This window comes from Heterodontus francisci, chromosome 34 (genome assembly GCF_036365525.1).
Source record: "Heterodontus francisci isolate sHetFra1 chromosome 34, sHetFra1.hap1, whole genome shotgun sequence".
Classification (NCBI taxonomy): domain Eukaryota; kingdom Metazoa; phylum Chordata; class Chondrichthyes; order Heterodontiformes; family Heterodontidae; genus Heterodontus; species Heterodontus francisci.
In genome coordinates this window covers 7,385,902-7,457,783 of record NC_090404.1, presented here as the reverse complement: position 1 = coordinate 7,457,783, position 71,882 = coordinate 7,385,902, and the positions used below count along the sequence as shown (strand labels likewise).

Sequence of the window (71,882 nt, the reverse complement as noted above, 5' to 3'; positions counted from 1 at the left end):
TGAGGTCGGGGTTTTGGACCTTGAGCAGCAGCTGGCAAAACCACAGTGCATTCGTGAGGATGAGAGCTACATGGATAGCACGCTTCTAGATGTGATCACCCCACAGCTTAAGGGTATGCAGAGAGAGGGGGAATGGGTGACCACCAGGCAGTCAAAAAGAAACAGGCAGGTAGTGCAGGAGACTGCTGAGTACATCTCACTCTCCAATACGGAGGAAGGTGATGGTTCATCTGGGGAGTGCAGCCAGAGCCAGGTCCATGGCACCATGGGTGGCTCAGCTGTACATGGGGGTACAGGGAATACTGGAAAAGCCATAGTGATAGTGATTCAACAGTCAGGGGAACAGACAGGCGTTTCTGTCTGACATGAATCCAAGATAGTGTGTTGCCTCCCCGGTGTCAGGGTCAAGGATGTCACTGAGTAGCTGCAGAGCATTCTGAAGGGGAAGGGCGAACAGACAGTTGTGGTCCATTTGGAACCAAAGACATAGGTCGAAAGAGGGATGTGGTCCTGTGGAAGTGAGCAGAAAGGCATGGCACCATGCTTAATGGGAAATATAGCCAAGTTAGGAATAGTAGCTTTGCTGAGCTTTGATTTTAAGTGGCAGAAACCACAATGAAATCGTTAAAAGTAAAGGCAGAGCATGTGAGACTGTAAAGACTAGCTGACACTGGTAATTGCAAAGACATCTGTTCTTTATGGCCTGATTGTGTGACTCCCTGTGGTTTGGAACAAATGGACTCCTGTGAATCAAATGATGTCCATCCCTGTGTGAGTTATAAGGAGTGCTAGGCCCCTCTTATCTTCGTGAGCTGCCACTACTTGTAGCTGCAGACTGCACGAAACACTCAGGAATGTAAACCTAATAGAGATAGCAGGATGCAGAACTCATGATCCATGTAGGGAGTGAGACCAGAATGGTTATTGATGATTCCTATGCTCTTGCTAATTAGCTTGCTGGTCCGCTTTCTTTTATCTTGCTGGCACAAAACAATATTTTATTAGTAACAAGTATGTATTGAGAATGGAGTGTATTGTTAACCTCAGTAACAGATGTACTGCATGTCACCATGTGGGTGAAGTCGAATTGTATCGCACTGATTGGTTAAACAAGGAGGTGTAGCATGAATCTTAATGTATAAACAGTAGTACCTGTATCAAAAACTTCACTTACTCTGGTGGACCAGACAGACTCTGGGTGGAGTCAGTGTCATTGTATTAGAGTAAGTCAGCCGGCTAATAAAGTAATTGATTTTACCTACACATCCGACTCTGTATATTTACTGAACCAGACTGAAGGCAAAAAGAACTCAGATTTACAGTCCTGCAGTCAGAGTTTAGGGAGCTAGGTAAGAAATTACCAAGCAGGACCTCAAAAGTAGTAATCTCCATATTACTCCCAGTGCCACGTGCAAGTGAGTATAGAAATAGAAGGATAAGACAGCTGAATACGTGGCTGGAAAGATGGTTCAGGAGGGAGGCTTTAGATTCTTGGGACATTGGGACTGGGACCGGTTCCAGGGGAGTTGGGGCCTGTCTAGGCTGGATGGGTTGCACTTGAACAGAGCTGGGACTGAGTTCCTTGCGGGACCTTTTGCTTGTGCTGTTGGGGAGGGTTTAAACTAGTTTGGCAGGTGGATGGGGACCTGAGCGTAGACTCAGTTGGGACAAAAGTAAAATGGAAGGCAGAAAATTAATGGATGAGTCTGGAAGACAGAGGAAACAAATGTTAGAAAAAAAAAGTTTGGCAGTGCTCAAGGATATCTATTTCAATGCAATGAGTATAGCAAATAAAGCAGATGCGCTGAGGACACAGATAGACACATGGCAGTATGATATCATAGCTATCACAGAAACATGGCTTAAGGGACAAGAATGGCAGCTCAACGTTCCTTATTACAGGGTTTTCAGATGCGATAGGGAGGGGGATAAGAAAGGAGGGGAAGTGGCAATTTTGGTCAAGGAAACTATTACAGCTGTGAGGAGTGATGATATGTTGGAAGGTTCATCAAATGAGGCTATATGGATCGAGCTAAGGAACAAAAAAGGGGCAATCACACTGCTGGGAGTGTACTATAGACCCCCAGTCAGAGGGAGATAGAAGAGCAGATATATAGGCAAATCTGAGAAGTACAAGAACAATAGGGCAGTAATAGGGGATTTTAACTACTGCAACATTAACAGGGATAGTTTTAGTGTGAAAGGAATTGAGGGAGCAGAATTCTTGAGAACTTTTTTTGGCCAGTATGTAGCAAGTCCAACAAGAGAGGGTGCAGTTTTAGACTTAGTTTTAGGAACTGAAGATGTACAGGTGAAAGGTGTGGCAGTGGGAGAGCATTTTGGTGGTAGTGATCATAATTCAGTCAGTTTTAACATAATTATGGAAAAGGACAAAGATAGAACAGGAGTTAGAGTTCTGAATTGGGGTAAGGCCAATTTTACTAAGCTGAGGAGTGATTTCCCCAAAGTGGACTAGAAGGTAAATCAGTGTCAGAGCACTGGGAAGCATTCAAAGGGGAGATTCAAGGGGTTCAGAGTAAACATGTTCCCACAAAGAAAAAGGATGGGACGACCAAATCCAGAGCCCCATGCATGTTAAGGAGCTTATAGGGCAAGATAAGGCAGAAAAGGAAAGCTTAGGCCAGACACTGAGAACTCAGTACTACAGAAAGCCAAGAGGAGTTTAGAAAGTGGAAGGGTGAAATCAAAAAGGAAATTAGGAAAGCAAAGAGAGGGCATGAAAGAATATTGGCAAGCAAAATCAAGGGAACCCAAAGATGTTCTATCAATACATTAAGAGTAAGAGGATAACTAAGAGTAGGGCCATAAAAGACCAAAAAGGTAATCTATGTGTAGGGGCAGAAGATGTTAGTATTGTTCTTAATGAATACTTTGCGTCTGTCTTCACAAAAGAGGGGGACGATACAGATATTGTAGCTAAGGAGGAAGGGTGTGAGGTATTGGATGTGATCAACATAGGGAGAGAGGAAGTATTAATGGGATTAGCAACCTTGAAAGTTGATAAATCACCAGGGCCAGATGAAATGTACCCCAGGCTGTTAAAAGCAGCGAGAGGGGAAATAGTGGAAGGTCTGACCATCATTTTCCAGTCCTCACTGTATCTGGTGTGGCGCCGGAGGATTGCAGGACTGCTAACGTTGTACCTCTGTTTAAAAAGGGAGCGAGGGATGGACCGAATAATTACAGGCCAGTCAGTCTAACATCAGTAGTGGGAAAATTATTGGCATCTATTCTGAGAGACAGATTAAACTGTCACTTATAAATGCACAGATTAATCAAGGATAGTCAGCACGGATTTGTTAAGGAAGATCTTGTTTGACCAACTTGATCAAATTTTTTGAAGAGGTAACAAGGAAGATAGATGAGGGCAGTGCAGTTGATGTGGTCTGCATAGATTTTAGCAAGGCTTTTGACAAGGCCCCACATGGCAGACTGGTTTAAAAAAAAAGCGCCCTTGGGATCTAGGGAAATGCAGCAAGGTGGATACGAAACTGGCTCTGGCAGGAAACAAAGGGTAATTGTTGACGGGTGTTTTTGCGACTGGAGGGCTGTTTCCAGTTGCGTTCCGCAGGGCTCAGTACTGGGTCCCCTGCTCTTTGTGGTATATATTAATGATTTGGATGTAAATGTGGGGGGGCACGATCAAGAAGTTTGCAGACGACACAAAGATAGCTGTGTGGTAGATAGCAAGGAAAATAGCTGTAGGAAGATATAAATGGTCTGGTCAGTTGGGCAGAAAAGTGGCAAATGGAATTCAACCCAGAGAAGTGCGAGGTGATGCATTTGGGGAAGTCAAACAAGGCAAAGGAATACATGATTAATGGGCAATACTGAGAGGTGTAGAGGAAGAGAAGTACCTTGGAGTGAATGTCCACAGATCCATGAAGGTAGCAGGACAGTTCGATAAGGTGGTTAAGAAGTCACATGGAATCCTTAACCGAGGTACAGAATATAAGAGCAGGGAGGTTATGCTGGAACTGTATAAATCATTAGTTAGGCCACAACTTGAGTATTGTGTGCTGTTCTGGTCACCTCATTACAGAAAGGATGTAATTGCACTAGAGAGGGTACAAGAGAGATTTACGAGGATGTTGCCAGGACTGGAAAAATGCAGCTATGAGGAAGGATTGGATAGGCTGGGGTTGTTCTCCTTGGAACAGAGAAGGCTGAGGGGAGATCTAATTGAAATGCACAACATTTTGAGGGGCCTGGATAGAGTGGAGGTGAAGGGTCTATTCACCTTGGCAGAGATGTCAGAGGGCATAGATTTAAAGTGATTGGTAGAAAGATTAGAGGGGAGGTGAGGAAAGGTTTTCTTTCACCCAGAGGGCAGTGGGTGGCTGGAACTCACTGCCTAAAAAAGAGTAGTTGAGGCAGAAACCCTCAACTCATTCAAAAGAAGTCTGGATAAGCACCTCAAGTGCTGTAATCTGCTGGGCTACAGACTAAATGCTGGGATTAGAATGAGTGGAATGTTTTTCAGTCTGCACAGAAACGATGGGCCAAGTGGCCTCTTTCTATGCCGTAAACATGGCAGACTGGTTAAATTGTCAGGTTTATCCTTCTCCCCCTTTTTGAACAAGGGTGTAACATTTGCAATCCTCCAGTTCTCTGGAACTAACCCCGGTATCTAAGGAGGATTGGAAGATTGTAGCCAATATCTCTGCAATTTCTATCCTTACTTCCCTCAGCAACCTCGGACACCTCCCATCCAGACCAGGTGACTTATCCACTTGACGAACAGCAGAATTTCTGGCAGCTTCTATTTATCTATCTTCGTCTCATTCAGTATTGTTCCTCATTTACCACAGCTTTGGCAATGTATTCTTCCTTGGCAAACATTGATAGCAAGTACTCATTTAGTACCTCAGCAATGCCTTCTACCTCTACCAATGAATCTCGATTGGAGGAGAATCTTGCAATACGATGGGGGAATGAAATGCAATACCATGGGCCAAATGATCCCCTTCAGTGTTCCATCATTTTAGATGGGAGAGTAGGGATATGGACAGGTATTCTTAACTGGAGAGATGGAACTAGCGATGCCCCACAAGGAGCTGTGTTGGGGCCTCAAATATTCACTGCATTCATTATCATGGGATAGAGAACCTCACATCCAAGTTTCCTGATAACTCAAAAGATTGGTGATATTGTAAGCAGTGCAGACAGAAGCACAAAATGACAAAGGTGTGTTAGTAGATTAAGTGAATGGGCAAAACTGTGATAATTGAAGATCAGCCACTTTGCACCGAAAAAGAATAGAACAGGGTACTTTCTAAATGATGAAAAGCTAGAAACTGTGGAGCTCTAAAGAGAATAAAAGCAAAATACTGCATATGCTGCAAATCTGAAATAAAAACAAATGCTGGAAATGCTCAGCAGGTCTGGCAGCATCTGTGGAGAGAGAAGCAGATAACACATTTCAGGTCAGTGACCCATCAGAACTGGCAGAGGCTCGAAAGGTAATGGGTTTTAAGCAAGTAAAGCAGGGGTGGGGCAAGAGATAATTGACCTTCTCAAGGGCAATTAGGGATGGGCAATAAATGCTGGCATGGCCAGTGATGCCCACATCCCATAAATGAATTAATAAAAAAGGGGGGGCCAGTCATGCTCTGAAATTATTGAACTCAATGTTCAGTCCGCAGGCTGTAGTGTGCCTAATCGGTAAATGAGGTGCTGTTCCTCGAGCTTGTGTTGATGTTCACTGTAACACTGCAGCAATCCCAGGATAGAAATGCGGGCAGGAGAGCAGAGAAGGGTGTTGAATTGGCCAGCAACCGGAAGCTCAGGGTCATGCTTTCGGACTGAGTGGAGGTTTTCCGAAAAGTGGTCACCCAATCAGCGTTTGGTCTCAAGTAGAGGAGACCACATTGTGAGCAGTGAATACAGTATACGAAATTGAAAGTACAAATAAATCACTGCTTCCCCTGAAAAAGTGTGTTTGGGGCCTTGGATAGTGAGGAGAGAGGAGGTAAATGGGCAGGTATTACACAATTGCAGGGGAAGGTGCCGTGGGAAGGGGACGAGGTGGTGGGGGTAATGGGGGAGTGGACCAGGGTGTTGTGGAGGGAATGATCCCTTCGGAATGCTGACAGGGGAGGGGAAGGTGCATTTGGTAGTGGCATCACAGAGGATGATCCTTTGGATGTGGAAGCTGGTGGGATGGAAAGTAAGGACAAGGGGAACCCTGTCACAGTTCTGGGAGGGAGGGGAAGGGGTGAGGGTAGAGGTGCAGGAAATGGGCCGGACACAGTTGAGGGCCCTGTCAACCACAGTGGGGAGGGGGGGGGAAAATCCTCAGTTGAGGAAAAAGGAAGACATAGCAGAATATCAGAAGCGCTGTCATGGAAGGTAGCATCATCAGAGCAGATGTGTCGGAGTTGGAGAGACTGGGAGAATGGAACGGAGTCCTTACAGGAGGCAGGGTGTGAAGAAGTGTATTCGAGGTAGCTGTAGGAGTCGATGGGCTTATAATGAATATTAGTAGACAGCCCATCCCCAGAGATGGAGACAGAGAAGTCAAGGAAGGGAAGGGGAGTGTCGGAGATGGACCATGTAAAGGTGAGAGAAGGGTGGAAATTAGAAGCAAAGTTGATAAAAGTTTTCCAGTACGGGCAGGAGCAGGAAACGGCACCAATACAGTCATCAATGCACTGGAAAGAGAGTTGGGGGAGGGGGCCTGAGTAGTACTGGAATAAGGAACGTTTGACATATCACACAAAAAGACAGGCATAGCTGGGACCCATGCAGGTATCCATAGCAACACCTTTTACTTGAAGGAAATGAGTGGAGTTGAAGGAGAAGTTGTTCAATATGGAAACAAGTTCAGCCAGGTGGAGGAGGGTCGTGGTGGATGGGGATTGTTTGGGCCTCTGTTCAAGGAAGAAGCGGAGAACTCTCAAACTGTACTGGTGGGGGATGGAGGTGTAGAAGGTCTAAAGAGACTTGGGAATTCAGATACATAGATCATTAAAATGTCATGGACAGGTACAGAACATAAATGAAAAAGGCAAATGGAACTTTATAACTAGAGGACGAGAATACAAGAGGGTGGAAGTTATGCTTCAGCTATACAAAGCCCTAGTTGGACCACACCTGAAGTGCTTTGAGCAGTTCTGGACACCACACCTCAGGAAGGATATATTGGCCTTGGAGGGAGTGCGGTGTAGATTGCCAGAATGATAACTAGACTCTAAAGGTTAAACCACAAGGAAAAATTACACAACTTGGGTCGTGTTCCCTGGAATTTAGTAAATTAAGGGATGATTTCAATGAAGATGGTGAGAAACTATTCATTCTTGTTGGGGATTCTAGGACTCAGGGCAGAGTCAAAAAAATTAGAGCCATACTTTTCCAGAGTGAAATTAGAACAAAGAACAGTGCAGCACAGGAACAGGCCATTCGGCCCTCCAAGCCTGCGCCGATCTTGATACCTGTCTAAACTAAAACCTTCTGCACTTCCAGGGACCATATCCCTCTATTCATGTATTTGTCAAGATGCCTCTTAAATGTCGCTATCGTACCTGCTTCCACCACCTCCCCCAGCAGCAAGTTCCAGGCACTCACCACCCTCTGTGTAAAGAACGTGCCTCGCACATCCCCTCTAAACTTTGCCCCTCGCACCTTAAACCCATGTCCCCTAGGAACTGACTCTTCCACCCTGGGAAAAAACTTCTGACTATCCACTCTGTCCATGCCGCTTATAACTTTGTATACCTCTATCATGTCACCCCTCCACCTCTGTCGTTCCAGTGAAAACAATCAGAGTTTATCCAACCTCTCCTCATAGCTAATGCCCTCCAGACCAGGCAACATCCTGGTAAACCTCTTCTGTACCCTCTCTAAAGCCTCCACGTCCTTCTGGTAGTGTGGCGACCAGAATTGCACGCAATATTCTAAGTGTGGCCTAACTAAGATTCTGTACAGCTGCAGCAGGACTTGCCAATTTTTATACTCTATGCCCCAACCGATGAAGGCAAGCATGCCGAATGCCTTCTTGACTACCTTATCCACCTGCGTTGCCACTGTCAGTGACCTGTGGACCTGTACGACCTGTCAATACTCCTAAGGGTTCTGCCATTTACTGTAGACTTCCCACCTGTTAGATCTTCCAAAATGCATTCCCTCACATTTGTCCGGATTAAACTCCATCTGCCATTTCTCCGCCCAAGTCTCCAACTGATCTATACGCTGCTGTATCCTCTGACAATCCTCATCACTATCCGCAACTCCACTAACTTTTGTGTCGTCCACAAACTTACTAATCAGACCAGCTACATTTTCATCCAAATCATTTATATATACTACAAACAGCAAAGGTCCCAGCACTGATCCCTGCGGAACACCACTTGTCACAGCCCTCCATTCAGAAAAGCACCCTTCCACTGCTACCCTCTGTCTTCTATGACAGACCAGTTCTGTATCCATCTTGCCAGCTCACCTCTGACTTCAACTTATGTACCAGTCTGCCATGAGGGACCTTGTCAAAGGCTTGACTGAAATCCATATAGACAACATCCACTGCCCTTCCTTCATCAATCATCTTCGTCACTTCCTCAAAAAACTGAATCAAATTAGAGAGACACGACCTCCCCTTCACAAAACCCTGCTGCCTCTCACTAATAAGTTCATTTGTTTCCAAATGGGAGTAAATCCTGTCCCGAAGAATCCTCTCTAATAATTTCCCTACCACTGACGTAAGGCTCACCGGCCTATAATTTCCTGGATTATCCTTGCTACTCTTCTTAAACAAAAGAACAACATTGGCTATTCTCCAGCCCTCTGGGACCTCACCTGTAGCCAATGAGGATACAAAGATTTCTGTCAAGGCCCCAGCAATTCCTTCCCTTGCCTCCCTCAGTATTCTGGGGTAGATCCCATCAGACCCTGGGGATTTATCTACCTTAATGCTTTACAAGATGCCCAACACCTCCTCCTTTTTGATAACTACATGACCCAGACTATCTGCACTCCCTTCCCTAGATTCATCATCCACCAAGTCCTTCTCTTTGGTGAATACTGATGCAAAGTACTCATTTAGTACCTCGCCCATTTCCTCTGTCTCCACACATAGATTCCCTCCTCTGTCCTTGAGTGGGCCAATCCTTTCCCTGGTTACTCTCTTGCTCTTTATATAAGTTTCAAAAGCCTTGGGATTCTCATTAATCCTGTTTGCCAATGACTTTTCATGACCCCTTTTAGCCCTCTTGACTCCTTGCTCAAGTTCATTCCTACTTTCTTTATATTCCTGAAGGGCTTCGTCTGTTCCCAGCCTTCCAGCCCTTATGAATGCTTCCTTTTTCTTTTTGACTAGGCTCACAATATCCCTCGTATTCCAAGGTTCCCGAAACTTGCCAAACTTATTCTTTTTCCTCACAGGAACATACCGGTCCTGGATTCGAATCAACTGACGTTTGAAAGACTCCCACATGTCAGATGTTGATTATACTCTCAAACAGCTGCCCCCAATCTAAATTCTTCAGTTCCTGCCTAATATTGTTATAATTAGCCTTCCCCCAATTTAGCACCTTCACCCGAGGACTACTCTTATCTTTATCCACAAGTACCTTAAATCTTACAGAATTATGGTCACAGTTCCCAAAATGCTCCCCTACTGAAACTTCGACCACCTGGCCGGGCTCATTCCCCAATACCAGGTCCAGTACGGCCCCTTCCCTCGTTGGACTATCTACATATTGTTTCAAGAAACTCTCCTGGATGCTCCTTACAAATTCTGCCCCATCCAAGCCCCTAGCACGAAGTGAGTCCCAGTCAATATAGGGAAAGTTAAAATCACCCACCACTATAACGCTGTTATCTTTCCATCTTTCTAAAATCTGTCTATATATCTGCTCCTCTACCTCCCGCTGGCTGTTGGGAGGCCTGTAGTAAACCCCCAACATCATGACTGCACCCTTCTTATTCCTGAGCTCCACCCATATTGCCTCGCTGCATGACCCCTCCGAGGTGTCCTACCACAGTACTGCTGTGATATTCTCCTTAACCAGTAATGCAACTCCCCCACCCCTTTTACATCCCCCTCTATACCGCCTGAAGCTTCTAAATCCCGGAACATTTAGCTGCCAATCCTGTCCTTCCCTCAACCAAGTCTCTGTAATAGCAACAACATAATAGTTCCAAGTACTAATCCAACGTCTAAGTTCATCTACCTTACCTGTTATACTTCTCGCATTGAAACAAATGCATTTCAGACCAGTCCCGCTGTGCTCATCAACATCTCCCTGCCTGCTCTTCCTCTTAGACTTACTGGCCATATATACTAGTTCCCCCTCAGTTATTTCACTTTCTGTCCTACTGCTCTGGTTCCCACCGCCCTGCCACACTAGTTTAAACCCTCCCGAGTGACGCTCGCAAACCTCGCAGCCAGGATATTTGTGCCCCTCCAGTTTAGATGCAACCCATCCTTCTTGTACAGGTCTCACCTGTCCTGGAAGAGATCCCAATGATCCAGATATCTGAAACCCTCCCTCCTACACCAGCTGTTCAGCCACGTGTTTAGCTGCACTATCTTCTTATTTCTAGCCTCATTGGCATGTGGCACAGGGTGTAATCCCGAGATTACCACCCTGGAGGTCCTGTCTTTTAACTTTCTACATAACTCCCCCTGCAGGACCCCATCATTCTTCCTGCCTGTGTTGTTCGTACCGATGTATACAACCTCTGGCTGTTCACCCTCCTCCTTCAAAATGCCCCCTGTCCGTTCAGAGACATCTTTGACCCTAGCACCAGGGCCATCCTGGAGTCTCTTTCACATCAACAGAAGCACCTATCTGTGCCCCTGACTATAGAGTCCCCTTTAACTATTGCTCTTCTGCACTTTGTCCCTCCCTGCTGAACAACAGTGCCAGCCATGGTGCCACTGCTCTGGCCGCTGCTGTTTTTTTTCCTCTGATAGGCCATCCCCCCCAACAGTATCCAAAACGGTATACTTGTTAGAGAGGGGGATAGCCACAGGAAACACTTCTTCACACAAAGGCTGGGATAAGTTTGGAAATCTCTTCCAGTAATGGCAATTGTTTCTGGACAATTCCCTCACCAAGATGGACGCGCATGCACCCTGCTCCCTGAACAGGCCCACCTGTCTCTACCAAGGTGGCGGCCGGTTGCCTGGGTAACCTGGGCCTGTCACGGGGGCGGAAGCCCCGCGTCACTGATCCACCCCGACTCCCACTCGCAAAATAGCGGCAAGTGACGCCGCTCCTCTGGGCCTGTTACCGCGGCGTGAACACCAGACCTGTGGCCTCTTATTCAGGGTCTCAGGCCTACCACTGGTGTTTTTAAAAAATATTCTGAGCCCACCTACGGTTTCAGTTCCTCCCCTGCGCCCACAATCTCCTCCCGCACCGACTGTTCGATCACAATCCGGCTCCACCAGACGCACTGCGCATGTTCAGAGCACAACGCAGCCCCGCGCCGGCGCACTGGGCATTTGTAGTCATTGATTGGGGACTTTCTGACCAGCGATTAATTCTTTAGATTAGAGATACAGCACTGAAACAGGCCCTTCGGCCCACCGAGTCTGTGCCGAACATCAAACACCCATTTATACTAATCCTACACTAATCCCATATTCCTACCAAATATCCCCACCTGTCCCTATATTTCCCTACCACCTACCTACACTAGTGACAATTTATAATGGCCAATTTACCTATTAACCTGCAAGTCTTTTGGCTTGTGGGAGGATACCGGAGCACCCGGAGAAAACCCACGCAGACACAGGGAGAACTTGCAAACTCCACACAGGCAGTACCCGGAATCGAACCCGGGTCCCTGGAGCTGTGAGGCTGCGGTGCTAACCACTGTGCCACTGTGTTCTGGGTAACCATTTCTCACTGGCCTTCGCTCGTCACTAATACAGGCAACTTTCTGTTCCGCGCCGATTCCTAAACAACCTTTCTCAACGGGTCACAAACAGGAAACTACAAATTATAATCAAAACCACAAGAAACCTATGAAATTCAAACTTTTTTCCTGTGTCTACAATGTCCTCCAGTCTCTCTGGTGCCTACTAGTTACGGAAGAAAAGCGCTTGAGGATCAGTGGAGGGCGTAGCGGAAATAAGTAAAATTAACCTCAACCGGAGAGCCCAAGGCTTGCTGTGTAATAGAGACCACCACTGAACCCGCACAGCGCAGACAGGTGGGAACCAATATCTACTTTACCTTGTCCTCAGTCAGCTCGCTGTCTAATGTGTGTCTGTTTATGACAGTATTGGTCGGAGTGATCACTGCACAGTTCTTATGGAGCCCAAACACTGTCTACGCTCTGACGCCATCCGTCATCCTATTAGGTGGCACTACCACTGTGTTCAGTGAGATAGATTAAGAAAAGGTTGAACAGCTAAACTGGGGACCCATGAGATGCCGTAGGCCACAGGCAGCAGCAGCACAATTATATTCCACGAAAATCTAAACTCGTGGGTCTCACTCCTCCTTTGCCATTAAGACAGTTAACTACCCTGGTCAGTGAGGCGTGAGCAAGATCCAACTGGCCAATAACCATCTGTTCAGCTGTTCTGAATCAGCAGCAGAGAGAGTCATCAACAATATTATTAAGCAGCACTTAGTAACCAGTCGGATGGAGATGATATAGCGGTACAGAGCTCTAATTAGAACCCATCTGGAGTGCTGCATTCAGATCTGGGCAATGCATCTCAGGGGGGATATATTGGCCATGGAGGAGATGCAGGGCAGATTCACCAGAATGATATTTTGGCTACAAAGGTTGTGTATGTTTGGTTATCCTGGTGTCACATCAATAAAACTGAGTTCCTGAAATACGCTGCAGGCCGTTATGCACCTGGAGATCAAATCTCTGTTGTACAATTGTTCCAGCAATTCACAGGCTCCTATGAAATCCTCCATCCGCTATTTTATTGGAGACTGTAACGTATTTATTTTAAACAGGTTTATTTTAAATGGGTTAATGCCTATCTTAAATTCTCGGACTCAGGACAAACACTTTGAATCATCGTAGAATAACAGACATTTTCAGACTGGAAACTTAAACCTGCCATTTCAGTTTCAGTCAGGAACAGACCACAGTTTGACACCAATCTCTGATTTGACAGAATGTTTCCAGCATTCACCGTCGTTCTTCCTAACTCTAAACATAGTTGTGAAGGAGCCTTCTGCTCTGTGCTTAGGAGCTCTGAACCGTGGAAGAGAGTGGCTGGAACATATGCCTCAGGATTAACCCACACGGGGACTCTTCTGTCAGTGAAGGGAAATGAGAAAGACCAAAATGCTGTTTGTCCCTCTCAGTGTCACCCTGACGGACTGTATCCAGGCTGAAGTTCTGTTCCTGCCATACGATCCAGATTGTCCTTTCTGAGCTCCAGCTCCAGGTGATGTTAAACACTCAGGTGGGGAAGTTAAAAATCTGCAACGTGTTTAAACAAAACTGATCTATTTGACATACCAACAGTTATCCAGCCCCGTTATTGGAGTTATTAACATCAGCAGCAACATACCCCAACTATCAGAATGAACATGGTTCAGTCCTGGATATGATTAACAGAAGCAATACCAGCAGAATCCAACTCCCTGGTGTCTCAGCAGGTTGGATGAGCGAGTGAAATCCTTCCCATACACAGATTAGGTTCTGATGAAAGGTCACTGACCTGAAACGTTAACTCTGCTTCTCTCTCCACAGATGCTGCCAGACCTGCTGGGTATTTCCAGCATTTCTTGTTTTTATTTCAGGTGAACGGTCTCTCCTCGGTGTGAACTCACTGGTGTGTCAGCAGATGGGATGACTGGGTGAATCTGTTCCCATACATGTTGCAGATGAATGCATTGGTGAGTCAGCACCTCACTACTGTGTTTAAAACTCTTCTCACATTCAGAACATTTAAAGGGTCTCTTATCAGTGTGAACTTGCTGGTGTGTCAGTAGGATGGATAATTTTGTGAATTTCTTCCCACACACACAGCAGGCGAATGGCCTCTCCCTAAATGTGACTGCGCCGATGAATCTTTAGCTGGGATGGTTAATTGAATCCCTTCCCACAGTCCCCACATTTACACAGTGGTGGAAACAAGGACAATCAATGATTTCAAAGGAAGATTGGATGGAAACTTGAAGGAAATAAACTTGCAGGGCTATGGAGATTGAGCAGGGGAGTGAGTCTGACTGGATTGCTCTGCGGAGATCTGGCATGGCCTCCTGTGCTGTAAATGACTCTATGGCTCCATCATGAATCACATCAATGTTCACTATAGCAGACAACCCTGACAAACCTTCCTGCAAGTCCTTTAAAAGGACACTGAGGAACTTTACATTCAGAAATGTAAATGTGCAAGGAATCTATAATATAATTTAGTTGGGGGGTGGGGGTGCAGTCTGTGATTACTAATCCATTTGAAAAGGGGTCTTCAAACCAAAAATCTTAGTTACATCAATCAATAGCAGTTGTTCTCAATGTACTCGCTGTAATTCTCTGTAACTCTATGTTACTATGTCTCTGACTCCTGACGTAGATGGAAAAGCTTTTGCTATTATTACCATAATTGTGCACCAATTGTGTTCGAGGCGACATTCACCCCAGATGGTTCCTTAGTAAGGATTCCTCCAGTTCCTCACCATATATTTGTCAGGACACTGAAACCCAGCTTTCTTACAGTCCACTCCTGGAGGCTCCATCCCTTGAGTCTACAACCTTCAGCAGGGTCAGTGGTAGAGTTCTGCAGTGGGAGCGATCCCAAAGTAACAGAGTCGGGGTTGCATCCTTGTAGATGTTCCGGGTAATGTATTTTTAGTGATCCTGGAGCCTAACGCAGACACATCAATAAAACAGTGAATTCCTGGAAACACACTGCAGATCCTTCTTTATCTGGAGAAAAACATATCTGTTGCATAATTGTACTAGCAGTTAACAGGCTCATGTGAACTCCTCCATCTGCTATTTTAATACAGACTTTAATCTAATTATTTTAAACAGGTCTATTTTAAATAGTCTTAAAATGGTTGACTCAGGACGGTCACATACAGATGTTAAATCCTCGTAGAATAATTCCTACAGTCATTTTCAAACTGGAAACTTAAACCTGCCATTTCACGGCAGCTAGTGTAACTTAAATACAACTAATTCATAAAAATCTGGAATCAAAAACTAGTCTCGGCAATGGTGCCATGAAATTATCATTGATCGTCATAAAAACCCATCTGTTTCACTAATGTCTGTTAGGGAAGGAAATCTGCTGTCCTTACCTGATCTGGCCTACATGTGACTCCAGACCCACAGCAATGTGAACTGCCCTCTGAAATGGCCTCGCAAACCACTCAGTCGTCAAGGGCAATTGGGGATAGGCAACAAATGCTGCCTTGCCAGTGATGCCCATATCCCATGAAATGCTGCTGTTAATCCAGGGCTGAGTCATGTCTAAAAGGCTGTTTCCAGTTGGAGTACCGCAGGTCTCAGTAGTAGGGCACTTACTTTTATGGTATATATCATGATTTAGACTTAAGTGTAGGGGACCTTGATTAAGACGTTTGCAGATTATACAAAAAATGGTTGTGTGGTTGACAGTGAGGAAGAAAGCTGCAGACTCCAGGGAGATATCAGTGAACTGGTCAGGTGGGCAGAAAATTGTCAAATGGAATTCGGCCCAGCGAAGCGTGAGGTAGTGCATTTGGAGAGAGCAGACAAGACAAGGGAATGCACAGTGAATGATAGAGTCCTGAAAGGTGTAGAGGAACAGAGGGACCTTGGAATACATGTTCACAGATACCTGAAGTTAGCAGGACAGCTAGATAAGGTGGTCAAGAAGGAACAGGGGTCACTTTCCTTTATTAGTCGAGTCCTAAAGTATAACAGGTAGGATATGATGCTAGAACCGTATAAAACACTAGTTATACCCTCCTCACAACTAGAGAGCTGTGTACTGATCTGGTCTCTACATTAATCAACTATAGAGTAAGACCAGATCAATTAATTAGCATAATACTAAAGCCAATTTGATAGTTTATCATATAATTACAGTCAGTGTTCAATTAATCAATCAGATCTAGGGGATAAAGTTAAATAACAAGGGATAGTGACAATAAAGGGTTCTGCAGTCACATGTGAACTTGCTGGTACCTCTGCAGTTTCTCTGAATTGGCAAATCCCTTCCCACACACAGAGTAGGTGAATGGCCTCACCCGGTGTGAACTCGCTGGTGTGTCAACAGATAGCTTTTACTTTTAAATCTCTTCTCACAGTCAGAACACTTAAAAGGTCTCTTCTCAGTGTGAACAAGTTGGTGCCCCGTGAGGTGAGATGCCCGAGTGAATCCCTTTCCACATTTAGTTCAGGGAGGCACAGTGGCGCAGTGGTTAGCACTGCAGCCTCACAGCTCCAGGGACCCGGGTTCGATTCTGGGTACTGCCTGTGCGGAGTTTGCAAGTTGCGTGGGTTTTCGCCAGGTGCTCCGGTTTCCTCCCGTATCCAAAGACTTGCAGGTGATAGGTAAATTGGCCGTTGTAAATTGCCCCTAGTGTAGGAAGGTGATAGGAAATATGGGATTACTGTAGGGTTAGTATAAATGGGTGGTTGTTGGTCGACACAGACTCGGTGGGCCGAAGGGCCTGTTTCAGTGCTGTATCTCTGAATAATGAATGGCCTTTCCCCAGTGTGAATTTGCTGGTGTCTCAGAAGGTGGAACAACCCAGTGAATCTCTTCCCACACTCAGAGCAGGTGAACAGCTTCTCTCCAGTGTGAGTACGTTGGTGTTGCAGTGGCTCGTTTTTACTTTCAAGTCTCTTCTCACAGTCAGAACATTTAAAAGGCCTCTTCTCTGTGTGAACAAGCTGGTGTCTCAGGAGAATGGATTGATGAGTGAATCCCTTCCCACAGATGGAGCTGGTGAATGGCCTCCCCCCAGGAGGAGATTGCTGTCAGTGATTATGGGGTTGGTTTATATCAGACAGATGGAGATTGGTGTCAGTGACTTTGGGGTTGGTTTATATCAGATAGGAGGAGATTAGTGTCAGTGACTGTGCGGTTGGTTTATATCAGACAGTGGGAGATTGGTGTCAGTGACTGTGGGGTTGGTTTATATCAGACAGTGGGAGATTGGTGTCAGTGACTGTGGGGTTGGGTTATATCAGACAGGAGCAGATTGGTGTCAGTGACTGTGGCATTGGTTTATATCAGACAGGAGGAGATTGGTGTCAGTGACTGTGGGGTTGGTTTATATCAGACAGGAGGAGATTGGGTTTTATCAGACAGAATAAACTAGTCAGTGCTGAGGAAGTGATCGGGAGAATCACAGCCTATCTTGTTTAAATTATGGTGGTTGGAATGATAATGATATCTGTACTCAAATGTGTTGAAGAATAACATCTAAAACTGAAATTATAATAAAGAGGGAAATCTTGTGAATTTCTCTTCTGAAGTTCTATCCTGGACTGACAGTGATGACTTTTGTAAACTCCTTTTTACAAAGGGTTAAAAGGAGAAGATTTACAAACAGCAAACTCAAACCAATAGAAATGTTTGTCCTTTCTGAATTTCTATCCTAGACTGAATGATGCCTTTTGTAAACTGATAAATTACAGTTATTGAGAAAGATTGAACAGGGTGGAGCATTTTTCTTTGGAAAAGGGAAGACTTAGAGGCGATCTCATAGACGTCTTTAAAATTATGAATGGGTTGGACAGGGTTGATGTGGAGAGAATGTTTCCACTTGTGGGAGAATCCAAACTTAGGGGCAATAAATAAAAGATAGTTATCACTCCAACAGGAGCTATCTCTTTACTCAGAGAGTGGATAGAATGTGGAACTCGGTATCACAGGAAATGGTTGCGGCAAATGGCATAGATGCTTTCAAAAGGAAACTAGACAGGTCCATGAGAGCAAAGGCATTAGAAAGATATCCTGAAAGGCTGAGATGATGTAGAAAGAATGGGAGGAGATGCTTGTGGTGTATAAACAACAGCACAGACTAGCTGGGCTGAGTGGCCTTTTTTAGATAGATAGAATAGAAGATTTTTGTTGTATATTCAATGTAATCATAAGTAAACCTCTTTTACAGGGTATTAGAAGGGGAGGATTTACAGATGGGTAGCTCAAACCAAACATCGTGTCAGATCTGTCAGTCACTCAATTCATAGAACCCATCAGATGAAAGGTCACTGACCTGAAACGTTAACTCTGCTTCTCTCTCCACAGATGCTGCCAGACCTGCTGTGTATTTCCAGCATTTTTTGTTTTTATCTCAGTTAATCTTTGTCTCAATCAGCGGAAGTGAGGATGAGATTCTGCTAATATAGGAATTGCAAAATAAGAAACATCCAATTCCATCTCCTACCATCTGAAACATGTGATAATAGCTTATCTTGAGAATCTGTCTGAAACAGAATACACCATTGTTGTGCTTTGCAGTTTAATGGGAATTGTCAGATATTTGTACCAGTGTGTGCTTGGGTTGTGTACAGTAACGTCTTCACTCTTGTCAGCTGATCTTGTACAGAAGGTGTAGATGTAGATAGAAGGAATTGGCCTGCAGAGTCCGGCCTGTGTGAGAGTAACAATGGAACATTCTTGTGTCATAGATCAGTGAGACCCGATCACTTACTGAGCCAGTGAGTATATATAAATATAACTCTGATAGAGACAGCTTGTGTCACAGTTCAGTGAGATCCGATCACTTACTGAGTGAGGGAGTATGTATCAATATAACTCAGATAGGGACAGTTTGTGTCATAGTTCAGTGAGAACCGATCATTTACCGAGTGAGTGAGTATGTATCAATATAACTCAGATAGGGACAACTTGTTAGAACAGACTTGGGGAGAAGGAAGCTCTGAACTATCCAGTGGACTTTCTCTTCTCCACCATTGGGAAAAGGTGACTCTTTCACTACATTCAAAACTACAATTAAAATCACTCAAGATCATTTGTTCTGTGAGCTGAATATTTTGGTAGAATTAAGAGTTAATGAGAGGGACTGAGCCACAGTCTGAGTCACTGCTTTAAGGACAGGAAGAGAGAGAATCTGGAGAGGAGAAAAGAATTAGTAGGAGACCGGGTGCTGAATCTGGAACAATTAGCAGAGAGGTGGAGGAGTGTGTGGGGCAGGGATTGATAGATTTGGGAGAATGAAAGGAGAAAGAATATTCCATAGAAACTAGAATTGTCGGTTCTGAATTTCTATCCTGTGCTTACAGTGACGAATTTTGTAAACTCCTTTCACAGGGTATTAGAGAGGATTTGCAGGCAGGAAACTCAAACTAAAAATCATGACAAGATCTTACAGAATCACTTAATTCATGTATGATCAGCCTCTGATTATGGAAGTAGAAATGTTTGTTCTGTCTGTGGAAAAAGATTTCAAACATCAGTATGACTGGAAAAGCACCGAGACACACACTCAAGTGAGAGTGCACTGATTTCTGGATCTCTGTCAAATAAATCAGTTTTGGTGGAAACAAATGGCGTGTTGCGTTCTATATTTCTCCAGGATCAGAGGCGACTAATTGACATCCTGTTAGCGACTGCTCCATTTTTGGGCCTTTTCTCCTTTCTAACTCTATATTATTTCAGTTCTCGGACCTTCAGTTACTCTCATGGACAAGTCCCAGCTCCCAAACCTTCCAGACTGTCTCCCCTAACCTTGGGATTCAGGGAAGGTATCAGTAACATGCCTGGGATCACTAAACACAGTCTGTTAATCTCTTTTAGCTACTGGAATTTGTCCCAGCATAACCTTTGCTGTTCTGAAATGTGGGTTAATGAGCCTCACATCCTTGCTCATGTCTGCTGCAATTGTGTAGAAAGGGGATGTGCAAAGAGATGGTCTTTGTGTGGAGCTATGAAACAAGGAAACAGTATCTGTGTGTGACAGTGACACAGCCTTGTGCTCACAGTCAGAGCAATGCACAAATATCCTTGTGGTTATGGTTTGAGCTGGGCTAGATCACAAATGTAGTGAACAAGTTAAATATAAATATCACCAGTGCAGCTGCAGCTTGTTCGATCAGACCTGGGGAGAAGAGAGCTCTGAATCCATTGTATTAGCTCCGTTCTCTGGATCAAGTAACTATACTGTGTCTGTATTATTGCAGTGCTGTTAATAAAGTCAGTAAAAGACAATCTGCCATCGTGAGCTTAATTATCTAGTAACTGAAACCACAAGATTCAATATTTAGAGTCAACAAGGAAACACCTCACAGCCCAATTTTTTTTCTTTCTTGGGATGTGGTTGTCACTGGCAAGGCCAGTATCTGTTTGTTGCCCATCCCTAATTGCCCTTGAACTGAGTGGCTTGCTAGACCATTTCAGAGAGCAGTTAAGAGTCAAGCACATTGCTGTGGGTCTGGAGTCACGTGTAGGCCTGACCAGGTAAGGACAGATTTCCTTCGCTGAGGGACATTAATGAACCAGATGGGTTTTTACAACATATGATGATATTTTCATAACACCATTACTGAGATTCACTTTCAGTTCCAGATTTTTTTGGTTAATTAATTGAATTTAAACTCCACCAGCTGCTGTGGTGGGATTTAATCCCTTGTCCCTAGGATATTAGCTTGGACATCTAGATTACTATTTCAGTGACATTACCACTATGCCACCATTTCCTCTGCAATCTAGCTCACCATGCGCAGGAGAAAGTCTGTTATCTAACACCTCAAGGGGACAGAAGAGAAAAAGACCTCAACTTGAATCAGTTATGAATATTTTGGAGATGAGAATTATGGAATGAGAGAGTGGTTATGCTGGAACTGTACAAAACATTAGTTAGACCACAGCTAGATTACTGCTTATAGTTCTGGTTGCACATTACTGGAAGGATGTGATGACAGCAGAGAGGATAGAGAAGAGATTAATGAGGATGTTGCCAGGATTGGAGAATTTTAGCTATGAGAAAATATTGGAGTTGTTTTCTTTGAAACGAAGGAAGCCAAGTTGAGATTTAATAGAGGTGTATAAAATTATGAGGGGCCTAAATAGATTGATTGGGAAAGACTTATTTCCCTTAGCAGAGAGCACAATAAGAAGGGAGCATAGATTTAAAATAATTGACAGAAATATTAGGAAGGAGTTCAGGAATTTTTTCACCCAGAGGGTGGTAGGGGTCTGGAACTTACTGCCTGAAAGGGTGGTAGAGGCAGAAACTGTCATCACATTTAAAAAGTACTTGGATATGCAGTTGAGGTGCTGTAACCTACAGGGTTGTGTTCAGTGTAAGACAGTTTGAGGAGTCAGGCATCATTCACCCCTAGACTTACACTGGCAGGTAAAACCCCAGACAGCCCCTTAGTAAGGATTCCCCTGGTTCATCACCATATATTTGTCAGGATAATGAAACCCAGTTTTCTTACAGTCCACTCCTGGAGGCTCCACTCCCTGAACCTACAACCTCCAGCAGGGTCAGTGGTGGAGTTCCATAGCAGGAGTGATCCCAGAGTAACCATCAGGATTGCACCTCTGTGGGTGTTCGGAGTCATGCATTTTAAGTTATCCTGGTGTCTACCACACACACTCCTTTAGGAAAGGAAATCTGCTATCCTTACGTGGTCTGGCCTACATGTGACTCCAGACCCACAGCAATACAGTGGACTCTTAACTGCCCTCTGAAATGGCCGAGCAAGTCACTCAGTTGTCAAGGGCAATTAGGGATTGGCAACAAATACTGCCTTGCCAGCGATGCCCAAATCCCATGAAAGAATAACAGGGAAGTCCTGGACACACACTGCAGGTTTTTCATTATATGGAGAGCAAATATCTGCTGTCCAATTGTACCAGCAGTTAACGGGCTCCTGTGAACTTTACAACCTGATAATTTAATGCAGACTTTAACCAATTTTTTGAAACAGGTTTATTTTAGATGAGTCAGTCCTGAAGCAGGGCTGTCATGCAAACATGTTAAATTTTCATAGAATTGCCAGTCATTTTCAGACTGGAAACTTAAATCTGCTGTTTCACTTTCAGTCAGGAACAGATCAGTTTTACTCCAATCTTTGATTTGACAGCATGTTTCCAGCATTCACCGTTGTTCTTCCTGACTCTAAATACAGTTGTAAAGCCTTCTGTTCCGTGCCCAGGAGCTCTGAACCATGGAAGAGAGCGGGAGGGACACATTTTTACAGGCCTCATAATTAACCCACGCAGGGACTTGGCTGTCAGTGAAGAGAGAGGAGATAAACCAAAGTGCCGTTTGTCCCTCTCAGTGTTGCCCTGAAGGACTGTGTCCAGGCTGAAGTTCTGTTCCTGCCATACAATCCTCCCTCAGATTGTCCTTTCTGAGCTCCAGCCGGGTGATGTTAAACACTCAGGTGAGAAGGACAAAAATCTACAACAATGTGTTTAAACCAAAGCCGATTTATTTCAAATAAAACCAAAAAAGTGCTGGAAATACTCAGCAGGTCTGGCAGCATCTGTGGAGAGGGAAGCAAAGTTAATGTTTCAGGTCAGTGACATTTCATTAGAACTATTTTGCTCTGATTTATTTCAAATCGATCCTGAATTAACCTTCAGTCCAGTTATCAACAGAAACAAACCCCAACTGTCAGAATTGAACTAGAGAAAATTTATAGCACAGGAGGCCATTCAGCCCATCGTATCTGTGCTGGCCAAAAAACAGCTATCCAGAGTAATCCCACTTTGCAGTTCTTGGTATGTAGCCCTGCAGGTTACAACACCTCAACTGCATATCCAAAGTGTTTTTTTAAATGAGAGAGTGTTTCTGCTTCTACCACCCTGTCAGGCAGTGAGTTCCAGACCCCCACCACCCTCTGGGTGAAATGATTTCTCCATCTAATGTTTCTGCCAATTTTAAATCTGCATTCCCTCTCACTGATTACTCTGCTAAGAGAAACAGGTCCTTCCTATCCACTCTGTCTAGACCCCGCATAATTTTAAACACCTCAATTGAATCTCCCCTCAGCCTCCTCTGTTCCAAAGAAAACAAACCCAGCCTATCAAATCCTTCCTCCTAGCTAAAATTCTCCTGGCACATCCTCTGTAAATCTCCTCTGCATCCTCTCTAGTGCAATCACAGATTTCCTGTAATGCGGTGACCAGAACTGCACGCAGTACTCAAGCTGTGGTTGAACTAGTGTTTTCTCAGATCTTTTATAACCTCCCTGCTCTTGTAATTAAAAATAGAATATGTTTGAAATACACAGCAGGTCTGGCAGCAACCGCGGAGAGTGAAACAGAGTTAACATTTCAAGTCTGTGACCATTCATCAACCGAAAATGCTGGAAATACTCGTATTCTATGCCTTGGCTCGGCTCATTAAGGGAAGTATCTCGTATGCATTCTTAACCACCTAATCTACTGGTCCTGTTATCTTCTGGGATCTATGGACATGCATTCAAAGGTCTCTCGGTTCCTCTACACCAAATGCATTACCTCACACTTCTCTGGATTCAACTCCATTTGCCTCTTTTCTGCTCACTTGACCAGTCCATTGGTATCTTCCTGCAGTCTACAGCTTTCTTCCTCACTATCAACCACAAGGCTGCAAACATTTTAATCATGACCCCAACGTTAAAGTCTAAATCATTGATATATACGGACATCGATATTGATATAGTAGTGAACCATGCAGAACCCCACTGGAGCAGCCGTTCAGTCACAAAAACACCTTTCGACCATTACCCATGGCTTCATGTTGCGGGTGACAATTCCTGTACATGTGGTTATCCAGGACATGCGAAGTGTCCTTAGTCCCCACGTGAAATAGGATGTACACACCACTGGGCTGAGATGCCCTGCAAAACCTTTATTTATTAGACTATTAATTAACTGAACCGGAATAAACCTAAGATTTAAATAAAGATTCATCAGCTACTCACTTGTCAGCTGCTTCCTTCGTGATGTCACATTTTTTTTTTTTAGGGAGTTCAATGTTTTACTTAAACACGTTATCTATGTATCTCAGATTTTAACTTTTTATTGTCACTATCCCTTGTTATTTAACTTTATTCCCCAGATCTGAATGATTCATTGAACGCTGACTGTAATTATATGATAAAACAAAAGACAATTTGATAATTTATGCTAATTAGCTGATCCAGTCTTACTTTATAATTGATTAAATGTAGTGACCAGAACAGTACGCAGTTCTCTAGCTGTATGTGGGGGGGGGGGGTCTGATTGGTGCTTTTTTTTTTACTGTTCTAACATGATCTCCCTGCTCTTATACTCTCGGCCTCTGTTAATAAAAGTATCCCGTATGCTCTCTTGACCACCTTATCTACCTGTCCTGCTACATAAATGGATCTGTGGACTTTTACTCCAAGGTCCTTCTGTTCCTCTGCAGGATCCTACCATTCACTTGCTTTGTTTGTCCTTCCCAAATGCATTAACTCACACTTCTCTGGACTGAATTCCATTTGCCACTTTTCTGCCCACCTGACCAGTCCCCGGACATCTTTCTGTGGTCTACAGCTTTCTTTCTCACTGTTAATCACACGGTCAATTTTTGTGTCATCTGCAAACTCCTTAATCATGGCCCCTTAATTTAAGTCTAAATCAATGATTTTTACCACAAAAAAAGTGGCCTTTTTTTTTATTCTGTAACGGAATGTGGGTGTCGCTGGCAAAGCCAGCATTTATTGCCCATCCTGAGCCTTGTGAAAACCCAAATGGAAACAGGCTTCCAGTCAGGATTAAGTTCTGGATGTGATTAACAGCAGCAATAACAGCAGAATCCAAACCCTGCAGTCACTTGTGAACTTGCTGATGTTTTAGCAGGTTGCCTTTACTTTTAAAACACTTCTCGCAGTCAGAACATTGAAAAGGTCTCTTATTAGTGTGAACAAGTTGATGTTCAGTGACGTGGGATGCTTTTCTGAATCCCTTCCCACACACAGAGCAGGTGAACGGTCTCTCCCCTGTGTGAACTCGCTGGTGTATCAGAAGGCCGGATGAAGCAGTGTATTCCTTCCCACACTCAGAGCAGGTGAACGACCTCTCCCCACTGTGAACTCGCTGGTGTGTCAGCAGATTGCTTTTACTTTTAAAACTCTTCTCACAGTCGGAACATTTAAAAGGTCTCTTATCAGTGTGAACAAGTTGGTGTTGAGTGAGGTGGGATGTCTTTCTGAATCCCTTCCCACACACAGAGCAGATGAACGGTCTCTCCCCTGTGTGAACTCGCTGGTGCATCAGAAGCTCGGATGAGTCAATGAATCCCTTCCCACACACACTGCAGGTGAATGGCCTCTCCCCAGTGTGACCTCGCTGGTGTCTCAGAAAGCGGGATGACTGAGTGAATCCCTTCCCACACACAGAGCAGGTGAACCATCTCTCCCCAGTGTGAGTGCGTTGGTGGTTCAGTAAATACTTTGTGCTTTTGAAGCTCTTCTCACAGTCAGAACATTTAAACGTTCGCTTATCAGAGTGAACTCGCTGATGTGATAGGAGGTTTGATAAAGCATTAAATCCCTTCCCACATTCAAAGCAGGTGAACGGCCTCTCTCCAGTGTGAAGTTGCTGGTGTGTTTTGAGGTTGAAGGACCGAGTGAATTCCTTCCCACAGACAGAGCACATGAACGGCCTCTTCCCTATGTGAAGTCTCTGGTGTGTATAGAGGCTGGATGATCGAGTGAATCCCTTACCACACATGAAGCAGGTGAATGGCCTCTCCCCAGTATGAACTTGCTGGTGTGTCAGCAGGTGGGATGACCGAGTGAATCCCTTACCACACACGGAGCAGGTGAATGGCCTCTCCCCAGTGTGACTGCGTCGGTGAGTTTCCAGCAGGGACGGGCATTTGAATCCCTTCCCACAGTCTCCACATTTCCACGGTTTCTCCATGGTGCGACTATCCTTGTGCCTCTCCAGGTTGGATGATCAGTTGAAGCCTTGTTCACACACACAACCTGTGTATAGTTTCTCCTTGCTGTGAATGGGGTGATGTGTTGACAGGCTGCGTAACTGTTTAAAGCTCTTGCCACAGTCAGTGTATTGGAACACTCTCATTCAGGGGTGTGTGTGTCTTGGTGCTTCTCCTGTCACATTGATGGTTGAAATCTTTTCCCACAGACAGAACAGACAAACATTTCTCCTTCCACATTCAAAGAATGGTGATATTCTGGTCCTGATGAATCGAGTGACTCTGTCAGATCTTGACGTGATGTTTGGTTTGAGTTTCCCATCTGCAAATCCTCTCCTAATCCCCTGTAAAAAGGAGATTACACAGAATGATATAAAATACACAGTACACAAACAGTCTAACCAGTCAATGCTGGTCACAGAATTGTTACAGCACAGGAGGAGGGCATTCAGCCTGTCATGTCTGCGCCACCTCTCCGAAAGAGCAGTTTACCTAGTGCTACTGCCCAGTCTTCTCCCCATAACCCTGCACATTCTTCCTTTTCAAATAATCCAATTCCTTCTTAAATGCCTCAATTGAACGTGCCTCCACCAGATTCTCCGGTAGTGCATTTCAGATCCTAACCATTTGCTCCGTGAAAATTTTTTCCCTCATGTTGCCATTGCTTCTTTTGCCAATTACCTTAAATCTGTGCCTTCTGGTTCTCGAGCCCTCCACCAAGGGGAACAGTTTCTCCCTATCTACCTTGTCCAGACCCCTCATGATTTAAATACCTCTATCAAATCTCCTCTCAACCTTCTCTTCTCCAAAGAAAACAGTCCTAGTCATCTAATACTATCATTAATTCCTTTCTCGCTCAGTGTTTGTTTTTCAATGGAATGTATTTTTGTTGAACATTTTAACTTGTTTCTTGAAATGTTTCCCACTGTTTATTGACTGCCATACCTTTTGGTCTATTTACCCAATCAACCTTAGCCAGCTCTCCCCTCATGCCTACATAATTGGCTTTAAGATTTCTCTGTGATTGGAGTATGTTGTTTTCAAACTTATAACGTGGAATTCAGTTGTATTATGATCACCATTTGCCAGTAGATCTTATTCTACGACATTACTAATTAATCTTGCCTCATTGCACATGCTAGATCTAAAATAGCTTTATCCCTATTTGGTTCCATAACAAATTGCTTCAGGAAACTGTCACAAAAGCATTCTAAAACTTATCTTCCAGACTGCCTTTGCCAATGTGATTGGTCCAGTCTATATGAAGATCAAAGTCCCCCACAACTACAACGGTATAACTAGTGACTAGTGTCAGTTCCGAAGAAGGGTCACTGACCCGAAACGTTAACTCTGCTTCTCTTTCCACAGATGCTGCCAGACCTGCTGAGTGGTTCCAGCATTTCTTGTTTTTATTTCAGATTTCCAGCATCCGCAGTATTTTGCTTTTATTACGGTATAACGAGTGTTAGGTGCCCTATAAACTACTCACACCAGCTATTTTGAATCTGGCTATTCCTTATCTTCACCCAATCTGATTCTACTTCCTGATTTTCTGAGCCAAGATCCTTTCTCGCTAATCTCCTTATGCCATCCATTCTTATTAGGGCTACTCCTCCTCCTTTTCCATTCAGCCTGTCTTTTTCAAATTATTGTGTATCCTGGATATTTATTTCCCAACCTTGGTCACCGTGTAACCATGTCTATGTAATGATGATGAGATCTGAATCATTTATCTCCAATTGCGCCACCTCATAGATCTTATTGCGGATGTGCCGCACAGATAAAGTGACTACAAATTTTTTTTTAACTACTATTCCCTGCATGGACTATTACTGTTAAACTCAGTCCTTTTCTGTCCCACTCAGTTTCTCTTTACCCACATCAATATACTTTTTCTATTGCCTCAACTTTTATCTTTGGATTTCTAAATCACCCTTCACCCGAATCCTCCTCCCCTCTGTTAGCTTAAAGCCATTTTTCCCAACTCTGACCATATTTGCTGGTGCACTCTTATCTTTGTACGGTCTGTCTCTTCATGTCACACTCTGGTTACCATTATCCGTATTGCTACCCTCCACGATTGCCTTGTCCTTTCTCTTTTTAACTTCTCAAATCTCCCCTCACATAAAAGCACTCTGCCACAACCCCCACCCCACTCCACTACTTAGTTCAAAGCACTCTCTACAGCCCTAGTATTACAATTCATCAGGGCACTAGTCCCAGTGTGGTTCAGGTGAAGACCATCCCAATGGTACAGCTCCCTCTTTCCCCAATACTGGTGCCACTGACCCATGAACCAAAACCCATTTCTCACACACCAATCTTTCAGCCACGCATTCAACTCTCTGATCTTATTTACCATTAGCTAACTTGCTCGTGGCTCATGTAATAATGCAGAGGTCATTACCTTTCTGGTTCTGCTTTTTAATTTAGTCCCTAGTTGCTCATACTCCCTCAGCAGAACCTCTTTCTTAGTCCTACCTATGTCATTGGCACCTACGTGCACCACGACAAGTGCCTCTCCAACACCGAGGAGATTCCTTAACCCTGGCACCGGACAGGCAGCACAGCCTTTGAGACCAACACTCCTGGCAGTATCTATCCCCCGAACTATACTGTCCCCTACTACAACGACATTCCCTTTTATTCCCCCCACTTGAATGGCCCCCTGCACCATGGTGCCTTGGTCAGTCCCTGCTCTTGTCCACACAAGTTGCAAGAAACTCGAACCAGTTGGACAATTGTGGGGACAGAGGCTCCTCCATTGCTACCTTCTGGATCCCATACCTGCCTCATTCGTGGTCACACCCTCCTATCCCTGACCACAGACCAAATCTGAAGTATCCAGCCTAAGGGGTGTGACAGCCTGCTGGAACAAAGCATCCAGGTGACTTTCCCTCTTGCTGATGTGTCAGTGTTCGAATCTTGGACTCTCGCTCATCAATTCTGAGCCGAAGTTCCTTGAGCTGCCAACATTTACTGCAGATGTGGTTGCAAGGGATCACATTGGTATCCACCAGCTCGCACATGCTACAGCTGCAACACATCACCTGCCCTGCCATCTCTATTGTGTTTTACTTAACTAATTAGCCTTCAAGTTTAGAAATATCACTGATAATTTGTAGTGATATCAAGTAATTTAACTAGTTAACAGATTTATCTCCCCAGTACCAGTTTAAACTACTGCCCCCAGTTAGAAAGGGGAAAAAAACTTAAAAACTCACTAGTCACCTACCTGTTTCCTAATTAGTGCCTCTGGGCTTCAGCTCTCAGGTCTCACTGTCCCCAGCTCCTTCTCCTGGATCACTGCTTGTTCTATAAAAGACCAGAACAGCACCTCCTCCCTCACTGCACCAAATTCTCACACTTATCAAATTCCCATGTTCAGCACTCTGTCTCACAGCGAGAAGATCTTTGTGCTGCTTACTTTGTGTGTTAGCAAAACCTCCTGTATTTATACTATCTAGAATTCGAGACCAGAGTCAGGCCCTGCTGACGAGGGACCCAGTTCTAACTAACTACCTAAGGAACTAACTGTGCAGCTGACACTAGCAGGCAGCTGGTTTAACATTAACTAAAACTGAAAGGAACAACAATTTAATGTTAAAGTTAAGCTAAATGGAATCTTGACTAGATTTTAGAAAGAGATCAAAGTTTGAAATTCCCACACTTACCAAATTCCCAAATTAAGCACTCTGTCTCGCAGCACTCAGTTGTGGTTCTGTTTCATTAATCCAGAGACTGACAGTTCGAATCCTGCCATGGCAGTTTGAGAATTGAAAATCACAATCTGGAATTAAAAAAGCTGGTTGTCAGTAGAAGTGACCATGAAGCTGCTGGATTGCCTAAGAACGTTCATTTACATAGCACCTTTCCTGATCTCAGGATGTTCCAAAGTGCTTTTCAGCCAATTGGGCATCTTTAAAATGTGTACTTACTCTTGTAATGTAGGATAGTGCAAGCAGCCCAAGCTATGCACAGCAAGATCCCATAAACAGCAAAGGGATAAAGTGCTGGCAACACCACTTTCTTGCAATTAGCATAAAATACATTGTTAATACCCCCAGAGGGTTGGAAACCTGCTGTCCTTACCCGGTCTGGGCCTGTATATGTGACTGAAGTCTTACACTAACATGGGTGACTATTAACTGCCCCTGAAGTGACCGAACGAGCCACTCAGTCGTATGAAACCGGTTCAAGGAGGCGACCGCCCACCACCAGCACCTTCTCAAGGGGTGACTAGGGACAGGGTAATAAATACCAGCTTTACCAGCGATGCCCACATCCCAAGAATGAATTAGTAAAAACTTGCAGCCAGTCCTTTCCTCAAAGGGACTGGTGGAAAATCTGAAGCCCACCCACTGGAGACACCAAAACCCATCCAAGCTCAGTAATTATCAACCAGGTTTTCTCGCACCCATTGCCTCCCCCTCAGAGGCTGTGGCATTAAAATCCCCGTGTTTCAGTGTTTTGGGTGGCTCCAGTCAGAGTGGTGTCCTCCCCAGGAGAGAGAGGCCTGCCGGCTGCCAACTCCCACTCGAGCCCCAGGCTCTCCCCGCGGCCTTGCTCCTGGCCGCTCACCTGCTGCTACCCAGCTCGAGCACGATGGCCCACCTTTGCCGGCGCGCGCCGTTACCAAGCCCCGCCCCCGCAGCCATGGCAACACCAGCGACCGTTAACCGTTTCCCGTTCAAATTTCTCGATGCGAAAAACTTTCCTCCACACGCCTCCAACAGTCCCCGTTCGCGCATGCGCACCGGCTGCGATCGGGGCTTGAATGTCTGACGTCCTCGGGGATTTGCAAACCCCATCTTTGTTCGTGGCAAGTCTGCTCCACATGGACGCTACGCCCTGTAAGACGTTTGACAATATTATCTATTTTGTAAAAAAAACAGTCTTTATCCTTTCTCAGTTGTTATGGACCTCATTTGTAGTCCTTCTGTAGGTATATTTTCATTTTACTGTTGGCTTACTTGTACCCTTTTGTCACCCCTTACAAAGATGGCCGAAGTCTCTGAACCTTCCCCTGAGGAAAGGAATCTGCCCTGTTCACAGAGGAACCCAGTGCGCAGGCGCGATGCTGAACTGTATCTGGAGCATGTGCAGTGTCACTTTGATCAGAGCTGTGCAAGTGCTGGAGCCACTCTTGCAGCGGGTGAATCGAGCTGGAGGGCGGGGCGAGGAGGTTTCAGAAACATCTGGTGTCGGCCGCAAGCCCTGAAGAAGAATCTCCAGGTCCCCGCGTTTCCAGTTTCGGGGCTTTTTGCCGGGAACAGGCCCATCTTAAACACCCATCTTGGTTGAGCGGAGTGCAGAGCGCATGCGCGGCCATTTTTGGCGCGAACAGAGTGGGCGGGGATTCAAACTCCCCGTGACCAGGAGAGAAAATCATTGACTCATTGATTTGATTCTCACTGTACACAGAGACTGGAGAACTGAACTTAGTCAGAGTAGAGAGAGAGGGGGAAAACTGGTAGTGGAGGAAAGAGATGGTGCGATGGGTTTGGATTTCAGCACAGGGGGGGGGGGGGGGAGAGTGTGTGGGACAGGGATTTACAGCTTTGGAGGAACAAGAGATAAAAAAAAAATGTTTCATAGGAAGTAGAATTGTCTGTTCTGAATTTCTATTCTGTACTGACCGTGATGACTTTTGCAAACTCCTTTTATAGGGCATTAGAAGGGGAAGATTTCAGAACGGGAAACTCAAACTAAACATCATGTCAAGATAGGACAGAATCACTCATTTCATCAGGATCTGAATATCATCGGACTTTGAATATGAAAGGAGCCTGAAAAAAACCATCGTACTGTCACAGCTCGGGAAAAAAAAATGTACATATGTTCTGTGTCCAGGCGAGACTTAAACTGATCTTCCAACCTGGAGACGCTCAAGGGCACCAGCACCACAGAGAAACCATGTAAACATGGGGACTGTGGGAAGAGATTCAATTACCCATCCTTGCTGGAAATTCATCAACGCAGTCACACTGGGGAGAAGCCGTTCATCTGCTCCATGTGTGGAAAGGGATTCACTCAGTCAACCACCTCTGTTGAGACACCAGCAATTTCACACTGGGGAGAGACCTTTCATCTGTCGTGTCTGTGGAAAGAGATTCACTCAGTCATCCGAGCTACTGTGAGTTCCAGTGAGTTCACACTGGGAAGAAGCCTTTCACCTGCTCTGTTTGTAGGAAGGGATTCACTCAGTTATCCCAGCTGCTGACACACCAACGAGTTCACACTGGGAAAGGACTGTTCATCTGCTCCGTGTGTGAGAAGGGGTTCACGACTTCATCAAACCTTCTGACACATCAGCGAATTCACACTCAGGAGAGGCTGTTCACCTGTTCAGGGTGTAAGAAGGGATTCACTCAGCTATCCCACCTGCTGACACACCAAGTTCACAAGTGACTGCAGGAGTTGGATTCTGCTGTTATTGCTGCTGTTAATCACAGGACTGATTCATGTTCATTCTGACAGATGGGGTTTGTTTCTGCTGATATTATAAACCATATAACTGAGCTGGAGTTTATGATTCTGCATATATAGCTGACTGCATTCTCAGGGCCAATCAGGCGGGCTGCTTTGTCCTGGATGGTGTCGAGCTTCTGTTGGAGCTGCACCCATCCAGGCAAGTGGAGAGTATTCCATTACACTCCTGACCTGTGCCTTGTAGGTGGTGGACAGGCTTTGGCGAGTCGGTAGGTGAGTTACTCGCCGCAGGATTCCCAACAACTGCTGTTGTAGCTACAGTTTTTATATGGCTGGTCCAGTTCAGTTTCTGGTTAATGGTGACTCCCAGGATGTTGATATTGGGGGATTCAGTGAACTTCAAGGAGGAGGGGGAGGCAGTTAGATTCTCTCTTGTTTGAGATGGTCATTACCTGGCACTTAAGTGGAAAGTAACATTCGCACCACACATAAGCCCAAGCTGGGATATTATCTGGGTCTTGCTGTATCTGGACTTGGGCTGCTTCAGTATATGAGGAGTCGCGAATAGTGCTGAACATTGTGCAATCATCAGCAAACATCCCCACTTCTGACTTTATTTTTTTTTTAGAGATACAGCACTGAAACAGGCCCTTCGGCCCACCGAGTCTGTGCCGACCATCAACCACCCACTTATACTAATCCTACACTAATCCCATATTCCAATCACATCCCCACCTGTCCCTATATTTCCCTACCACCTACCTACACTAGGGGCAATTTATAATGGCCAATTAACCTATTAACCTGCAAGTCTTTGGCATGTGGGAGGAAACCGGAGCACCCGGAGAAAACCCACGCAGACACAGGGAGAACTTGCAAACTCCACACAGACAGTACCCGGAATTGAACCCAGGTCCCTGGAGCTGTGAGGCTGCGGTGCTAACCACTGCGCCACTGTGCCGCCCTATGATGGAGAGAAAGTCACTGATGAAGCGGCTGAAGATAGTTTGGGCCTAGGAGACTACCCTGAGGAACTCCCGCAGTGATGTCCTGGGATTGAGATGATTGACCTCCAACAACCACAACCACCTTCCTTTGTGTTAGGTAAGACTCAAACCAGGCGAGAGTTTTCCCTCTGATTCCCATTGACTCCAGTTTTGCTATGGCTCCTTGATAGAAATAGGAAAATACACCAGATTAATGTGTGGCTGGAGAGATGGTGCAGGAGGGAGGGATTCAGATTTCTGGGGCATTGGGACCAGTTCTGGGGAAGGTGGGACCTGTACAAGCTGGACAGTCTGCACCTGAACAGGACTGGAACAAATATCCTTGCAGGAAGGTTTGCTAGTGCTATTGTGGATGATTTAGACTCGCTTGGCAGGGGGATGGGAATCAGCGCAGTCTTAGGTCAATTTCAGGGCAGGGAACAGGAGGCAGAAAATTAGCAAAAATTAAAAGAAGCAAAGGTTAAAAAGTGTGCAGCACGGGAATTTTGCAGTGCTAAAGAGTATTTATTTAAATGCAAGGAGTATAGCAAATAAAGCTGATGAGCTGAGGGCACAGATAGGCACATGGCAACATGATATCGTTGCTATAATGGGAAGTTGGATTAAGGAGGGGCAAGAATGGCAACTCAACATCCCTGGATATAGAATTTTCAGGCGGGATAGAGAGGGAGATAAAAAAGGAGGGTGTGTAGCATTATTGGTTAAGGAATCGATAGCAGCTTTGAGGAGGGATGATATGCTAAATGAATCATCAAATGAGGCCACATGGGTGGAGCTCAGAAATAAAAAAAGGGGTAGCCACATTACTAGGAGTGTACTATGGACACCAAAATAGTGATAGGGAGGTAGAATAACAAATATGTAGGCACATTTCTGAGAGTAAAAACTATAGGGCAATAATAGTTGGGGGTTTCAACTACCCCAATATCAACTGGGATACAAACAGTGTGAAGGGCACAGAGGGGACAAAATTCTTGAACTGCGTTCGAGAACTTTTTAAGCCAGCACATAACAAGCCCAATGAAAGGGGCACTATTCTAGATTTAGTCTTCAGTAATGAAGCTGGGCAATTGGATGAAGTAACAGTGGGTGACCATTTTGGAGATAGTGATCATAATACAGTCAGTTTTAGCATAATCATGAAAACGACAAAGATAAAACAGGAGTAAAAGTTCTAAATTGAGGAAAGGCAAATTTTAAGAAACTGAGAGGTGATCTGGCGGAAGTGGACGGATACAGCTACTTGAAGGAAAATCTGTGGCAAACCAGTGGGAGGCATTCAAACGCGAGATACTACAGGCACAGTGTGGGAATGTCCCCACAAAGATAAAGGGCAGTACTGCCGAATCTAGAGACCCCTGGTTATTTAGATGCTTACAGGGTAAGTTAAAACAGAAAAAGAAAGCTTATGATGATCACAAAAATCTTAATACTTTAGAAAGCCTAGAGGAGTATAGAAAGTGCAGGGGTGAAGTTAAAAAGGAAATTAGAAAAGCGAAGAGAGGACATGAACAATTATTGACAGGTAAAATCTAGGTAAACCCAAAGATGTTTTATCAGTACATTAAGAGCAAGAGGATGACTAAGGAACGGGTAGGGCCTATCAGAGATGTACAAGGAAACTTATGTGTGGATGCAGAAGATGTGGGCCGGGTTCTTAATGAGTTTTTTGTCTCTGCCTTCACAGAGGAAAGGGTTGATGTAGACATTGTAGTTAAAGAGGAGGAGTGTGAAATATTAGATACGATAAGCATAATGAGAGAGCAAGTACCAGAGGGTCTGACATCCTTGAAAGTGGATAAATCGCCAGGGCCGAATGGATTGCATCCCAGGTTGTTAAAGGAAGCCAGGGAGGAAATAGCGGATGCACTGAGGATCATCTTCAAATCCTCACTAGATACAGAAGAGGTACCAGATGATTGGAGGTCTGCCAACGTACCATTGTTTAAAAAGGGTGCGAGGAATAGGCCAAATAATTATAGGCCAGTCAGTCTGACTTCGGTGGTGGGTAAATTATTGGAATCTATTCTGTGGGACAGGATAAACTGCAATTAGAAAGGCCACTGATCAGGGATAGTCAGCATGGATTTGTTAAGGGGCCGTCATGTCTTACTAGCTTAATTGAGTTTTTTGAGGAAGTAACAAGAAGGATTGATGAGGGTAGTGCAGTGTATGTGTTCTACATGGATTTTACATGGCAGACTGGTCAGTAAAATGAAAGCCCACGGGATACAGGGGAATGTGGCAGGTTGGATCCAGAATTGGCTCAGTAACAGGAATCAAAGGGTAGTAGTCAACGGATGTTTTTGCGACTGGAAAGCAGTTTCCAGTGGCGTTCCACAGCGTTCAGTGTTGGGTCCCTTGCTGTTTGTGGTATATATTAATGATTTGGACTTAAATGTGGGAGGCATGATTGGGAAATTTGCTGATGACACAAAAATTGGCTGTGTAGTTGATAGGTGAAGAGGATAGCCCTAGACGCCAGGAAGAAATCAATGGTTTGGTTGAGTGGGACGGAAAAGTGGCAAATGAATTCAATCCAGATAAGTGTGAGGTAATGCATTTGGGGAGGGCAAGTAAAGCGAGGGAATACACAATAAATGAGAGGATATTGAGAGGGGTAGAAGGAGTGAGAGACCTTGGAGTGCATGTCCACAGGTCCCTGAAGGTGGCAAGACAGGTCGATCGAGTGGTGAAGAAGACATATGGAATGCTTTCCTTTATTGGCTGAGGTATAGAATTCAAAAGCAGGGATGTAATGCTGGAACTGTATAAAATGCTGGTTAGACCATAGTTGGAGTATTGTGTACAGTTCTGGTCACCACATTACAGAAAGGACATAATTGCTCTGGAGAGAGTACAGAGGAGATTTACAAGAATATTGCCAGGGCTCGAAAGTTGCAGCTATGAGGAAAGATTGGATAGGTTATGGTTGTTTTCCTTAGAACAGAGGAGGCTGAGGGGTGACTTAATAGAGGTGTACAAAATTATGAGGAGCCTAGAATGAGTAGACAGGAAGGACGTATTTCCCCTAGTGGAGAGGTCAGTTACCAGAGGACACAGATTTAAGGTGATTGGTGGAATGATTAGAGGGGACAGGAGGAAAATCTTTTTTACCTAGAGGGTGGTGGGTGTCTGGAATTCACTGCCGGGTATGGTGGTGGAGGCAGAAACCCTCAATTCTTTTAAAAGGTACCTGGACATGCACCTGAAGTGCTGTAACCGGCAAGGCTATGGACCAGGTTCTGGAAGGTGGGATTAGATTGGGTGGCTAGTTTTCTTGGCCATCACAGACACTGAATGGGCTGAATGGCCACTTTCTGTGCTGTAATTTTTATATGGTTCTATGCCATATTCGGTCAAATGCTGCCTTGATATCGATGACAGCCAATCTCACCTCACCTCTGAGTTCAGCTGTTTTGTTCATCTTTGGACCTAGGCTGTAATGAGGTCAAGAGCTGAGTGGCCCTGGCAGAACCCAAACTGAGCATCAGTGACCAGGTTATTGCTGAGCAAGTGCCACTTGATAGCACTGTCGACGACCCCTTCCATCACTTTGCTGACGATTGAGAGTTGACTGATAGTTCGGTAAATGGCCAGGTTGGATTTGTCCTGCTTTTTGTGCACAGGACATATCTTGGTAATTTTCCACATTGCTGGGTAGATGCCAGTGTTTCAGCTGTACTGGAACAGCTTGGCCAGGGGCGCAGCAAGCAGTTCTTCAGTGCTATTGCTGGAATGTTGTCAGGGCCCATAGCCTTTGCAGTATCCAGTGCCTTCAGTCGTTTCTTGATATCACGTGGAGTGAATTGGATTGGCTGAAGACTGGCATTTGTGATGCTGGGGACTTCAGGAGGAGGCTGATATAGATCATCCACTCGGCACTTCTGGATGCAAATACTTCAGCCTTATCTTTTGCACTGATGTGCTAAGCTCCCCCATTGTTGAGGATGGGAATATTTGTGGAGCCTCCCCCTTCTGTCAGTTGTTTTATTATCCACCACCATTCAAGACTGGATGTGGCAGGACTGCAGAGCTCAGATCTGATCTGTGATTGTGGGATAGCTTAGCCCTGTCTATTGCAGGCTGCTTCCACTGTTTGGTATGAAAGTAGTCCTGTGTTGCAGCATCACCAGGCCGTCACCTCATTTTTAGGTATGCCAGGTGCTGCTCCTGGCATGCCCTCCTGCACTCTTCATTGAATCAGTGTCAGTGACTGTGGGGTTGGTTTATATCAGACAGGAGGAAATTGGTGACAGTGACTGTGGGGTTGATTTATATCAGACAGGAGGAGATTGGTGTCAGTGACTGTGGGGTTAGTTTATATCAGAAAGGAGGAGATTGGTGTCAGTGACTGTGGGGTTGGTTTATATCAGACAGGAGGAGATTGTCAGTGACTGTGGGGTTGGTTTATATCAGACAGGAGGAGATTGGTGTCAGTGACTGTGGGGTTGGTTTATATCAGACAGTGGGAGATTGGTGTCAGTGACTGTGGGGTTGGTTTATATCAGACAGGAGGAGATTGGTGTCAGTGACTGTGGGGTTGGTTTATATCAGACAGTGGGAGATTGGTGTCAGTGACTGTGGGGTTGGTTTATATCAGACAGTGGGAGATTGGTGTCAGTGACTGTGGGGTTGGTTTATATCAGAGGAGGAGATTGGTGTCAGTGACTGTGGGGTTGGTTTATATCAGACAGGAGGAGATTGGTGTCAGTGACTGTGGAGTTGGTTTATATCAGACAGTGGGAGATTGGTGTCAGTGACTGTGGGGTTGGTTTATATCAGACAGGAGGAGATTGGTGTCAGTGACTGTGGAGTTGGTTTATATCAGACAGTGGGAGATTGGTGTCAGTGACTGTGGGGTTGGTTTATATCAGACAGTGGGAGATTGGTGTCAGTGACTGTGGGGTTGGTTTATATCAGACAGTGGGAGATTGGTGTCAGTGACTGTGGGGTTGGTTTATATCAGACAGGAGGAGATTGGTGTCAGTGACTGTGGGGTTGGTTTATATCAGACAGTGGGAGATTGGTGTCAGTGACTGTGGGGTTGGTTTATATCAGACAGTGGGAGATTGGTGCCAGTGACTGTGGGGTTGGTTTATATCAGACAGTGGGAGATTGGTGTCAGTGACTGTGGGGTTGGTTTATATCAGACAGTGGGAGATTGGTGTCAGTGACTGTGGGGTTGGTTTATATCAGACAGTGGGAGATTGGTGTCAGTGACTGTGGGGTTGGTTTATATCAGACAGTGGGAGATTGGTGTCAGTGACTGTGGGGTTGGTTTATATCAGACAGGAGGAGATTGGTGTCAGTGACTGTGGGGTTGGTTTATATCAGACAGGAGGAGATTGTCAGTGACTGTGGGGTTGGTTTATATCAGACAGGAGGAGATTGGTGTCAGTGACTGTGGGGTTGGTTTATATCAGACAGGAGGAGATTGTCAGTGACTGTGGGGTTGGTTTATATCAGACAGTGGGAGATTGGTGTCAGTGACTGTGGGGTTGGTTTATATCAGACAGGAGGAGATTGTCAGTGACTGTGGGGTTGGTTTATATCAGACAGGAGGAGATTGGTGTCAGTGACTGTGGGGTTGGTTTATATCAGACAGGAGGAGATTGGTGTCAGTGACTGTGTGTTTGGTTTATATCAGACGTCTTTCTTAAATAGCAAAGTGTTTGAATATTGCTGATGTATAATTGAGGAGAGAGTGACTGATGCCTTTAATCTGTATGACTGATGAGAGAAAGCCAGCCTAGAATTCTAAAGTTTGGTCATCCTTGACAAACCCAACACTTCTGCCACTGGAAACAGAGTAAATAAGGAAAAATGATCAAAAGTGTTCATGATTTGAACACCCCTATCAAACCTCCACTTAACCTTCTCTGCTCTAAGGAGAACAACACCAGCTTCTCCAGTCTCTCCACACAAATGAAATCACAACTCTCTAGGTCCATTCTCTTAAAACACTTCTGGAATGGAGGAAAGAAATGGTGCAGATGGTGCAATGGGTTTGGATTTCAGCACAGGGAGGAGGGATAGTGTATGGGACGGGGATTTACAGCTTTGGCGGAACAAGAGAGGAAGAAATGTTCGATAGAAACTAGAACTGTCTGCTCTAAATTTCTATCCTGTACCAACAGAAGGGGAGAATTTATACACTAGAAACTCAAACCCAACATCACCTCAGGATCTGACCGAGTTGCTCGATTCATTAGGACTGGAATGGCATCAACCTTTGAATGTGGAAGGAGAAATTTTTGTCTGTGGGAAAAGATTTCAAACATCAGTATGACTGGAAAAACACTGAGACACACACACCCGAGTGAGAGTGTTCCAGTGCACTGATTGTAGGAACAGCTTAAACCAGTTACATAGCCTGAAAAAACATCACATCATTCACAGCAGGGAGAAACCATACATGTGTTTTGTGTGTGGACAAGGCTTCAACTGATCATCCAACCTGGAGAGAGACAAGGACACTCGCACCACGGAGAAACGATGGAAGTGTGGGGACTGTGGGAAGGGATTCAGTTACACATCCCAGTTGGAAATTCATTGGCGTAGTCACACCGGGGAGAGACCGTTCACCTACTCCGTGTTTGGGAAGGGATTCGCTCAGTCTTCCAGTCTGCTGTTACACCAGAGCACTCACACCAGGGAGAAGCCATTCGCTTGCTGCGTGTGGGAAAGGTTTCACAGGATCAACTGACCTGCTGAATTACCAACATGTTCACACCGGGGAGCGGCTGTTTATCTGTTCCAAATGTAGGAAGGGATTTATCAATTCATCCAACCACTGGACACACCAACGAGTTCACACTAGGGAGAGGCCGTTCTTCTGTCCCGATGTGTGAAAGGATTTACAAATTTATCCAGCCTCCAAACACACCAGCGAGTTCACACTGGGGAGAGTCCATTCACCTGCAGTAAGTGTGGGAAGCAATGCTGTGCGCATGTGTGCGTGTGTGAGAGAGACAGGAGGCAATCAGTCATCACATCAGCATAAACTTTAAATACAAAGTGGAGAGAAGCCTGCCTCCTGTGTGGAAACAAATTTGCTGATAATCCCAGAAGACCCTGGGATTTGTTTGATAATAGTACAGGGTGATTTACCCCCTAACAGGATAAATATACACTGATTTTACAGGATTATCTGTATCCAGAACCCCTTTAAACATGCTCGGAAACTGGGAAACAATGAGGCGTTGGTTTAATGTTTTTATTTCTATTACACAAACCACTCCCTACCGAGACCGTGAGATTACTGGATACTCACCGGAGGACTCATCAGAAAGAGCTGTGAGTGCATCATTTTATTCTGGTTAGTCTGCTTTTGTGTATTGAACCGTTTTAGTTTTAGTAATGTCTTGCTAACATGATAACATGTCAACACATTCTGGTTATTTTTTTAATAAAAACAGAACACGTTAACCCATTAATTCATCATGTAAATGATGTAATCCTCTTTAGTGAGTCTGTGCAATATCATCATTGCTTTTTCTATAGTTTGTACATACGAACATACAAATTAGGAGCAGGAGCAGGCCACTCGGCCCTTCGAGCCTGCTCCGCCATTCAATAAGTTCATAGCTGAACTGACTACTTCACATTTTCACCTATCCCCGATAACCTTCCACCCCCTTGCTTATCAAGAATCTATATACCTCTGCCTTAAAAATATTCAAAGATTCTGCTTATGCTGCCTTTTCAGGAAGAGAATTCCAAAGACTCACGACCCTCTGTGAGAAAAAATTTCTCCTCATCTCTGTCTTAAATGGGCAATCCCTTATCTTTAAACAGCGACCCCTAGTTCTAAATTCTCTCACAAGGGGGAAACATTCTTTCCAAATCCACCCTGTCAAGACTCCTCAGGATCTTATATGCTTCAATGAAGTCACCTCTTACTCTTCTAAATTCCAGCGGGTGCAAGCCTAACCTGTCCAATCTTTCCTCATAAGACAGCCCACCCATTTCAGGTATTAGTCTAGTAAACCCTCTCTGTACTGCCTCCAACGCATTTACATCCTTAAATAAGGAGACCAGTACTGTACACAGTACTCCAGATGTGGTCTCACCAATGCCCTGTATAGCTGAAGCATAACCTCCCTACTTTTGTATTCAATTCCACTCGTGATAAACAATAACACATTCTATTAGCTTTCCTAATTATGTGTGGTACCGGCATACTAACCTTTTGCGATTCATGCATGAGGACACCCAGATCCCTCTGCATCTCAGAGCTCTCACCATTTAGATAATATGCTTCTTTTTTATAGTTCCTGCCAAAGTGGACAATTTCCCACTTTCCCACTTTCCCACATTATACTCCATTTGCCAGGTCTTTGCCCACTCACTTAACCTATCTATATCCCTTTGCAGTCTCCTTCTGTCCTCTTTTCAAGTTACTTTCCTACTTATCTTTGTGTCATCAGCAACCAGCAGTACCTGAATATCTCATCTCTTTCTGATAGGTTTAATAACATATTTGTATTCATTTCATGTTCTGAACATTTGGCTTGGTCCCTAAAACGTGCGTGCCTGTCCTTTCAGATCATTAATCTGGTAACATCTGTTCACAGGTTCTAATCTCATCAAAATGACCTTTTGGAACCTGTTTCTATTGCAGATTCTTAGTTTAAATGTGTATATGTCTCTTTACTATTGAGAAATGTTTAGTTTAGTTTAGTTTAGAGATACAGCACTGAAACATAATAAAAATCTTAGAATTATTCGGGTCTTCCCTGGCTGACCTCTGTCCACATTCCCCATCTCGAGGCTCAAAACGATTCTTCCTTTTGTAACCTCAAAGCTTATCTCTTGGTCAGTGCAAACATTTCCATTCTATTCTTTCTCCTTGTAACCTGTCTCTGAGCTCTCTACATCAAACAGACCATCAATATAAGGATAATTAGCATCATCTGTAATATCAAGAGGAAAGTTGAGGCTGTAATTATCCTGGATGTTGTCCTGTATTGTATACTATCTCCCACTGGGGCTGATCACGCAGGATGGTAATAAACTACTTAATGTTATCATTTTTGTTGTTGCCTCTGTCCTAGATGTTGTTCAATATGGATTTAAGGTTTAGAGAAAGGGGTGGCATTGGATGGTCAAAACTACCTGGAGGGTAATGTTTACTTGAATTTCTCTAACACTGTGGTCCTTACAGGCATCGATATTTTATCCTGCTTTTTGTCAGCTTGGTGAGTGTGAGGCAAAGTGTTGTCCACCCGATGGGATAAGATATGTCCCCGTGTGTGTTTGTGCTGCTTCTCATCAGCTGTAACACAAACCTTCCTCTCTCCGAGCAGACGTTGTTGGTCCTCTGAGAATCCCATTGAGTGATTTGAATGGTACAATTTGGAGATTCTTCATCCAGGGTGAAACCACAGGCTGACCGTGTGTTGTGTAAAACCTGACACAACCACCCCGCACTTCACCAGGAACAACATGAAGCGTCTGGTGCCTTCCACATCCCTTCCTTTCCCTTCACTAATCTCCTTGGACACTTCACAAATTCCTTGTGTATATCATCCTTTAACATGCCTGTGGTCTCCACTTTAAATACTTAAATTAGTCTTACACCAACAGATAGCAATGGGATGACTGTTATCACAGGAATCAGTTTGGAAATAACGTCACTCTAATTGCACGACTTCCTGGAGTCACTGATCCAAATCCTCCCGCCTAACACCAATCCATATCCCCATCTGAGTTCCAGATTTTAATTTGATTGTCTAATATAGAAGACATATATAATTTAATCCCTCTGAACCTGATTCAACACATCCCCTCCAGACATGCTGCACGAGATTGTCTTTGAGATCATTGTTCCTTTATAGTCTGTTTTTTTTTAGAGATACAGCACTGAAACAGGCCCTTTGGCCCACCGAGTCTGTGCCGACCATCAACCACCCATTTATACTAATCCTACACTAATTCCATATTTTTACCACATCCCCATCTGTCCCTATATTTCCCTACCTATACTAGGGGCAATTTATAATGGCCAATTTACCTATCAACCTGCAAGTCTTTGGCATGTGGGAGGAAACCGGAGCACCCGGAGGAAACCCACACAGTCACAGGGAGAACTTGCAAACTCCACACAGGCAGTACCCAGAATTGAACCCGGGTCGCTGGAGCTGTGAGGCTGCGGTGCTAACCACTGCGCCTCTAAACTGTCCTACCTCTTCGGCCAGTGCATTTATTTTTAAATGCCCGACTCGACGCGAACCTGACACATGTATTCGGGTTTGGTCGGGTAGCCAGGCTTTAGACCAGTGATCGAGTACAGGTGCCAGTTGTTGATGTAGAGTCATAGAGTAATACAGCACAGAAACAGGCCCTTCAGCCCATCGTGTCTGTGCTGGCCATCAAGCACCTATCTATTCGAATCCCATTTTCTAGCCTTGGCCCGCAGCCTTGTATGCTATGGCATTTCCAGTGCTCATCCAGATACTTCTTAAATGTTGTGAGGGTTCCTGCCTCTACCACCCCTTCAGGCAGTGTGTTCCAGATTCCAACCATCCTCTGGGTGAAAAAATGTTTCCTCTAATCCTCCTGCCCCTTACCTTAAATCTGTGCCCGCTGGTTATTGACTCCTCCGCGAAGGGAAAACGTTTCTTCCTATCTATCCGATCAATGCCCCTCATAATTTTATATACCTCAATCAGGTCCCCCCTCAGCCTTCTCTGCTCTAAGGAAAATAACCCTAGCCTTTCTAGTCTCTCTTCATAGCTGAAATGCTCCAGCCCAGGCAACATCCTGGTGAATCTCCTCTGCACCCTCTCCAGTGCAATCACATCCTTCCTATAGTGTGGTGCTCAGAACTGTACACAGTACTCCAGCTGTGGCCTAACTAGCATTTTATGCAGCTCCATCATAACCTCCCTGCTCTCATATTCTATGCCTCGGCTAGTAAAGGCAAATATCACAAATGCCTTCCTAACCGCCTTATCTACCTGTGCTGCTGCCTTCAGTAATCTATGGACAATACACCAAGATCCCTCTGACCCTCTGTACTTCCTAGGGTCCTACCATCCATTGTATATTCCCTTGCCTTAAAAGCCCTCCCAGAATGCATCATCTCACACTTCTCAGGATTAAATTCCATTGCTACTGCTCCGCCCATCTATATCGCCCTGTAATCTAAGCCTTACCTCACTATTTATGACCCACCAATTTTCGTGTCATCTGTGAAGTTACTGATCATACCTCCTATATTCACGTCTAAATCATTAACGTACACTACAAACAGCAAGGGTCCCATCACCGATCCCTGCGGTACACCACTGGTCACAGGCTTCCAATCGTAAAAGCAACCCTCGACCATCACCCTCTGCCTCCTGCCACTAGGCCAATCTTGGATCCAATTTGGCAAATTGCCCTGGTTTCCATGGGCTCTTACCTTCTTAACTAATCTCCCATGTGGGACCTTATCAAAAGCCTTACCGAAATCCATGTAGACTACATCAACTACTTTACCCTCATCTACACATCTAGGCACCTCCTCGAAAATTCAATCAAGTTTGTTAGACATGATCTCCCCTTGACAAAGCCATGCTGACTATCCCTGATTAATTCCTGCCTCTCTAAGTGGAGATTAATCCTGTCCCTCAGAATTTTTTCCAATAGTTTCCCTACCACTGATGTTAGACTCACCAGCCTGTAATTGCCTGGTTTATCCCTGCTACCCATCTTGAATAATGGTCCCATATTCGCTGTCCTCCAGTCCTCAGGTACCTCTCCTGTGGCCAGAGAGGATTTGAAAATTTGTGTCAGAGCCCCTGCAATCTCCTCCCTTGCCTCACATAACAGCCTGGGATACATCTCATCTAGGCCTGGGGATTTATCCACTTTGAAGCTCGCTAAAACAGCTCATACTTCCTCCCTTTCAATGCTATTATGTTCAAGTATATCAAGACAATAGCTTCGCTCCTACCAATGTTATTAAACCTATCAGAAAGAGATGAGATATTCAGGAACTGCTGATTGCTGATGACACAAAGATAAGTAGGAAAGTAACTTGTGAAGAGGACATAAGGAGGCTACAAAGGTATATAGATAGGTTAAGTGAGTGGGCAAAGACCTGGCAAATGGAGTATAATGTGGGAAATTGTGAATTTGTTTATTTTTGCAGGAAGAATAACAAAGATACATATTATCTAAATGGTGAGAGATTGCAGAGCTCTGAGATGCAGAGGGATCTGGGTGTCCTCATGCATGAATCGCAAAAGGTTAGTATGCCGGTACCGCACATAATTAGGAAAGCTAATAGAATGTGTTATTGTTTATCATGAGTGGAATTGAATACAAAAGTAGGGAGGTTATGCTTCAGCTATACAGGGCATTGGTGAGACCACATCTGGAGTACTGTGTACAGTACTGGTCTCCTTGTTTAAGGAAGGATGTAAATGCATTGGAGGCAGAACAGAGAATGTTTACTAGACTGATACCTGAAATGGGTGGGCTATCTTACGGGGTGCAGTATGTTCAGAGTCTGACCCTGAGCTGTCCCAGGCAGGGAGCAGTGTGTGATGTCTCTGTGGGGTGCAATCCTCAGCAGGTCTGGCAGCAACAATGTAGAGAGAAACAGTTAACATTTCAGGTCTGTGTCATTTTATCAGAACTAGGAAAAGGTAGAAAGGTAACAGGGTTCGAGTCAGTGAAAGGGAGGAGGAGGCTGGAAGCTCAGAGTTATACTTGCAGACTGAACGAAGTTTTCCACAAAGCAATCAGCCAGTCAGTGTTTGGTCTCTCCAATGTAGAGGAGACCACATTGTGAGCAGTGAATACACTATACTGAATTGAAAGAAGTTCAAGTAAATCACGGATTCATTTGGAAGGAGCTTCAGTTCAGTTTATGATCAATTGTTTAATGGAGCTTTGCTCCATTTGTGGTAGCTTTCAGTATTTGAAAAGTCCTTTGATGAGTGAAGTATTTCACAAAAGTAAAAATAAACTAATTGGAGACAATCACAGGACTTTTACCTGACCCTTCAGCCTTTGATTAGCTCTGCAGAATATTGAACTACAACCTAGTTGAGGGTTATTAATATCAGTAGAAACACATCTTAACTGTCAGAATTAAGATGATTCAAACCTGGATGAGATTAATACAAGCACTAATAGCAGATTCTGACTCTTGTGAACTCACGAGTGTCTCAACAGGTTGGATAAATGAGTAATTTATTTCCCTCATGCAGAGCAGGTGAACAGTCTGTCCCTTGAGTTAATGGATTGATGTGTCTGCAGATTATTTTTGCTTTTTAAGTTCTTATTTTTTGAACAGTTAAAAGATCTTTGCCAGTATGAACGAGCTGGTCTTATCAATGTGAAAATGTTGGTGCTTGACTGAGTGAATTGATTCCTGCACACTTTTCTTAAACAAACTTCCTGACTCTCTCAGGCAAGCAGAGAAACTCTGCCCTTAATTTGGTCTATCCCTTTAACAACCAACTACAGAGAAAGAGAGTACTGTCCCTTTAAGGACCATCGACGCATTCAAATCAAGATTTGTATTTGAAGTTGTCAGGGAGGACGGTAGTTTGCTTTCCTTATTCAAATCATTAATGTGCGTGGGCTCTCGTATTTCGTTCAGCTGATTTAATTTTGCTTCAGCCCCATCTCAGTCGGATCAGTGAATTCTCCAATTATTGACAGTCAATGGAGGGTGTGTTTCCCCAGAAGGCTCCGCGGGTTGGAACCGCCCTATCCCTGTTCGAGGAGGCCGGTGCGCAGACGCGGATGAGGCTCGGCTCCGTCACCAGTTGAAGCTGCAGCTCTGGAGCAGGTCCCTGGAAGCGGTACAGGGAGATTCAGAAACTGTGGGGAGGCTGCGCCCTGAGCGCCCACCGTTGCGATTGGAAAGTTGCTGAAGGGTTTTAGGGTCCGAATAAATTCCACCGGTGAAACCGCTCTGTGTTTCGCCGGACGGCAGCTGGGGCATGCGTGAGGCCACAGGCCCCGTGTTTACTTGCAGTGACAGGCCCAGGGAGCGGGGTATAGGCCGCCATGTTGGGTAGGGCGGCGTCACTGGCATGCGCGGCCATCGTGGTAACGCAAGAGAATGGGCGAGGCTGCAGTGTCCCAGTGAACACGAGGTTTGATTTGATTCTCACTCTGCACGTAGGAGCTGGAGAACTCAACCCAGCCAGAACAGAGGGAGGGAGAAAACTGGCAGTGGAGGAAAGAAATGGGGCAGATGGCGCGATGGGTTTGGATTTCAGCACGGGGAGGAGGGAGAGTGTGTGGGACAGGAATTTACAGCTTTGGGGGAACGAGAGGGAAAAAATGTTCCATAGAAACTGGAATTGTTTGTTCTGAATTTCTATCCTGTACTGACAGTGATGACATTTGTAAACTCCTTTTACAGGGTATTAGCGGGTGAGCATTTGCAGACTGGAAATTCAAACCAAGCATCACGTCAAGATCTGATAGTCGCTCAATTCATCAGGGTCTGAATATCATCGACCTTTGTATGTGGAAGGAGAAATGTTTGTTTATTTTGTCTGTGGGAAAGGATTTCAAACATCAGTGTGACTGGAAAAGCACCGAGGCGCACACACCCGAGTGAGAGTGTTCCAGTGCACTGACTATGGAAAGAGCTTTAACCAGTTACACAGACTGAAAAATCACTCCACCATTCACATCGGGGAGAAACTGCATGCGTGTGTGGAGGAAGCTTCAACTTATCATCCAACCTGGAGCGGTATAAGGACACCCATGCCATGGAGAAACCGTGGAAATGCAGGGACTGTGGGAAGGGATTCAATTACCCATCCCAGCTAGAAATTCATCGACGCAGTCACACCGGGGAGAGACCGTTCACCTGCTCTGTATGTGGGAAGGGATTCACCCATTCATATAACCTGCTGACACACCAGAAGATTCACAGTGGGGAAAGGCCATTCACCTGCTCTGTGTGTGGGAAAGGATTTACTCGGTCATCCCACATTGTGACACACCAACTTGTTCACACTGATAAGAGACCGTTTACATGTTTTGACTGTGAGAAGAGCTTTAAATGCAAAAAGGATATGCTGATACACCAGCGTATTCACACTAGGGAGAGACCCTTTAGCTGCTCCATGTGTGGCAAGGGATTCAGTCAATCATCCCACCTTCGGACACATCAACTCGTTCACTCTAACACCAAACTTTTTCATTGTTCTGACTGTGAGAAGAGCTTTAAAAGTAAAAAGGATCTGCTGACACACCAATATTCGCACACTGGGGAAAGACCTTTCACTTGCTCTGTGTGTGTGAAGGGATTCACCTGTTCATCCGCCCTACTGAATCACCAGCGAGTTCATACTGGGGAGAGGCCATTCACCTGCTCTGACTGTGGGAAGGGATTCATGAATTCATCCAGCCTCCTGATACATCAGCAACTTCACACGGGGGATAGACCATTCATGTGCTCTGTGTGTGGGAAGGGATTCACCCGTTCATCCAATCTTCTGACACACCAGCAGGTTCACACTCAGGAGAGGCCATTCACCTGCTCTATCTGTGGGAAGGGATTCACCCGTTCATCCAACCTGCTGAATCACCAACGAGTTCACACTGGGGAGAGGCCGTTCACCTGCTCCGTCTGTGGTAAGGGATTCACTCAGTCATCCAACCTGCTGACACACCAGCGAATTCACACTGGGGAGAGGCCGTTCACCTGCTCCATGTGTGGGAAGGGATTCACTCATTTATCCAACCTACTGAATCACCAGCGAATTCACACTGGGGAGAGGCCATTCACCTGCTTTGTGTGTGGGAGGGGGTTCACTCAGTCATCCCACCTGCTAACACACCAGCGAGTTCACAAGTGACTGGAAGGGTTGGATTCTGCTGTTATTGCTGCTGTTAATCACATCCAGAACTGAACCATGTTCATTTTGACAGTTGTGATTTTTTGCTGAGGTTTAATATTCTGGATGAATGTGAAATAAATCAGCTTTGTTTTAAAAGCACTGTTGTTGGTTTTTGTCTTTCCCACCTGAGTGTTTGACATCACCTGGCTGGATCTCAGAAAGGACAATCTGGGGGAGGATCGTACGGCAGGAACAGAACTTCAGCCTGGACCCAGTCCTTCAGGATCACATTGAGAGGGACAAACGACACTTTGGTCTTTCTCGTCTCTCTTCACGAACAGCAAAGCCCCTGTGTGGGTTAATGCTGAGGCATGTAAGAAATGTGTCCCAGCCGCTCTTTTCCATGGTTCTGAGATCCTGGGCATGGAACAGAAGGCTCCTTTACAACTGTGTTTAGAATCAAAAAGAACAACAGTGAATGCTGGAAATGTGCTGTCAAATCTGAGATTGGAGTAAAACTGTGATCTGTTCCTGAATAAAAGTGAAACGGCAGGTATAAGTTTAGAGACTGAAAATGATTCGTAATGATCCTACAACATTTTAACATGTTACTGTGATAGACCTGAGATCATTTTTAGGCAGGTGCTAATTCATTTAATCAAAGGCTGCTTCAAATAAATTGGCTGAAGTCTGCATGAAAAGAGCAGATGGAGGATTTCACAGGAACCTGTTAACTGCTGGTGCAATTATACAACAGTTAGATCTCCAGAAAGAAGGGAAGAGTGTGTGGGGACAGCAGAGGATTGAACCTCCGGGAGGCGGTGCCACTGCGTTTTAAACAGGGAGCACGGCCTCAGGACCATAATTAGAGGGCACAGCAGCTCACAGTGTTTGTATCCTGGGAAAGAGCTCACAGTGTTTGTATCCTGGGAACGGGGGAGCAGGGCCATTGGAACCCAACTTACTGCAAATGGTTTGAAATAAAGCTGATTTATTAGAGAGTTTGGATCTTTCTTTATTCTCAATGAGTTGGACATCAGACTGTCTCCTGTCAATATAGAGCTGCAGTGTAGGGCCGGCAGCATCTTTGAAAGAGCTGTCAATTAGTCCCACTCCCCTGCCCTTTCCCCAGAGTCCTGCAAACTCTTTCTTTTAAATATTTATCCAATTCCCTTTGGAAAGTTATTGAATCTGCTTCCGCTGCCCTTTCAGCCAGTGCTTTCCAGATCACAGTAATTCACTGAGTATTTTGCCAGTTATTTGAGGTGTTCGTCTGTTGTTGAATACATTTGCTCAGAAGATTTAAGTTTACATTTGAATCGAGTATGCAGACGTGATGCTCTATTCACACATCAAAGGTGCATAGGCTAAGTCCAGTAGCTGAAACTGATTTACAGAGTGAGTTTTGTGTTTAGTGATCCCGGGTGTGTTACCGATAACCTTCCCTGGATCACAAGGCTGGAGAGGCATTCTGGAAGGGAAGGGGAGCTGGGACTTGTACATGAGAGTAACTGAAGCTATGAGAACTGAATGATCTAGAGTTAGAAAGGAGAACAGGCCCAAAAACAGAACTGTGGCTAACAGGGCATCAATCAGTCTCCTCCTGTCCTGGAGAAATCAAGGACTGAACAAGTGTGTGTTTGACACAAATCCGATTTATTTGGTAAATGTAAAAATTAAACTCCAGCCCAGTTGTAGGGGTTATTGACATCAGCAGAAACAAACTCCACTTACAGATTGAACATGGTTTAGTCCTGGACGTGTTTAACAGCAGAATCCAATCACTGAAGCAACAACAACTTGCAGTTAGATAGCGCCATCAGCATAATAAAAAGTCCTGAGGTGCTTTACAAGAGCATTATAAAATAAAATATGATACCAAGCAGTCTAGTGTAATATAAAGAGAGACAGGGTCGATTGTAAGATAAACAGATACAGGGTCTAGTGCAATGCAAACAGCGGCAGGGTCCAGTGTAATATAAAGAGAGACAGGGTCTATTACAGTGTAATTGAGAGTATGCCGAATGTAATAATAGCAGAGACATCGACGTCGAGCATAGTAATAACAAAGATAAGGCTGAATATAATATGAATAGAGGCATTTTCTGAAGTAATAACTGAGGCCTTGTGCAATAGAAACAGAGAAGTTCGACATTCTGAACAACAAGCACAGGTCCTACTGTAATATAAACAGAGACATGTCTACAACAATAACAGACAATGACCATATCAAACAAGGGAGAATCTGACCTTCTACCCTCGAAGTTCAATGACATTATCATCGCTGAATCCCCCGCTATCAACATCTTGGGGGTCACCATTGACCAGAAACTAACCAGCCACAGAAATGCTGTGGCTACAGGAGCAGGTCAGAGGCTGGGAAATCTGCAGCGATTAACTCACCTCCTGTCTCCCCAATGCCTATCCACCATCTACAAGAGACAAGTCAGTAGTATGATGGAATACTCTCCACTCGCCTGGATGGGTACAGCTGCAACAACACTCAAGAAGCTCGACGCCATCCAGGACAAAGCAGCCCGCTTGATTGGCACCCCAACCATCTCCTTCAACATTCACTCACCACTGATGCACAGTGGCAGCAGTGCATACCATATACAAGATGCCATGCAGCAACTCACCAAGGCTCCTTTGACAGCACCTTCCAAACCCACGACCTCTACCACCTAGAAGGACAAGGGCAGCAGATGCATGGAAACACCACCACCTGCAAGTTTCCCTCCAAATCACACACCATCCTGACTTGGAACGATATCACTGTCACTTGGTAAAAATCCTGGAACTCCCTTCCTAACAGCACTATCGGTGTACCTACACCTCAAAGATTGCAGCTGTTCAAGAAGGCAGCTCACCATCACCTTCTCAAGGACAATTAGGGATGGGAAATAAATACTGGCCTAGCCAGCGACACCCACATCCCATGAATGAAGAAAAAAAATTGTATTTATAAAGAATCTTTAAACAATGAAATGTCCAATCAGCAGCTCACAACAGTGATTTTGTTGAAACATCAACGATGCAGAGGTTGATCTTGCTGAGTATATAGTGACCGTCTGCAATGTCAGAGCAAGGAAGATTATCGGTATCAATATTAATAACACTCAGATTACTGCACACCTCAATGTTAAGAGACCAGGTATCTATATAAATAATATAAATGTGAAATAATGGCTGAATTTATTTCAATCCACACTTCAGAGAGGATTTTAAGGCCTTGGAGAGGGTGCAGAGGGGGTTTGATAGAATTGGAACAGGGATGAGCGACTTCAGTTCTGCAGAGAGGTTACAGAAGCTGGGATAGTTTCCCTTAGAGTAGAGTGGCCTAAAGGGAGATTTAATTGAGCTGATGGATTATGAATGATTTTGATAGTGTTGTTAGTGAGATACTGTTTCCACTGGCAGGAATGTCAGTAACCAGAGGACACAGATTTAACATAATTGATAAAGGAATAAAGGGCAAGAAGAGGAGATTTTTTTAATACTGCGAGTTGCTGTGAGCTGGAATGGATTATCTGAAAGGTTGGTGTAAACACATTCAATTAGTAATTTTCAAAAGGGAATTGAATAATTACTGGAAAAGGAAATATTGTCAGGAATTTGGAGAAAGACCAGGAGAGTGGAACTGATTGGATATCTCTTTCAAACAGCTTCCACGATGGGCTGAATGGCCTCCTTCTATGCTGTCAGATTCCATGATTCAACGAATTTCAGTTGCATCAATCAACAGTTTTGTAATTGTAATCCTGAAGTTGCTATTTGTGATATTAGTATACGGAAGTTTAACAACAACTGTATTAACCAATGCAGATATAAAATGTCACCTGAACACATTAAACATTTCAGTAGCAGATTGGCTAAAGTGGCTTGACTCTGATTCTGAATCAGTAAATTATGGATTCCACGTCAGCTTCAGAAATTGAGTCTATTAACCAGGCTTCCGATGGGTGCAGTGCTGAAAAGGCACTATCTTCCCAGGGACATTCTGAAACAATAATCTCTCCTCCACCCCTTTTCTGTTGAGGTGGATTTTAAAGCTCCCATAGTTCCACACTGTGTCCTGGTCAACTTGAACCCAGAGGAACCCATTAACACAAATCGGCCACATTCATCTGGAATTAGTTACACTTTAAACCCTTTGGTACCTTCCACAGAAGGTGATGAGCTGGTACATCATTGCAAGTTGTTTCTTGATGCATTACTGTATGAATCAGTGACTGACACCGACATTTTCACAATGGGAGCAATGACAATGTCTGGCCAGAGGATGGCAGTGAAAGCCTAATTCTTGACACGGAACAGGCGCTGCCTCACCGCACTGGAGCTTCTCTGTATGTGTTACACGGAGACCCTATCTCTGTTTATATTACACTGGCCCTGTCTCTGTTTTATTAAACTAGACCCTGTCTCTCTTTATATTACAATAGACCCTGTCTCTGTTTATATTACAATAGACCCTGTCTCTGTTTATATTACTGTAGACCCTGTCTCTGTTTATATTACACTGGCCCCGTCTCTGTTTTATTAAACTAGACCCTGTCTCTTTTTATATTACAATAGATCCTGTCTCTGTTTATATTACTGTAGACCCTGTCTCTGTTTATATTACACTGGCCCCGTCTCTGTTTTTAATTAAACTGGACCCCGTCTCTCTTTATATTTCAATAGACCCTGTCTCTCTTTATATTAATATATACCCCATCTCTGTTTATATTATACTAGACCCTGTCTCTGTTTACATTGAACTAGACCCCGTCTCTGTTTATATTAAAATAGACCCCCATCTCTGTTTCTATTACACTGGCCCCATCTCTGTTTTATTAAAGTAGACCCATCTCATAGGAACATAGACAATAGGAGCAGGAGTAGTGCATTCAGCTTATCGAGCCTGCTCCGCCATTCAACTAGATCATGGCTGATCTTCTACTTCAACACCATGTTCCCCGCACTATCACCATATCCCTTGATATCTTCAATATCGAGTAATCTATCGATCTCTGTCTTGAACATTCTCAGTGGCTGAGCCTCCACAGCCCTCTGGGGTAGAGAATTCCAAAGGCTCACCACCCTCTGAGTAAGAAATTCCTCCTAATCTCAGTCCTAAATGGCCTACCTCTTATTCTGAAACTGTGTCCCCTGGTTCCTGACCCCTCAGCAGGGGAAACATCCTTCCTGCATCTACCTGTCGAGACTTTGTATGTTTCAATGAGGTCACCGCTTATTCTTTTAAACTCTAGAGAATATAAGCCCAGTCCCCTCAATCTCTCCTCATTGGACAATCCCGCCATCCCCGGGATCAGTCTGGTGAACCTTCATTGCACTCCCTCGATGGCAAATGTATCCTTCCTTACGTAAGGAGACAAAAACTGTACAGAATACTCCAGGTATGATCTCACCAAGGTTCTATACAATTGCAACAAGACTTCTTTACTCCTGTACTCAAATCCTCTTGCAATAAAGGCTAACATAACATTTGTCTTCCCAATTGCTTGCCACACTGCATGTTACCTTTCAGTGACTTATGAACAAGGACACCCAGGTTCCTTTGGACATCAACACTTCCCAATCTCTCACCACTTAAGAAATACTCTGCATTTCTACTTTTCCTACCTCGCTCACTTCAGATTGACATGACCATGCTTCTTTTCATATTCCACATGGCCACCCCCAGTCCTAGTTTTTCCACATTATATTCCATCTGCCACCTCCTTCCCCCTCACTTGCCCTGTCTAAATCCCCTTGAAGCCTCTTTTCATCCACCTCACAACTCACATTTCCACCTAGTTTTGTGCCATCAGCAAACTTGCAAATATTATATTTGGTCCCCACATCCAAAACATTGATATAGATTGTGAGTAGCTCTGGCCCAAGAATTGTTCCTTGTGGTACCCCATTAGTAACAGCCTGCCAATCTGAGAATGACCTGTTGATTCCTACTCTCTGTTTTCTGTCTGTTAACCAAATTTCAATCCATGCCAGTATATTACCCCCATCCCATGTGCTCTTTTTTACACTAACCTCCTATGTGGAACTTTACCTAAAGGCACAGTGGTGCAGTGGTTTGCACCACAGCCTCACAGCTCCAGCGACCCGGGTTCAATTCTGGGTACTGCCTGTGTGGAGTTTGCAAGTTCTTCCTGTGTCTGTGTGGGTTTCCTCTGGGTGCTCTGGTTTCCTCCCACAGCCAAAGACTTGCAAGTTGATAGGTAAATTGGCCATTATAAATTGCCCCGAGTATAGGTAGGTGGTAGGGGAATATAGGGACAGGTGGGGATGTGGTATGAATATGAGATTAGTGTAGAATTAGTATAAATGGGTGGTTGATGGTTGGCACAGACTCGGTGGGCCGAAGGGCCTGTTTCAGTGCTGTATCTCTATATAAAAAGAAATAAAGCCTTCTGAAAATCCAAATACACCACATCCACTGGTTCCCCTCATCCATTCTGCTAGTTACATCCTCAAAAAGCACAAACAGGTTTGTCAAAATCGATTTCCCTTTCATAAGTCCATGCTGACTCTGCCCTGTCCTACCATTATTTTATAAGTGTCCAGTTATCACATCCTGTATAATAGATTGTAGCATTTTCCCTACTACTGGTGTCAGGTTAACATGTCCGTAGTTCCCCATTTTCTCCCTCCCTCCTCTCTTAAATGTTACACCAGAGCCTGTCTCTGTTCATATTTAACTTGACCCTGTCTCTGTTGATATATATAAATAGATTCCGTCTCTGTTTATATTATACTAGAGCCTGTCTTCTGTTAATATTACACTAGTTCCCGTCTCTATTTAGATTTAACTAGACCCCGTTTCTGTTTATATTGTACTGTACTCTGTCTCTATTTATGTCACAATAGAACCTGAATCAGTTTCTTTCAATCTCGACACTGTATCGGTAATCAATGCACTAGGCCCTGTCTAACTTCATACTAATCTGATGACTGAATCAGTAATTTCTGCACTAGGCCCTGTCTCAGTTTATGTTAATCAAAGCCCTGCATCCTAGGCCCTGTCTCAGTTGATATGAATCTGGACTCAGTGTCAGTAATGAATGCACTAGACCCTGTCTCAGTTTGTTGTATTCCAGGTCCTGTAGCTCTATTAGCTTCACTTGGCCCTGTCTCAGTTATTGCAGAATGATTCCAGAGATGAGGGATTTTAGCGACAAGGTTAGGTTGGAAAAGCTGAGGTTGTTCTCAATGGAGCAAAAAAGATTGAGGGGAGTTTTGATAGAGGTGTACAAGAGTGTGACATGTTTGAATGGAGTAGACAAGAAAAGCTGTTCCCATTTGCTGATGGTACAAGGACTAGTGGGCACAGATTTAAGGTTTTGAGCAAGAAATACAGGGGGATGTGAAGAAGAACTGCTTTACACATTGCGCGGTAATGCCCTGGAAGTTACTGCCTATGAGAGTGCTGGATGCAGAGATGATGAATGATTTCAATGATAAATTGGATGGGCACTTGAGGGAAATAAATTTTCAGGGCTACAGGGATAGAGCTGATGGACAGGACTGATTGTATTGCTCTAAATAGAGCCAGAATGGATTCCGTGGGCTGAATGGCCTCCTTCTGCACCATTATGGATCTGTGACTGTAATTCAATCAGGCAGAGTCAACATGGTTTATGAAAGGGAAATTGTGTTTGACAAATGTTTTACAGTTCTTTGAGGATGTAACAAGCAGGGTGGATAAAAGGGAACCAGTCGAGACCATGCATTGGATTTCCAAAAGGCGTTCGATAAGGTGCCACATAAAAATCTTTAGACAAGATAAGAGCTCGTGGTGTTGGGGATGATATATCATCTGAACGGCAATAAACCGAGAGAGGGGAATACACAACGAGACCTGGGTGTTCTCATACACCAGTCGCTGAAGGTAAGCATGGAGGTCCAACAGGCGGTAAAAAAGGCAAATAGTATCTTGGCCTTCATAGTGAGAGGATTCGAGAACAGGTGCAGGGATGTCTTGCTGCAATTATACCGGGCCTTGGTGAGGCTACACCTGGAATATTGTGTGCATCTTTGGTCTCCTTATCTGAGGAAGGATGTTCTTGCTATGGAGCGAGTGCAGCGAAGGTTTACCAGACTGATTCCTGGGATGGCGGGACTGACGTATGAGGAGAGATTGAGTCAGTTATGATTATATTCGCTGGAGTTCAGAAGAGTGAGGGGGATCTCATAGAAACCTATAAAATTCTAACAGGACTTGAGAGAGTAGTTGCAGGCAGGATGTTCCCGATGGTGGGGGAGTCCAGAACCAGGAGTCATAGTCAAAGGATATGGGGTAAACCATTCAGGACTGAGATGAGGAGAAATTTATTCACCCAGAGAGTGGTGAACCTGTGGAATTCGCAACCATAGAAAGCAGTTGAGGCCAAAACATTGTATGTTTTCAAGAAGGAGTTAGATATAGCTCTTCGGTTTAAAAGGATCAAAGGATATGGGGCGAAAGTGGGAACAGGTTACTGAGTTGGATGATCAGCAATGATCATAATGAATGGTGGAGCAGGCGCGAAGGGCCGAATGGCCTACTGCTGCTCCTATTTTCTCTGTTTCTATGCATAAAGGATTGGCTAAGTAACAGGAAACAGAGAGTCGGGATAAATGGAGTATTCTCAGGTTGGCAAACCATAAGTAGTGGAGTGTCACAGGGATTAGTGCTGGGGCCTCAACTATTTACAATCTATATCAATGACTTGGATGAAGGGGCCGAGTATATCGTAGCTAAATTTGTGGGCAATATGAAAATGCATAGAAAAGCAAGTTGGAAGGAGGACACAATCTATCTGCAAAGAGATATAGGTCGGTTAAATGAGTGGACAAAAATTTGGCAGATGGAGAATAATGTGGAAAAATGTGTGGTTGTCCACGTTGGCAGGAAGAATAGAAAAGCAGAATATTGTTTACATGGAGAGATGCAGCAGAATGCTGTAGTACAGAGAGATCTGAGTATCTTCGTACATGAATCACAAAAAGTTAGCATGCAAGTAATAAGGAAGGTAAATGGAATGTTGGTGCGTATTGCAAGGAGGATGGAGTATAAAAGTAGGGAAGTATTGCTACAACTTTACAGGGTATGGAGAGACTGCACCTAGAGTACTGCATACAGTTTAAGTCTCCTTGCTTAAGGAGGGATGTACTTGCATTGGAAGTAGTTCAGAGAGGTTTCATGCGGCTGATTCCTGGGATGAAAGGGTTGGCTTATGAGGAAAGGTTGAGAAGGTTGGGCCTTTACTCATTGGAGTTTAGAAGTATAAGAGATGATTTTATTGAAGCATATAAGATTCTGAGGGGGTTTGAAAGAGTAGATGCAGAGAGAACGTTTCCCCTCATGGAGAAATCTGGAACTAGGGGGCACAGTTTCAAAATAAGGGGTCTTCCATTTAAGACGGAGTGAAGAGGAATTTCTTCTCTCAGAGGGTTGTCAGTGTTTGAAGTCTCTTCCTCAGAGAGCAGTGGAGACTGGGTCATTGTATACACTCAAAGGTGATTGAGACACATTTTTAGCTATAAGAAAGCCAATGGTGAAGGGGGCAGGCAGAAAAGTGGAGTTAAGGCCATGATCACATCAGCCCTGATCTTATTGAATAGTGGAGCAGGTTCGTGGGGCCGAATGGCCTACTCCTGCTCCTATTTCTTATGTTCTTATAGATAGATAGGCAGCTCGATAAATAGCTGGATAGATAGGTAGGTAGACAGTGAGAATCATATATATTAATATTAAATAAAGACATACATTTGTGTATGATGATTTAATCATTTTTGGTTGGAAGACAGTTGTGTGCAATTTCTAATTGCTCCGGTATTTTATGGGTAATATTTGTGTTGAAAGGATGGGCTGAATCTTGTAACAATCTCCCAGAGATGAACTGGGATTGAGGGACAGGACTGAAGTTGAGTAATAGTGCACTGAACTTTACACTACTTACTGACAAACTCTGTTGTATTAAAGTTTATTAATTCATACCTATGTTGTACTGTGACCATTGCTGACAGTTTTCTAATGTTGCAGTTTTTTTTTCCTGCAGGATTTTCGATATAACTTTCCCCTGACCCACTGCTTCGACTGGACAGAGTCTGGAACCGTGACCTCACAGCACCACCAGATGGGATGCCATAGGGTCCTAATGCCCACCCGATTATCTCTCTCATCTGGTGAAGAGGTGCAACTGAAAACAGCTCACACAAAATGTTTTCTGTGCGTGTATCTCTGTGTGTGTGTGTGATGAGGTGTATGTGTGTGTGTGCGGGGGTGGGGGGGGTGGTGGTGGTGGTGGTGAGTGGCTGTGCGTGTGGGGTGGGGTGGTGAGTGGCTGTGCATGTGGGGTGGAGGTGTGAGTGACTGTGTGTGTGGGGAAAATGATGTGTGTTTGTGTGTTAGTATGGGTGTGTGCTGTGTGGGTGGCAATGTGTGTGGGGTATATGTGTGTGTGTGGTGTGTGTATATGTGGATGTTGATGGGGGTGTGGGGGCTGGTGTTGTTGGTGTGTAGTGAGTTTGCCTCGAACACATAATTCTTAATTCTTCCAATGCATTTGCACCGGCATAAGTGATTATGTTAACCGAGTGTTTTTCAGTATTTTATTCAATTTCGCTTTATTCAAAATGCAATAACATTGGCAATCATCTGATAACAACAACAATTATTCACAACCCATTCTGTTGCGTGCTCTTGTTTAGAAAGCCATCTCACACAGACCATTCCGTTACCCAGGCGAGAACGTCTGTCACCGAACTCACTGAACCTCTGTCCTATTCTCAAGCTGCACCGAACTCAATGAACCTCTCTTCTCTCTCTCAGACTGAACTCACTGAACCTCTCTCCTCTCTCTCAGACTGAACTCACTGAACCTCTCTCCTCTCTCTCAGACTGAACTCACTGCGCCTCTCTCCTCTCTCTCAGACTGAACTCACTGAATCTCTCTCCTCTCCCTCAGACTGAACTCACTGAACCTCTCTCCTCTCTCTCAGACTGTACTCACTGAACCTCTCTCCTCTCTCTCAGACTGAACTCACTGAACCTCTCTCCTATCATCAGGCTGCACCGAACTCACTGAAAATCTCTCCTCTCTCTCAGACTGAACTCATTGAACCTCTCTACTCTCTCTCAGACTGTACTCACTGAACCTCTCTCCTCTCTCTCAGACTGAACTCACTGAACCTCTCTCCTCTCACTCAGACTGAACTCACTGAACCTCTCTCCTCTCTCTCAGACTGAATTCACTGAACCTCTCTCCTCTCTCAGACTGAACTCACTGAACTTCTCTCCTCTCCCTCAGACTGAACTCACTGAATCTCTCTCCTCTCTCAGACTGAACTCACTGAACCTCTCTCCTCTCTCTCAATCTGAACTCACTGAACCTCTCTCCTATCATCAGGCTGCACTGAACTCACTGAAAATCTCTCCTCTCTCTCAGACTGAACTCACTGAACCTCTCTCCTCTCTCTCAGACTGAACTCACTGAACCTCTCTCCTCTCTCTCAGACTGAACTCACTGAACCTCTCTCCTCTCTCTCAGACTGAACTCAGTGAACCTCTCTCCTCTCTCTCAGACTGAACTCACTGAACCTCTCTCCTCTTTCTCAGACTGAACTCACTGAACCTCGCTCCTCTCTCTCAGACTGAACTCACTGAATCTCTCTCCTCTCTCTCAGACTGAACTCACTGAACTTCTCTCCTCTCCCTCGGACTGAACTCACAGAATCTCTCTCCTCTCTCTCAGACTGAACTCACTGAACCCATCTCCTCTCTCTCAGACTGAACTCAGTGAACCTCTGTCGACTCTCTCAGACTGAACTCACTGAACCTCTCTCCTCTCTCTCAGACTGAACTCACTGAACCTCTCTCCTCTCTCTCAGACTGAACTCACTGAACCTCTCTCCTCTCTCTCTCAGACTGAACTCACTGAACCTCTCTCCTCTCTCTCAGACTGAACTCACTGAACCTCTCTCCTCTCTCTCTCAGACTGAACTCACTGAACCTCTCTCCTCTCTCTCTCAGACTGAACTCACTGAACCTCTCTCCTCTCTCTCTCAGACTGAACTCACTGAACCTCTCTCCTCTCTCTCAGACTGAACTCACTGAACCTCTCTCCTCTCTCTCTCAGACTGAACTCACTGAACCTCTCTTCTCTCTCTCAGACTGAACTCACTGAACCTCTCTCCTCTCTCTCTCAGACTGTACTCACTGAACCTCTCTCCTCTCTCAGACTGAACTCACTGAACCTCTCTCCTCTCTCTCAGACTGAACTCACTGAACCTCTCTCCTCTCTCTCTCAGACTGTACTCACTGAACCTCTCTCCTCTCTCAGACTGAACTCACTGAACCTCTCCTCTCTCTCAGACTGAACTCACTGAACCTCTCTCCTCTCTCTCTCTCAGACTGAACTCACTGAACCTCTCTCCTCTCTCTCAGACTGAACTCACTGAACCTCTCTCCTCTCTCTCTCAGACTGAACTCACTGAACCTCTCTTCTCTCTCTCAGACTGAACTCAGTGAACCTCTCTCCTCTCTCTCTCAGACTGTACTCACTGAACCTCTCTTCTCTCTCAGACTGAACTCACCGAATCTCTCTCCTCTTTCTCAGACTGAACTCACTGAACCTCTCTCCTCTCTCTCTCAGACTGTACTCACTGAACCTCTCTCCTCTCTCAGACTGAACTCACTGAACCTCTCTCCTCTCTCTCAGACTGAACTCACTGAACCTCTCTCCTCTCTCTCTCAGACTGTGCTCACTGAACCTCTCTCCTCTCTCAGACTGAACTCACTGAACCTCTCTCCTCTCTCTCAGACTGAACTCACTGAACGTCTCTCCTCTCTCTCTCAGACTGTACTCACTGAACCTCTCTCCTCTCTCTCAGACTGAACTCACTGAACCTCTCTCCTCTCTCTCTCAGACTGTACTCAGTGAATCTCTCTCCTCTCTCTCAGACTGAACTCACTGAACCTCTCTCCTCTCTCTCTCAGACTGAACTCTGTGAACCTCTCTTCTCTCTCAGACTGAAGTCACTGAACCTCTCTCCTCTCTCTCAGACCAAACTCATTGAACCTCTCTCCTCTCTCAGACTGAGCTCCCTGAACCCTTCTCCTCTCTCAGACTGAACTCACTGACCCTCTCTCCTCTCTCTCAGACTGAACTCACTGAACGTCTCTCCTGTCTCAGACAGAACTCACTGAATCTCACTCCTCTTTCTCAGACTGAACTCACTGAACCTCTCTCCTCTCTCTCATACTGAACTGACTTAACCTCTCTTCTCTCTCAGACTGAACTCACTAAATCTCTCTCCTCTTTCTCAGACTGAACTCACTGAACCTCTCTCCTCTCTCTCTCAGACTGTACTCACTGAACCTCTCTCCTCTCTCAGACTGAACTCACTGAACCTCTCTCCTCTCTCTCAGACTGAACTCACTGAACCTCTCTCCTCTCTCTCTCAGACTGTACTCACTGAACCTCTCTCCTCTCTCTCAGACTGAACTCACTGAACCTCTCTCCTCTCTCTCTCAGACTGTACTCACTGAATCTCTCTCCTCTCTCTCAGACTGAACTCACTGAACCTCTCTTCTCTCTCTCTCAGACTGAACTCTGTGAACCTCTCTTCTCTCTCAGACTGAACGCACTGAACCTCTATCCTCTCTCTCAGACTGAACTCACTGAATCTCTCTCCTCTCTCTCAGACTGAACTCACTGAATCTCTCTCCTCTCTCTCAGACTGAACTCAGTGAATCTCTCTCCTCTCTCTCAGACTGAACTCACTGAACTTCTCTCCTCTCATTCAGACTGAACTCATTGAATCTCTCTCCTCCCTTTGAGACTGAACTCACTGAACCTCTCTCCTCTCTCTCAGACTGAACTCACGGAACCTCTCTCCTCTCATTCAGACTGAACTCATTGAATCTCTCTCCTCCCTTTGAGACTGAACTCACTGAACCTCTCTCCTCTCTCTCAGACTGAACTCACGGAACCTCTCTCCTCCCTCAGACTGCACTGCACTCATTAGATCTGTCTCCTCTCTCTCTCTCTCGCTTTCTCAGACAGACCTTGACTCACTTAAAATCTCCTATTTTCGAATAATTCTCTTTGGGGGAAATGCATTTTATTAATCTCCCCTCATTTCTCCCAGTGATCATCCTGAATCCATCTCCCCCTTCATAAAAACCCAAATGAACTCATATGATTATTTTTAAAAATGTGAATAGAGGTGAATGCAATGCTGAGTCCAGAAGAAAACTTTGTGCTGGTTCTTGGTGCTATCAGAGTGAATCCACCCTCACAGGCAGGAAAATTGTTCATGGTGATCGCATGAAACTGACAGCTGCTGTTTCATTCTCGGGCAACACAACTTCCTGTTTCACTGCTGCCGGTTCCAAACCACACATCTCACTTCTGAGCAGAAAATAAATCCAGGGGCCACAATCTGATGGAAACATCTGCCAAGGTGGCCTATATCTGTCCACAGAATCAGTTCAAAGTCACATAGAACACATTGTGGTGACATTTACAAAGTAACCTGTTGTTTCTGATTTGATTCTCCATTCCCGGACATAACTGGCAGTATCTGTGGATGAGTCACTGAGCTCCCTCTCCTCTCTGAAGCTGGGAGCTAGTCTTTTTCTCCCTTTCATTTTATATAATTCTCTCTGTGTGTTCTTTGTTCCCTCTATTACTCAGCTTTTATCTCTCACCACCTCGTGTTTCCGCCTTTTTTCAAGTCTCTCAGATTTTCTTTGAGTCTTTCTGTCTCTCATTCTCTTGTAACCCTCTCCATCTGTGTGTCTTCCTATTTAATCGATATGTTCAAAAATGAGCGGTTTTTGATAGATTTTATAAAGAGAAACATGGGTTGTCCTCTTAGAGCAGTCAAGATTTAATAGAAGTGTGCAAAATCCGGAAGGATTTTTGATGGAGTAGATAGGGAGAAACTGTTGCCAATAGCAGGAGTGGTTGTCACCAGAGGACACAGAGATTTGAGATATTTGGCAATACAACCAGAGGGGGAAGTGAGGAGAATTTTGTTTTAACACAGCGATTTGTTGTGATCTGGAATGCACAGCCTGAAAGGCCGCTGGAAGCAGATTGAACAGTAACTTTCAAAGGGAATTGGATAAATACATGAAGGTGGACAAATTGGCCGTGTTATGGGAAATGGGATTAATCGAACAGCTCACTTAACTTTGTGACACTCTGAATGTTCCTCTGGTGAGGTTTGAAGTTTGACTTTTTTCAGTCATAAAATTCCCTAAAAAGAAGACTTAAAACATTGGTTTCTATGAACTGTCAGATCCAGCCCCTGTGTAACCCGGGGACTGCAAAAAAGAAAAAAAGAAAGACTTGCATTTATATAGTGCCTTTAACCAGATGTCTCAAAATGCTTTACAGCCAATGAAGTATTTTTGAAGTGTAGTCACTGTTGTAATGCAGGAAACTCAGCAGCCAATTTGCAAACAGCAATGTGATATGTTTTTGTGATCTTGACTGAGGGATAAATATTGGCCAGGCCACCAAGGATAACTCCCTTTTTCTTCTTCTAAATAGCACCTTGGGAGTTTGTATATCCACCCGAGCAAGCAGACAGGGCCTCGGTTTAATATCCCATCTGAAAGACGGGGCCTCTGGCAGTGCAACACCCCCTCACTACTGTGCTACAGTGCCAGTCGTGATTTTTTTGCTTAAGCCCTGGAGTGGGTCTTGAAAACGGAAATATGTGACTCTGAGGTGAGAGTGTTACCAACTGAGGCACAGCTGACAGGTGCAGAAGGATGAGAAGGAACAGGTTATTTTTGGTTCCTCTGAGAGAGGCACCATTGTCACCTCAGATATCAGAAATCTCTGGAGTCCGTCATGTCCTCATGGTCAAAGCCTTTTGTGTATCAGCTCTTAGTCAGGTGGTGTCAGTCACAAGTGCCTCTGTCAATATATTTCCACTGCTATTTTATCACACAACTCCCTGCTTCACTCACCATAATACTGAAGCCTGCACTAGGCTCTAAACATCATCGCTTCCCTGCACCTTTTCTTCCGATTGCAGTCGAGTGTCTATTAGGCACTTGCTTCCCTCAGAGTAAAAACACGGGCAGTAAAAGCAACCTCTGTTATCGATACCCTGGAGCCAGCCTCTGTGATTATTATTATACCAGGTCCCAGTCTGTCCCGGGCCTGCAGTCATAACTCCCTTCACAAAAACAAGGGTGAAGATATCTTTTGGGGGGCAGTGGGCAGCACGTCAAACGTGCAATGATGTTTTGGGAACGCCTGCTTCGCTGGGTGGAGAAACTGTGCAGAATTGCTCTGTCTGCCATTCCCCTCGCTCCTTCTGAGTCAAAGAAAATAGTGGGCAAAAGAGCAGAAAGACTTGCATTTATACTGACACTTGGAGCATCGGGAGATTATGTGGTTGAGTCTCTGAAGTGGGGCTTGAAAACACAACCTTCAGATTTAGGAGTGCACTAGATACAACCTTCAGATTTAGTTTTGATGCACTAGATACTGACTGTGTTATCATGAAACTGGATCCAGTGATGTGCTCAGTAATACACTGCAGCCTGCCTCTGTTATTATTGCATCAAACATGTCTTTGTTATACTCAAGTTAAACCACGTCTTCCTCTGGACCCTGTCTTCACCCTTATTGCATTAGTCACTGTCACTGTAATTTTTTTTTAAAGAAATACAGCACTGAAACAGGCCCTTCGGCCCACCGAGTCTGTGCCAACCATCAACCACCCATTTATACTAATCCTACACTAATTCCATATTCCTACCACATCCCCGCCTGTCCCTATATTTCCCTACCACCTACCTATACTCGGGGCAATTTACAATGGCCAATTTACCTATCAAGCTGCAAGTCTTTGGCATGGGGGAGTAACCCAGAGCACCCGGAGGAAACACACGCAGACACAGGGAGAACTTGCAAACTTCACACGGGCAGTACCCAGAACTGAACCCGGGTCGCTGGAGCTGTGAGGCTGTGGTGCTAACCACTGTGCCAATGTGTAATTGTTACACTTATAACTTGGTCACTGTTATTATTCGAAAAAAAACCTGCTATTATTCGAATTCTAGTGTCCGCTTCCATTATTATTACTGTAAACCTTGTCCCTGTCAGTTTTCAATAGGAACCTGTTTCTGCTATTGTTAAAGTTGACCCTGCTTCTGTTAATGTTACACCATGACCACTTACAGTTATTACTGTACAAAGTACTGTTTCAACTATTATTGCAGAAAGACATGTTTCTGGGACTGGGTGTAGTTTAATACAAACAGAGTCAGAGTCTAGTGTAATATAAACTGAGACATGATCCTGTTAAATATGAACAGAGGCAGTGCCTAGTGTAATGGAAACAGAGACAGGATCCAGTGCAATATGAACAGAGATAGGGCGAAGTCCAATGATAATTGAGACAGGGTCGAATGCAATATCAACTGAGACAGGGCTTAGTGTAATATAAACTGAGACAGGGCACACTGCATTCAGAACTGAAATAGGATATAGCGCAATATAAACAGAGACAGGATCTAGTGTAAAAGAACAGAGATAGGGCCTATTGCAGTAAGAACAGAGATCGGGTCTAGTGTAATATAAACAGAGACATGGCGAAATCCAGTAGCAACTGACGCAGGGTCTAGTGTAATATAAACTGAGGCACGATTTAGGGATCTAGTGTAATATAAAAGGAGAGGGTCCAGTGCAATATAAACAGAGACAGGGTCTAGCAGAATATTAATGAAGAGAGAGACCTAGTTTAATATAAAGGGACATGTTTCAGTGGAGTAATAACAGGGACGTGGTCTAATATAATATAAACAGAGATGGGATCTAGTGTAATAGAAACAGAGACTGGGCCTTGTATGATATGAACACAAACAGCGTATAGTGTCATTCAAACAGAGAAGGGGTCCAGCGTAATATGAAGTGAGACAGGGTCAACATTAATATAAACAGAGAGGGGATCTAGTGTAATATCAACAGGGAGAGAGAGAGAGAGAGAGAGAGAGAGAGATCCTAGCATAATATAACCACAATATTAACGAAATGAGAGGGTTTAGTTGAATATGAACAAAGACATGTTCCAGTAGAGTGATAACAGGGGCATGGTCCAGTGTAATATAGATGGAGACATGGACGAGTCCATCGTTAATTAAGACTGGGTTTAGTGTGGTATAAACAGACACAGGGTTTGGTGCAGTAATAACAGAGACTTTGCCGAATTTAATATAAACGGAGACATGGTCCTTTGTAGTAACAGCTGAGACAGGGTGCAGGGCAGTAGCAACCGAGAGAATAACTGATAACTAATAACTGATAACTAATAACTAATAACTGATGCAATATGATCAGGGACAGGGTCTTGTGCAGGAATACTGAGAGAGGGCTTAGTGCACCAATTATTGATACAGAACCTATAGTAATATAAACCAACACTGGGTCTGGTTCAGTAATTACTGAGACAGGGCCTAGAGCAGTAAAAACTAATATTGGGTCCCGTGCAGTATTAACAGACATGGTCTAGTGTAATTCAAACAGATGCATGATCTAGCATACGAACAAATGAGACGAGTGCAGTAAAAATTGAGACAGAGTCTTGTGTCATGTGAACAGGGACATGGTATAGTGTCGTGTAAAGTGAAACAGCATCTAGTATAAGAAAACCTGAGACAAGGTCCAGTGCAGTTTTAACTGATGGAGATCATTGTGTATTGTAAACTGATACAGACCCTAGTGCAGTAATTACTGATACAAGACCTCGATTTATATGAGCTGAGACATGGACAGTGCAGCAATAGGTGCGACAGGGTTACATGTAGTAGTAACAGAGAGATGGTTAATTACAGTACAGAGACAGGCATTGTGTGATATAAACAGACAGGGCATTGTTTGATACAAGCAGAAACATGGTCCAGTGTATTAACACTTGAGTTTTGGGCCAATATAGAAATAACTGAGGCATGGGCTGTTTTTTTAGATGATCAGAGACAACGTTTGTCGGCATACAAATAGGACAATGACCTAGTGTAATATAAACAGGGACAACAGCTAGTATAATATTGACCGAAGCAGGCTCTAGCTTCATATAAACTGAGACCGAGTCTAGTCTAATATAAACAGATACAGGGTTCAGTGCAGTAATAACTGAGGCAGCGCCTGTTTCATGTCATGTAAACAATCGGGCTTTCACTGACACCTGGTGGTTGTGTTTGGCCATTACTCCTATTGTGAAAATGTCGATGTCAGTTACTGTTTCTGGTAGTAATACACCAAGAAACAACTAGCATTGATGTACAAGATCATCACCTTCTCTAAGAGGTCCCAAAATGTGTGGTGCAACTATTTCCAGATGAACGTGGCCGATTTGTGCCCAGAAACATCAATAATAGAGCAAAGTGACTGAACATCCGTCAATGTCTTTTCATTGATCTTGGTTGATTAAGTTGTGGCACTTGTGGCAGCACCTGCCCCTCAATGATTGGCCTTCACAGCCCTCAGCAAAGGCGCACCAAGAGAAGACACCCCACCTAAATGAATGGTTTGCTGCATGTAGATGGAAGGATGTCAAACCAGGGTTGAAGGGAGGAATGTTGATCAGGACACAGTGTGGGAACTGTGGGAGCTTTAATATCCACATCAACAGAGAAGAGGGAGGGGAGAGACTATTGGTTCATGATGTCACCTGAAAGACAATGGAGGGGGGGCGAGGGGTGTGTAGAGGGGGGACGTCCCTGATACTTTAAGTGCGACGTAGCCTTCAACGGATCCAAGGTGGGATCTTAAGCTGAAACATTGATTTAGCCTGAGTTTAATGGAAGATAATGTCTTGGTAAAAGAGTTGACACTTGGGCTAGGATCCGGAGGATCAGTCTGCAGCTGATTGTTACTGAAAATCTTCTGTTAACGCTCATTAAATCGGCTGCACACCATTTTGGTAACTAGCACTTGGCCAACCCTCTCTCTAAACAACAACCAGCTGATTGGGAGTAAAACGTTGCTGCAGAGGTATTCTGTGCTACTTAAAGGTACATCACCTTTTATTGTCCATTGGTTGCTGGAAGTTTGAAGAGGACTTTTGAAACCCATCCGGAGAAATTCTGGGACACTTTTCCAACTTTTCCAACATTTATTCTTGGAAATTCTCTGAAGGCCTCACTCAAGAAGTGTAAGAGCTGTGCGACTTAACCTTATCGAAGTCAACGGGAGAAAAGAAGTACTTGATCATTGGCACCTTGCTGGTTGGCTGAATGGACGGGAGGACATGAGGCCAGGCAGAGCAGCCCCAGTTGCTGCAGGATAGTGAGACAGTTGAATGAGGTGGTGTCCTGCCCCATTGCGGTACAGGATATCCTTCCTCCCCAGGATCTCCTCCACCAGAACCTACTGTATCTGAGAATCTGTGCACACTCTCAGTTGGTTCCTGAGCCATCCTTAAACATGTCACTGTGTGTCAGCCAGGCCACCCAACACTTGTACGAGAAGTGGGTTCATGGAACCCACATATACTGCTTCAAGAAAATTGTGGTTAATCAGCACTTGAGAGCTAAATCTGCAGGTCTCTGGTTTAGCACCTTCAGGCAAATACAATTGTGGTAATTATCAATTAGGATCAAAATTGTGTGCTAAATGCAGACATTCAAACAGGGTGTTTCATTAGCACAGTGCCCATTGAGTCCCTGGCTTCACCCTTTCAGCAAAATAACCCGCAAGTGTTGACTTATATATGTGTTTGTGTATGTGAACAAAACACATCATATTGCTTGCAATTCCAGAAATACAAATAATTAGCTTCACTGATCTTTCTTTTTGCATTTATTAAATTCAAAATGTAATTGCAGATCGAGGGAAATGAGCAGCTACCCACCTGTCTCTGTTAAGTGATCACCTCACCATCACACAGAAGCTGCTGGTGTCTCCCTCGAGTTATGCAAGTGATGGTAAAAATGAAACTGCCTGTACCTGATGTGAAAATTATAAATCTGTAAATGACTGATTTATTATTTCCCTCTTTTGCAAAGGAATAAAACGGTTGCTGCTTTTCAGTGAATTCAACACCATTCTGTTTCCACAAACTTCCCTTTTAGCCTGTTACCTTCACTATCTACTCCCCGACGTCCTCCAATATATTTATGGTTTAATTCATTAATAACTGAGAAACAAACTAACATACGAGAAGAAGTGACATGGTTTAGTGTGGTATAAATAGTGCAGTAGTAACTAACGCATGGCCTAGCATAATATAAAAATACAACATGGTCTAGTGCAATATAGGTGGGACATGATTTTGTGTAATATAAGTGGGACATGAGTTAGTGCTATAATAACTGAGAATAGCCTAATGTATTATAAACAGATAAATGGTCTCCTGCACTAATAATTGCACATGGTCTAATGTAGTAAGATGGAGCAGGCCTCGTGTAATATAAACAGAGATATGGTCCAGAGCAGAAATAACTGAGACACAGCTTAGTGTAATCTGAGCAGATGCATGGTCTAGTGCAGTAATAATCTAGAATGAGTCATGTGCAATATAAACAAAGAGATTTCTAAAGCAGTGCCAACTGAGATAATTTCTGGTGTAATGTAAACAGGGACATGGTCGAGTGGAGTAATAAATGACACAGGGTCTAGTGCAACACAAACAGAGGAAGGGTCTAGTGAAATATCAGCAGAGAATTTATTTAGTCAAATGATAACTGAGTTAGGGTCCAGTGCAATGGAAATTGAAACACGGTTAATAACTGAGGGAGGAGGTAGGGCAATATAAGAGAGAGAGATAGTCGTGTACAGTAATAACTGAGACAGAATCTTGTATATTATACTAAGAGGCACACTTTTCTGCATTGAAAACGGAGACAAGAAATAGGGCCGAGTGTGATGTAATGTAAACAGGGATGAGTGTAACGTAATGTGTACGACAGGACCATGTATCTGACTATATTACATTAGTCTGCGTCTCAGTTCTCATTGCACTAGGCCATAGACCATTCCAGTAGAAAAATAATCATTATGCTAACCTTTTGCAAAACACTGGTAAGCCTCAGATGGAGTAATGTAACAATCTTTCAGAGATAAACTGGAATTGAAGGACAGGACTAACAGTGAGCAACAGAGCATGTCTTTTTATTTACTACGTAGTGACAAACTGTTGTGATAAATTTTTACGAATTCGTATTTGTGTTGTACTGTGATAATTGCTCACAGTTTCTTTTTCTTGTGAAAGGATGTTTTTCCTGCAGGATTTTCTATTTAGCTTTCCTCTAACTAACTGACTGCATCAGAAAGAGTCTGGAACTGTGACACTGCACAGCTGTTTGGACTGCCGCAGGGTCCGACAATCCACTGAATGCTAAAGCTCTCAGCCGCGACATCGGAATAACCTAAACCTAATCGAGCACACACAAACACACATATAAGTGTATATATGCGTGTGTGCATGTGCGTGTGTGTGTGTGTATGTGGATTCGACAAAGATAGATTATCTTCACAAATTATGTTTTAGCATTTTACTTCCTTCTATTCAAAACGTAATTTCAGATCATTTAATAAATTTGACCAAGGCTCTAAATTTATTGCACAAGATGATTTCACTGTTTATAGGATACGACGTCACATCTCCGTCTATATTACCCTAGATAATGTATCTTTTAGTATTGCATTGCACAATGTGTCAATTTATATTACACTAGATCCTGTCTCAGCTATTAGTGCACCGTGCCATGTATCTGTTGATATTACATTAGCTTTTGTCTCAGTTCTCATTGCACTAGACCATAGACTACTCCAATAAAAAAATAACGATTATGAAAAACT

At 44.3% G+C, this 71,882-nt stretch overlaps 3 protein-coding genes across 12 annotated transcripts; 2 read left to right on the top strand and 1 right to left on the bottom strand.

The window, feature by feature from the left end:
• Nucleotides 1–22,338: 22,338 nt before the first annotated feature.
• On the bottom strand, nt 22,339–30,894 carry LOC137348992 (zinc finger protein 235-like). Of its 4 annotated transcripts, none has more exons than XM_068014230.1 (3): nt 30,402–30,894; nt 29,495–29,610; nt 22,339–26,164 (listed from the first exon to the last, which is right to left on the bottom strand). In XM_068014230.1, exon 3 carries the CDS (start codon nt 25,799–25,801, stop codon nt 24,707–24,709), a length of 1,095 nt encoding a protein of 364 aa, XP_067870331.1. In that variant the 5' UTR covers nt 25,802–26,164; nt 29,495–29,610; nt 30,402–30,894; the 3' UTR covers nt 22,339–24,706. The 4 variants fall into 4 exon arrangements, with proteins under 4 accessions (XP_067870331.1, XP_067870330.1, XP_067870333.1 ...); XM_068014229.1 differs by having other exon boundaries at nt 30,435–30,894; XM_068014232.1 differs by lacking the exon at nt 30,402–30,894 and adding an exon at nt 30,238–30,392.
• LOC137348993 (zinc finger protein 229-like) lies at nt 30,509–52,878 on the top strand. Of its 7 annotated transcripts, XM_068014234.1 has the most exons (6): nt 30,509–30,673; nt 30,822–31,055; nt 31,490–33,356; nt 39,400–40,558; nt 45,402–45,498; nt 47,637–52,878. In XM_068014234.1, exon 6 carries the CDS (start codon nt 47,992–47,994, stop codon nt 49,084–49,086), a length of 1,095 nt encoding a protein of 364 aa, XP_067870335.1. In that variant the 5' UTR covers nt 30,509–30,673; nt 30,822–31,055; nt 31,490–33,356; nt 39,400–40,558; nt 45,402–45,498; nt 47,637–47,991; the 3' UTR covers nt 49,087–52,878. The 7 variants fall into 7 exon arrangements, with proteins under 7 accessions (XP_067870335.1, XP_067870336.1, XP_067870334.1 ...); XM_068014235.1 differs by lacking the exon at nt 45,402–45,498; XM_068014233.1 differs by lacking the exon at nt 45,402–45,498 and having other exon boundaries at nt 39,400–40,580.
• LOC137348557 (zinc finger protein 239-like) lies at nt 33,314–40,113 on the top strand. Its single transcript, XM_068013856.1, has 6 exons — nt 33,314–33,356; nt 35,719–35,813; nt 37,345–37,414; nt 39,400–39,545; nt 39,726–39,940; nt 40,029–40,113. Exons 1-6 carry the CDS (start codon nt 33,314–33,316, stop codon nt 40,111–40,113), a joined length of 654 nt encoding a protein of 217 aa, XP_067869957.1.
• Nucleotides 52,879–71,882: the final 19,004 nt, after the last annotated feature.

Coding starts and splice junctions, on each gene's coding strand:
- LOC137348992 (XM_068014230.1), bottom strand. CDS start 25,801: ATGGAGAAACCGTGGAAATGTGGAGACTGTGGGAAGGGATTCAAATGC.
- LOC137348557 (XM_068013856.1), top strand. CDS start 33,314: ATGATTGACCTCCAACAACCACAACCACCTTCCTTTGTGTTAG. Junction 37,415..39,399: donor GGCCGTCACCTCATTTTTAG/GTATGCCAGGTG, acceptor CTGTACCAACAG/AAGGGGAGAATTTATACACT. Junction 39,546..39,725: donor GGAAAAGATTTCAAACATCA/GTATGACTGGAA, acceptor TCCAACCTGGAG/AGAGACAAGGACACTCGCAC.
- LOC137348993 (XM_068014237.1), top strand. CDS start 47,992: ATGGAGAAACCGTGGAAATGCAGGGACTGTGGGAAGGGATTCAATTAC.